The sequence below is a fragment of the Plecotus auritus genome (assembly GCF_963455305.1).
Source record: "Plecotus auritus genome assembly, chromosome: 2".
NCBI classification, from domain to species: Eukaryota; Metazoa; Chordata; class Mammalia; order Chiroptera; family Vespertilionidae; genus Plecotus; species Plecotus auritus.
Window position 1 is genome coordinate 42,060,793 of NC_137771.1, and position 72,089 is coordinate 42,132,881.

At 39.6% G+C, this 72,089-nt stretch overlaps 1 protein-coding gene across 3 annotated transcripts; it reads right to left on the minus strand.

The window, feature by feature from the left end:
• Positions 1-1,281: 1,281 nt before the first annotated feature.
• MYSM1 (Myb like, SWIRM and MPN domains 1) lies at positions 1,282-46,820 on the minus strand. 3 transcript variants are annotated; one of them, XM_080658386.1, is made up of 20 exons: positions 46,714-46,820; positions 41,844-41,919; positions 39,566-39,636; positions 36,732-36,809; positions 36,617-36,640; positions 35,466-35,544; positions 32,469-32,567; positions 31,293-32,062; positions 27,455-27,585; positions 26,251-26,354; positions 24,704-24,781; positions 22,449-22,537; positions 14,507-14,561; positions 13,933-13,983; positions 13,196-13,270; positions 12,392-12,580; positions 10,517-10,649; positions 6,442-6,547; positions 6,206-6,263; positions 1,282-4,195 (listed from the first exon to the last, which is right to left on the minus strand). In XM_080658386.1, the coding sequence occupies exons 1-20, from the start codon at positions 46,794-46,796 to the stop codon at positions 4,028-4,030; spliced, it is 2,517 nt and encodes an 838-aa protein (XP_080514512.1). In that variant the 5' UTR covers positions 46,797-46,820; the 3' UTR covers positions 1,282-4,027. The 3 variants fall into 3 exon arrangements, with proteins under 3 accessions (XP_080514512.1, XP_080514510.1, XP_080514511.1); XM_080658384.1 differs by having other exon boundaries at positions 6,206-6,260; positions 46,714-46,819; XM_080658385.1 differs by lacking the exon at positions 46,714-46,820 and adding an exon at positions 43,311-43,344.
• Between the last annotated feature and the right edge of the window lie 25,269 nt (positions 46,821-72,089).

Below are 72,089 nucleotides of genomic sequence, written 5' to 3' on the forward strand. Positions count from 1 at the left end.
TCCTTTGTGCTTAAGTGAAGTTTTCCTAACTGCCATGATGTGTGTGATTCTAGATTAAGTCTCTAGCTATTGGTAGAGGGGGGGAAAAACACCCACAAAATTTGGGTATCCTGACTTCATTTTTACTGAGAAATCCATCAACTGGATATCTGCTGATGACTTGAGGACAGGGAGCTACCTTTCAGGTATTCAAATGTCATATGGCTCTTATTTAGGTACAGGACAAAGCATCAATCCTAGGACACCTAGACTAGATCAGCTTCTCAGGTCCTCCAGCTCACCTTGTTAGGACCCAGCGTAAAACAGGAAGCAGGTAAACTGAAGAGCAGAAGACCTGCTCAGGTTGGCATGTTGAGGCCATAGTTTCCTCTGTTGCCCAGAGAGCTGCAGATGTTCTCTGACCCTGCTTGCAGGGTGCAAGTCACAGACCCCATCACTCCTGTGGGGGAGGCAAGTTAGAGAGAGAAGGCTGGGACAGCATTAATCTGCTCCTGGGAAATATGAATGTGTCTGTTCATCTCTATTCTTCAGGTCCTGCTTTCAACAAATGATAGAATGACCTTGTACCTAAATGCTGAAGGTCAGAAGTAGAGGAGTGGGGATGAAGAAAGGGCTCGAGGGAAATGAAGGGAAATGAAGGAAAACTATAGATTATAAATTCATTTTATGCAAATGCAATAATAATGTACTAAAGACTAGGTGCATGAATTCATGCACCAGTGGGGTCCCTTGGCCTGGCCTGCGGGATCGGGCCGAAACTGGCTGACATCCCCCAAGGGGTCCCGGATTGTGAGAGGGTGCAGGCCAGGCCAAGGGACCCCACTGCTGCACGATTGGGGCCGGGGAGGGACACGGGAGGTTGGCCACCTGGGGAGGGATTGTGGGAGGTCTCCAGGGCATGTCCAGCCCGTCTCACTCAGTCCCGGTCTCGCTCAGTCCCCAATCGGCTGGACCCCAGCAGCAAGCTAACCTACCAGTTGGAGCATCTGCCCCCAGTGGTCAGTGTACGTCATAGCGAGTGGTTGAGCGTCCTTAGCATATCATTAGCATATTATGCTTTGATTGGTTGAATGGACAACCAGATGACCGGACACTTAGCATATTAGGCTTTTATTATATAGGATTAATTTTTAATGGAAGAGGTCCAAGAAGATAAAAGTGTCTAAGGCCCCGTGATAGTCATAAGGTAGTTCTAAATATGGGGCCAATGGACCAACACTAGAGTAATGGAGAGGGAAGGTGAGTCTGATCTCATTCCATCCCACTGATTTTTCTTTTTTTGAATGTTACTTTGGGATCAGATTTTTCAAGAGAGCTAAATCTAACACTGGCAAAGTAACAGTGTCAATTTCTACTAGCCAAGCTAGAAGAAAAAAATTAAGTTCATTTGAAGAGACTTGGATGTTTTCAAGTCATATCTCCAATACTGTACATATTGTAAGAGGCAGATTTCCCTTTAAGACCCTGCCTCCTGAACTTCCTGTACTACACTGCCATTCAGTTCTAAATTTCTTCTGTTTCTCCAAGGACCTACCTGCTTCAACTACCCTCACAGCCCAAGGTTGGCAGTGACAGAAATGTGGGTACCTCCAGCTACAAAAATGTTTTAAGAATATGCTAAGAAAAGAAAAGGAAGCAGGGAGAATGAATGAGGGAGGAGGGGAGGAAATATCACAGCTTCTAATGTTCTAAAATTATACTATCCAAAAAAAAAAAAAAAAGAAAGAAAGAAAAGAAAAGAAAAGAAAAGAAATGGGGAAGGATGGTTTCTAGATAGGATATTTTCTTTTGTTTTAAAAAAATATTTAATTAAAAAAATTGTGCTCTCAAAGCTCTAAATGCTGAGGATTAACACCTTTGCATTCCTCACAGTATGGCTTAGTAAATATAGTTAACCACTGGCATGCAGAAGACCCAGATTGGAGAACAGAGCTTCTAACAATTTCCACACTTTTCCAACACCCAAATTTATCAACATAAATTTGGGGACTGTCAATCACAAAAGCTAACTAATACCATTTTCTAAGATCTGTTCCCCGTGTACAATGAGGAAAATATGTCAAAAGGAAGAGTACAAAGAAATGAATTACTACCTTTTACAGAATCACAGATTTTTCTGCACTTGGAAATAAATACTAAATCATAAAATTCAGACCCTTGAATTCTAGATAAAGAACCTGAGGTCCGGACAGGTTATGTGATTTTATCAGTCACACACCAAAGCTGATAAAAGAATTAGGGTAAGAACTCTTAAATTTCCTGATTTTTGGTCTAGAGCTTACACCCCCAGTCCCCAAAGTAATTGCTTTATATGTTATGTTTCATTGTTGATTCTAAATGCATATAGAGAAATAGAAAATACTACCAGTTTTCTTTAAAAACATTTGCTAATTTTGGAACTATACCATCTCAAAATATCAAGTTCCAGGTAAGTTGTCCAACAATTAGAATGAAGTGTATGATTTCAGACTTGGAAGGATGTCAGGAAGATAACTCAGACCTCAGATACACAGGAATTTAGGTCTGAAGAAGTTAGTAAGCTTATCCCCCAAAATTACAAGGTTGAATAAAAACCCAGGTCATCTAAAACTGGCTCACTGCTCCTTCCAGTACTGCCTTATTCTTCCTTGGCTACTGATCATAACCAAAAAGGTAAAAATACAGGATCACACTCAGATTAGATATAATAAACCTGTTATTAATAAGGATGCTGGAGAATAGATATAAATTTGATGGTTAATAGAAATAAACTACGATTAGGATAAATTAGGCAGCATGATTGTTAGGTTTTTTTTAAAAAATGTACTTAAATGTAAATCACAATTTTGAGTTTTATTGTTTGAAAATGATGCAAGGTCTTTCAGTGTCTCAGGCTCGTGCATCTGAAAAGAAATCCTAATTATCTGCAATTCTCTAGAGCAGGGGTTGGAAGGTAATGGCCAGCAATGTTTTTTGTGAGGCTTATGAGCTAAGAATAGCTTTACATTTTTAAGGGTTGTAAAACAATATAAAGAATGTCTGACAGAGACAGTATGTGTCCAGCAAAGCCTAAGTTATTGACTAACTGCCCCTTTACATAAAAAGTTTGCTGACCTCTGTTCTACATTCAAAAAGTATATGAAATTGGGTTACATATGTAATATGTCCTGGAAGGCTTGTTTGTTTTTAAAAAAGTAAATCTCTGATTTATTTAAGCTTTATTGTAATTTGCCTCTTTCTACTGACAGCAGGCAATAGAAAAAGAATCTAGTTTGAGGGTTATGATTATCTGTGTTGCAGTTAAGTGAGGTTTTATCACATACACACTAATGTGTGGATATATAGTTGAAGCTAATTATTTTATATATCTGAAATCCATATAAAATGTTTCAGAGAGTTGAGAAAATGGCATATCTTGTAGTATTGTGGTTATAAAAAAAATGGAAGCAAATATCTATAATTAAAAAACTGGTAATTTGATTCTCTCCTTTGGGCCTCTTCCCAATTTTTAAGATTTTCTCCTTAGGCCTCCCCCTGGCCTCACATAGCATGTTGTTAGATTTATTAAATCAGTAATTTTCAACCACGTTAATTACCTCTGGGACCACCCATCCATAACTCATTTGCAACCATAAACAAATCTTACCAAAACACATGGAAAGGATGAAAGTGCTCCTAATGAGACATAAGTTCCAAAAAATGGAATGACTAGTTCAGGGAGAAATAAAAATTAGAGACACATTCTGCTTATCAACCTGAATACAACAGTAAAGCAGACAGCCCTTCAGTCTGCTGCTCTGCTTGCTTGGCCATCACTCACAGGACAGGAGCAATGTGGCAAACCCATTTACACAAACTCTGGTACTCACTACATAAAAACAAGTCCCTATTCCTTTCTGTCACATGATTTATGTGGCAAAGTTCAGATTTTGTGAACTAGAGAAAAATATCAAAGCTGTGTCAGTGTTAACTAAATTACAATCATTCAAGGTTGTAAATGACAATAGGATCTATTGTGTCAAGATTAAAATGTCTTACTTTAAAATCACTACATTAACAATTCCTTTGGACCTACAGTACAGTTGTCTTCACCCACTCCATTCTCCTGCTTGCTTTTATAACTGGAAAGGAATAAATCTTCTATTTGAGTCAAGAATTCTTCAGCAATGAAGCTATTTGTCACTTTGCTCAGAGTTTTCCTCAGACACTCCAAAAGCTAGTTGAAAAAGAAAAGTTTTACATTTAAACACACGAAAAATACAAGGTTTATGTTATTATCCTTATTTAATGATAAATCTCACATTTTCTAATGCTCAAATGAGAAACATTTTTCTTACATATGGCTGAACATAAACTTGTGCACAGTAACCGTGCAACTGGAGTATAGGAAGCCACTGTTGTCTGCTTAGGTTAGTTCCTTTATGATTTATACTAGAGGCCTGGTGCACGAAATTCGTGCATGGGGGGGGGTGTGTATGTGTCCCTCAGCCCAGCCTGCACCCTCCCTCTCCAATCTGTGACACCTCGAGGGATGTCCGACTGCCCATTTAGGCCTGATCCCGGGATCAGGCCTAAACGGGCAGTCAGACATCCCTCTCACAATCCAGGACTGTGGGCTCCCAACCGCTCACCTGCCTGCCTGCCTGATTGCCCCTAACCATTTCTGCCTGCCAGCCTGATCACCCCTAACCACTCCCCTGCCAGCCTGATCAATGTCTAACTGCTCCCCTGCCGGCCCGATTGACCCTAACTGCCCTCCCCTGCTGGCCTGGGTCCCTCCCCAACTGCCCTCCCCTGCAGGCCTGATCGCCCCCAACTGCCCTCCCTTGTAGGCCTGGTCCCTCTCAACTGCCCTCCCCTGCCGGCCTGATTGCCCACAACTGCCCTCTCCTGCCAGCCATCTTGTGTCCACATGGGGAGGCCATCTTGTGTGTTGGAGTGATGGTCAATTTGCATATTACCTCTTTATTATATAGAATAAGGAAACAAACTTGATATTGTATATACATATGTGATGCTTTCTACTTTGGACAAATTTGTGACTGTGCTCCTTTTTTTTTTTTTTTAAATCCTCATCTGAGGATATGTTTTTATTGGTATTTAAAGAGGTAGTGAGAGAGAAACATTGATTTAAGAGAGAAACATCAACCAGCTGCCTCCGACATTTGCTCCCAGAGGGGGTTGAACCCACAACCTAGGTATATGCCCTGACCAGGAATAGAATCTGCAACCTCTTGGTGCACAGGACGATGCTACAACCAACTGAGAGCCACCCAGCCAGGGCCTGTGCTCCTTTTTTTAGTAGCTACATTACAAAACAAAATATCCAGCATGGCCCATGTGGCTCAGTTGGTTGAGCGCTGCCCCATGCACCAGGAGGCTGCCGGCTTGATTCCCAATCTGGGCACATGCCCAAATTGCGGGCTTGATCCCCAGAAGGGGACCTACAGGAGACAGCCGATGGATCAGTATTCCTCTCTCTCTTTCTCCCTCTCTCTGAAATCAATAAAAAATAATTTTTTTTAAACTTGCATAAGATAAAAAAAAAAAAAAAAACTATGTAAATACAAACATAGGACTCTACCATTTCAAAATTAGGATGCTACAGTCTATTTCCTGGGAAAGGTGCATATTAATCTTAAAACACAGATAAAGTGGTTATAATAGAAGGGGGAAAATATTATAAAAGAAACAGCATGTTTACATTTTCTATTTCCAAACTGCTACCAAAAAAAAAAGAAAGAGAAATGTTGCCAGTCTACTGGTCTTAATTCATTACACTAATAAACAAAACTAGAAGTGAAATAAAAGAATTCAGGACTCTTATCTCCTACCAGAAAGTTAAGTAAGATGACCATTTAAATTTAATTGTTAGATTTATAATACCATTCTTTAAAATGATCAATTGTTAAAGCTAAATGGAAACATGGTGCTTTTGAATTTAATAAAATGAGAAAAATGTTCTCTATTGTGTACAATAATATGCTAAGAAATTTATCAGCTAACACTGACAAATTTATTCTAAAATAGTATTATTTCTATATGCAAGTGTGGGCAACAAAACTATTACTAATTATCTCCTAGAAATTAATTTTAAAAAGAAAAAAAGCAATAAAAGAAACAGAAAATGTATCCACAAAGCATTAGGCATCCTGGGAAAACACACTAAGATAAATAGCTTTAGAATCCTCGAATAAAGGAACCAATTAAAATGAAGGCAGCTTACTTTCTGCAAACAAGTCAGGTCAGAATCCCGGCGAAAAATTTTATCCATAGGGACACTGCTGTTGTAAAAAACAAGAAAACAGACTGATGAAACAAGTACTATAAACTAATCAGTTCTGCAATAAACTATCCCTGATGCCATAGATCACAATTTTACATTTAACTTGGGTTTTCTCTAAAACATAATTTAATGAGAAATGCTGCGGATATGCAACCATCTCAAACCACACCACGTACCTATGGGAGAGCCTGTATTTTTCTATTATCCATCTTGTCTTTTCAAACACTAATCCCCACTGAGGTTCTTCTAACATTTGCTGTACTTCGAATTTATAAGGTACACCTAGAAAAGCATAAAGAGAAGCACATTTTAATCACTATTTCTTAAAACTCCAATCTTCTTTTCCCTATTTATATATTTATTTATTTATATTTTATTTTATCTTTTCTGATAGTACATTGGACTTCTTCCAATCTCCTTTTAATTACTTAAAATCCCTTCAATGTTTTCACAACCACAGCTTTGCAGACCAGCTGAACAGCACTTTAACATAGTAAGCCGTCATTAAATATTTATTGCCTTGTTGAACTTAGTTCACCAAGCATATTAATGCCAAGCAATTAATAATAATAATAATAAAGAAAAGTAAAGTGCTATTTGCATGACAATTCTATGCAAGGAACTGTGAGAGGTAAGATGATCACATAATTTATTACCAAAACAAGAGACTTTTTGAGTGAAAGGGGGCATTACTAATAATTGAGCCAGAATGACAATAGGCTTAAACTGAGCCTGATCTAAGCAAACCAAGACATATACCATTTTAGTCATTTTTTAAAATACAGGTTATATTAAGGTTTACAACAATGTTATAAGGTAGGTCCCATTATTCCTATTTAACAGATAAGAAAACTGAGGCTGAGACAGGTTAAACAACCTGTTCAGACTAGTCAAGTGGAAGAAGTTGGATTTTAAACCTTATCATGTTTGCCCGATTTCTTTTTGTGTGTTTTTTTTAAATATATTTTTATTGATTTCAGAGAGGAAGGGAGAGGGAGAGAGAGACAGAAACAACAAGGATGAGAAAAAAATCATTGATTGGCTGCCTCCTGCCCACCCCACACTGGGGATCAAGCCTTCAACCTGGGCGTGTGCCCAGACCGGGAATCGAACCATGACCTACTCGCTCACAGGTGGACACTCGACCCTCAACCACTGAGCAACACCAGCTGGGCTCTTTTTTTTTTTTTAATGAGGACACTGAGCCCCAGAGAGGTTAATAACATGTTCATGGACTTATATAACCAGTAAGAGGTAGAGTCAGAACTTGAGCCCAGGCATTCTGTCTTGAGCTTATGTTCTTAACTTTTCCATTATACTGCCTCTCAACTGGGTTTCTGACATCATAAGGCTTTTCAAGTAAATAAAAGCCAGCAAGTCCGAAGCCAGAAATAAGAAAAAAATATATGACTATACTTCCCCCGTTTTTTTTCATGTGTATGGAAGGAGGGAACAGCGGACCTGATGATAATTGATCTTTTTTTCATTCCTCAATTCTCCTCCATTACATTTCTCACCTCCAAAAATTTAAGAAGAATGACTCCTTTAAGCAAACTCCCTCTGGTGATCATCATTCACTTGATATGCATTGATTAGCTACTAAGTGCAGACAATGGCTATAATTATAACTACTAAAGACCCTAGTATTTGCTAAGCACTTTACACACATTATTGACAACTTTTACAACTCCCTATAAGCAAGGTAATAATTTTTTCTCACTTTATGGATGTGGCAAAGAAGAATGAAAGTGGTAAAGTAATCTAACCAAAGTAAAATAACCAATAAATGCCAGAGCTGGGATCTGAATGAAAAGCTCCTACTCCTAATGAAAGTCGAAAATGAGTATAAAGAGAAATAAATAAATTCATTTTCAGTCTGTGCTGATGTAAAATGGTAAGTACGCACATGTACATGCACATGCACACACACGCACATTATATACAGCTCTATTTAGTATTAAGGATATTTTTCTAAGTAAAAAAAAAAAATGGCACTAAAACCAGTAAAAAATTTCCTTTTGAATCCACTAAAAATCAGAAGAAAACTAATCACTAAGTAAATTTCCTGCCTATTAGAAATGTCTCTACAGAAAATGCTTAACCAGTAGAGACATTTAAAAAATAGAATTTGGATATATGCAAGAGAGAGAGAAATAGAGATAGACAGAGGGGAAAAGAAGGAAGAAGGAAGAAAGAGCCAGTAAAAGTACCGAAATATAAGGTATCCCATGGCTTCTAAAAATGCTTAATTCTTGAACCAGAAGATTCCCAAGAGGAGCAAAGTAAAGGACCTAAGATTAAAACCTAATAAGCAGTGTTAATAATGGCCAAGTCATTTAAGGAGCAGTTCTGCCCAATATAACTTTCCACTAACATTGAATACTTGTGCACTGTCTTATGTAAACATCCAGTACTGTTCCCTCTAATCCTTTCAAGTGATTCTCTCTCCCATCTGGTGTAATTTCTTCACATGCTTATGCTAGTCCATATCTTGGTAAGTACTAAATTTGTACCTTCTACAATCGCTGGAGTTGGCTCTATGTGACCTTCTGATCTCTGGCCTCTGTCCTGTAAATTTAGCTGCCTTAGTCTCACCTCCATCACCTCAACTCAGAGTCAGCCTAGCTCTGGGTGGGTTTCTCCTCCTTGTGCCATGCCTGGAAATTCTTCCAAGTTAGTAAGTTTGGTTAATTTGGGGATCACTATTTTGTCCAGTTTTGGACATTTAATTCTCATTAATTTAAATAGTCCTATGTGGCTAGTAGCTACTGTATTGAGCAGCATCAGAGTAGAGATGGTGAGATTAAGAAGCTATCTAAATTGAGAACAAATTAACTGTGATTCCTTCTTTATAACGTTTTATACAATTATACTGGCTAAAGAATGATGTATATATGTGCTATGTGCATTTTGAAACTGAAGTTAATGTCAATACTATTGATTCTACAAATATCTACAGGGTGGGGGGTCATTTCCTAGGTACAAGACAACCAATTAAATGCTACCAGAGATACACAAACAAAGAAGACAATTCCTGCTCTTTGGGGCTCACAGTTTAGTGAGACATGCTAAATAGATAAATTACCATTTACCAAGACAAAGTGACCATGAAGACAGGAAACAGGTGTAGCATATGCACAAAGAACAGAGCAACTAATAGTAAATGACTGAAGATAGTGCTGGGAAGTCTTTATCAAACAGAAGGCGTAATACCATTAAGAATAAAGAGAAATTAATTTCATAAACATTCACTTGGCACCTACTTAATGCCAGCTTATGCTAGAGACTGAGGATAGAAAAATGAGGATAATATAGTATCTACCTTCAAGGAGCTCATGAGCTAATGGGGAGGAGTACAATGTGCAGTGACAGTATCTAGACAAGACAGTACACTAGAGTGGTAGTTAGAATAAAGAAGACAGAATAAATATCCTAGAGATGTCCATTGTTTCCTCTAATCACTTCCCTTCCATCCACACTTCCTTTCCCTAGTCTGCTACACTAATTCCCGGCCAGTTAATTGGACCACAAGTGGAAATAAAACTCAAAAGAGCCAATTCATATAATAGGCTAAACCAGTGGTTGGCAAACTGCGGCTTGTGGCTCGCGAGCCGCGGTTTGCCGCTCTGTTGACTAATGCGTTTGCCGACCACTGCGTAAGGCATTACCCTTACCCAGAAGTTTTGACTTCAGGTTAAAGACATTAGTACATTATTAAAATGTTTTTTAAGTGTTTTTCCCTAAGGCAGTGGTCGGAAAACTCGCGAGCCGCAGTTTGCCGACCACTGGGCTAAACCAACCAAATTCTTTCTTGTAATAGAATGGAAGCAAAGAAATAAAAAAGGTAGGCAATGTTAAGCCTAAACTAAGGTCATAGAGAGCTGGTAGGTAGGGTGGTCATTTTACTTTTTCTTTTCATTTGTAAGCCATTGCAGAGAAAGCCCGTCTGCATGAATTGTGCTTATTGCAGTGCCTCCGGTGTCTAACACACACACTGCTTGACCATAACTCTTCCCAAGTTGTAATCATTTTGCCCAATGACCACAGTAAGACCGTGGAGACTAGAATCTAGATGGATATCATAAAAGGGAAAAGGGTGATTGCACCATGTGGCATGCAAATAGTGATGCCCCTGTTGAGGGCACAAACTTTTCCGCCAACCAGTTTCACATAATTGTAAATTCTTTGACTTGTAGAATTCCAAGAAGTAAAGATAGAAACAGGGTGAAGTTGTTTTTGTTGAAAACTTACGATAAGAGCCATCTGAGCTAATTTCATCACTTATAACCAGGCAGGTAATCTGGGAATATGGTAAAGGATTGTTTCGATTATAGGGACTGACAATCATTCCAATGAATTTGGCACCACCTCTGGAGAAGTAACTCTACAATGAAAGGTAAAGTACAATTAGTTTGAACTACATAAATTTAAGTCAGTATTTATCCATACCAACATTTTAAACAAAAGGGTGTGTTAAAAATTCACATCCAAAGAGCAACTAAATGAAATGTCTTCTATAGTCATTCCACACTAAAGTTTTCAGGCCAATTGTGTTCAACCCAACCTTAAAAAAAAAATCTTTATTTGCCATGAATATATTTACTAATTATATTCATAACCCATTAGCTATAATCTTTCTCAATATGGTAATAACTTACAAACAGCTGCCTATAGCAAAAGCATAAAATTGCAGAATAAAATAAAACTTTGTATTTTTCAGAGATGCAAAATATATATTATGTTTCTGATTATTTCAATTATTCCCAGTCCCTGTTTTAATTGTTCCCATCAATTTTTAAAAGCTCTAGGGGCAGAGCCACGTCTCACAGAGCAAATGCAGGAAGTCAGCCAGTTTGGAGACCCCGAATCCATTTCTTTTCGAGGTACTAGTAAAAGAAAATCTGCCAGTGGAGGCAGGTGGCAGAAGCCAAAGGAAAAATAAAGGTACTTTGTAATCTAAGCCACAGAAGGTGAGGGAGGTGGGGCATTCTCCACATAAGACCCTCGCCCCAATTCAACAGGAATCCGCCAAGGTTACCAGCTGGGAGTGACCGAGGGACAAAGAGAGCAACCGCCCAGAAGCACAGGTGCAATGACAAGACCCCTGTCCCCTGGGGGTGGAGGAGGGGAAGGAGGGGAAGGGTGAAGCCCATCAGAGCAAACAGCCACAGGGTGAAGGGCTGCTTACCCAGATGTCACAGGTAAAGGAGACACAGGATATGGGCACCTGAGGGTTACAATTTTAGCTCTGCCCTTTTACTGTCGGGTGCCCTCGAGGAAGTCACCCTCTGTGCTGCAGTAGCCTCCCCTGTACAATGGGCCAGAGCTGCTCCTCACAGAGGAGTGTGGGGTGATTGTGTGTGTGCCCCACTTGCTCTGAGGGCTTCCCACTCACTAGTCAGCACCCCCGCCTCACCACCCTTCCCTCCCCCAGCCTTCCAGGGACCACACAGGCCCCTCTGGATCTCTTGCATGGACCCTAGATGGTACACTGCTCTCCTCTCTCCTTCTCAATACCAGTTGTCACAGTCCCAGCAGAAAGGAAAAAATATGGTATGCACAAACGATTTTCTGGAAGTACTTTGGCAAAGGGACTGTTGACAGGTGGAAGAGCAGGGCCAGACAGCCAACCAGGGAGATGGCACCCCAGAAACAGAGACCATCCAAGATCTCAAAGAGGTGGGGGTCACATGATCAGCTGGAAGTAGGCACTTGATCAGGAGGGGCGGGGGCACATGATTAGCCAGAAGTTGATCCAATTAAATCAAAGTGACCCAATTAAATCAAATTTAGTTAATTGGATCCAAGTTAGTTGACTAGTACACTGCTCTAAGAAAAAAAAAAAAGAAAAAAAATTTTAAGGCTCTGGGAATAATTATCATTGTTACTTTGATGGCTTGTCTGTATTAAACAAAATAGCTCATTTTCCAAAATTTTAAATAAACATGTATTACTCTTATAATCAGAAAAAAAATGCAAGTTATTTAAAAACTGCAGATGTAAAGTACATCAGAAATGCAATACTTTGCTAGGAACCTTAAAAGTACATTTATGTAATAGAAAGCAATGAGGGGGAGAATGTGCAATCATTTACAGAATGCATACACATAAGGCACATAAACACACCTGGTATTTGGCTTGAGTATCAATATCTCGTAGGGAAGGATTGGGATCAAAGGCAGGATGAGAATGGTACCATCCAATAACACTGTAGCCTCTGACAGCCAAGGCTTCCGAGGCCTGTGTTTGTGAGACAGGGTCCATCTCACACTGCAGTCCTGTACTCAGACTGTTACATGGTTCTGCTGCACAGACCTAAAAAGGATTAAACCCTGTATGATTACACTGGAATTCTCTTAATTCTACAACTTTAATGTTTTAGTTCTTTCACACATAGACAGAGAAACTTTTTAAAGCCAACCCTTTTATTTGATTACAATCATAGGCAGCCTTTAACTTGCAAATGAATTATACTCCAAAAGTGTGATTGTATGCTGGGAACTCAGAATCCACTTTCTATTAAACAAGATCATAATAATTGTTAATTTTCCAAGTCAGCCCATGTAATACCTGTACCAACATACTCTTTCAGTGACCCCTATTATTTATGATAATAATTTCAACAGAATGATGCATACCAAGTTTCATCTATAAGGTTACACATGCTTCCTAGCCTCATAGGGATTATAGCTTTTTATTGGTGAAGGCAATGAGGAACCAAGGCCTGGCAGAGTGTTCCCTCTTTCTCGGTGGTAAAGGAAAACAAACAGGTACTCAATAGATGGAATGTTAAGTCACTTTTGGGAATACATAACTTTCTACATTTGTATGTTCTCATTCACATCATACGTGAAGTCACTGAAATCTATAAAAATATTTGGTATGGCAGTAGGACAAAATTTTTTAAAGTCTTTAAAATTGAGAACTTACTTCGACTATCTTATCAATTTCTGAGTATCTTCCTCCTAAGAGACCAATCACTTCTGCCATAGACACATGAGCATGCTGAAAGAAATACAAGACAGACTTAGCCCAAACCAACCACCGGACAAAAATGTCAGGATAAAACTCACTTATGCATTTCTAATATAAAGTAGTATGCTAGAGGAGCTAGATGCTGGGCTCAGAGCACAGAGACTTAAGATTTCAGACCTATCCGCACTGTTTGCAAAGCTTTGAACCAAACATTCAAACACTCCATAATGTTACTTTTTCACTTACAAAATAAAGATACCATTTGCTCTCCCTATTTAGGAAAGATACAAGGATACAAAGTAAAAAGTTACTCTAGAACCTCTTACAGGAAAAGACCATAGACACACAACTATGGAGTCTCAGTAGTTTAGTACAAAGAAACTCCAAATTATGAGTATTGTTTTGTTGTAGTTATCTAGAAGGCAGCAGACAAAGGACACTAGGAAATGAAAACAGGGTTAATGATGATAAACAGTCTGCAAAAACTCACATTAATTTATTTTCTCTAAAATATGGAAACATGCAATTGTTTGGCTTTTCTCCAAAAGAAAAGACTTATTTTTAGATTCCTTGTAAAAGAGGATAGTTAAGATCCAAAATACAGGTCTTCCATACTCTCTCTTATGCCTGCAATAAAAATACACAAGAATACAAATCAGAATAACTAAGTAAACACAATAGATTATCCTTACCAAATCCATTATTAAAAGTGCTTCTGAAGCCACTTTCACCTGAAATGGCTCCTGAAATATAAAAAAAAACACAACAAAAATGGGGGAGTATAAAAATGGGGGAGCCTAAAAATTGTTCTCTCTCACTGGAATGTCCACCCTCTTTTCCTTTACCTATCACCTATCACAGTGGTCAGCAAACTCATTAGTCAACAGAGCGGCAAACCGCAGCTTGCGAGCCGCAGTTTGCTGACCACTGACCTATCATACCAAGGTCTCACTACCAATCAAAGTTCAGTGAGAACCAAACTTCGAAAACAATTTACCATTTAAAACCCTCTCATTTTCCATCTGTAGTACTCATCTAACCCTTAATACGCCTGGCCTTGCCCACTATTTTATATATATATATAGTATGTATATATGTATGTGTATATGTATGTGTGTATATGTGTGTGTGTGTGTGTGTATATGTATATATATATATATATATATATATATATATATATATGTATGTCTTGCACACACTGAAGAAGTATTTCATGTCTGACAGGAGGGCATTATGTATGGTTATTCAGTGATGCATAAGTAGTACCTGCTTTTCTTCACTGAAAAAATTACAAGGTATCAGCTGGAAGGGATCAAATGAGCTGAAAAAGAAGAAAAATATTTATTTCTATTATAATCTCAACAAGATTAGGAAAATAACATTTACTTACAAATCTGAAAATGTGTATCAAAAATTGAAACCTACTCTCTAAGAGAGAAAAATATTAAACAAGGAAATTTTCTTAAAATGTTCCATATAACCCTTCTGAAAGCAGCACTGCTCTTTTGGACTTGATTTTTAAAAAGGCAGGGGGTGGAGGGAATGACAGGCCTTTTGGGAGAAAGTAATTCTGTTATCTTAATTCCTTTAAATATCCAAAGAAGACAACATTAAAAATGGCCAGATATGTGTCCTACACTGAAAGCAGATTTCAAAAAGTTCAATGAAGATTTAACCAATTTCCTGACATGAGACCTGAAAGAAATGTCAACAAAGATGGAAGTTTCTCAAAAACATTTCTGTCCGTATCATAATATGGTCAGCGTAAAGTAGGGACTCAATAAATATTCGTTGAATGAATAAATGACAAACAGTTCTGCTAAAGAAGTGAATGTATACAGAAAGTTCTATAATAAACTGATATTTTAAAATGAAAAAGTGCAAAAAAAAAGATGGGAAGAGGGGCACCTAAGCAAGTCCAGATATAAAGGCATGTGTTAATAAATCTAAGAGAAATGTTAGAAAGGCTTTGGCCAGTAAAGAATTGAGATCTGAGAAATATATTAAGAATGAAAAGGTTTTGCCCTAGCCAGTTTGGCTTAGAGGATAGAGCGTTGGCCTGCGGACTGAAGGATCCCGGGTTCGATTCTGGTCAAGGGCACATGCCTGGGTTGCGGGCTCGATCCCCAATGGGGGAATGCAGGAGGCAGCTGATCAATGGTTCTCTCTCATCATTGATGTTTATATTCTCTCTCCCTCTCCTCCTTTCCTCTCTGAAATCAATAAAAATATATTTTTAAAAAAGAATGAAAAGGTTTTCTATGTTCAGATAAATAAACAAACAAAGAATATGTTCACATTAACACAAATGAAAGAGTGGAACTATTTAGTTCCTATTCTACCTGAGACTATTAGCTCCAGGAGAACACATACTGTACCTTGTTTGTTGAATACTGTATTCCAAGGGCCTAGAACAGTGCCTGACATACTGTAGGCATTCAAAAAACATTTATTGAAAAGGAACCATTTTCAAATTAGAAAATGCTTTATCAACATGAATAAAAAGAAACTAAAGCCAAGATAGATAAGAAAATAGCAAGAACGCATATGCATCCCAGAGCACTGAAGAACCATGATGTGAAATCACTGTCTATGTTTTTTGAGAAGCTGCAGAGAATGAGAAAATTATTGGAAGCCTTGGAATAGGCAATTATTGGTCCTGTTTCAAAACACAAAATAAGCAGACTTTAGAAACAGAGGAATCAGATGTTGAATATTAGAGAAATTCTAGAAAAGATTTTTAAATAGCTGATTAGTGAGCCTTTAGCAAGTAAAGAGGTGACTACTAAGAATAATTATGGGTTCATGAAAATAAAAGTTGTGATAAGTAGACCTAAATTTCATTTTTGATAAGAAGGATCTGCTAAACTAGTAGACTCAAAATGACTCAAGTATATTTTATCTAAATGTAAGCAAAACATCTGCTATCATTACTTTTCTGCATAGATAAAGAAATATGGGTTAACTGTAGTACCTAACTGATTAAACAATAATGCTGAGGTTTATGTTTATCCCAGGGAAACATTTTAATCAGTGATCAATAGTGGAAAAAGCAAGCTTACTGACATGTTGATGATTCAAAACTACAGAGGCTATCATAAGAAAAACTAGTGGCCCAGTGCACGAAATTCATGCACCGGGGGGTGGTGTCCCTCAGCCCGGCCTGCACCTTCTCCAATCTGGGACCCCTCGGGGGATGTTCGACTGCCGGACATCCCTCTCGCAATCCGGAATGGCTGGCTCCTAACCACTCACCTACCTGCCTGCCTGATTGCCCCTAACCCAGCCGTGGGCAAACTACGGCCCGCGGGCCGGATCCGGCCCGTTCGGCTGTTCTATCCGGCCCGCAGAGCCAAAAGAGCGGAGGGTTCTCTTGCTCTCCCCTCTGCTCCTTCACCAGCAGCAGTGTTAACATGGCAACGTCGGGAAACACGGCCGCAGCTCCTTCTTCTGAGTGGGCGGATTTATATCCGCCCATTCAGTAGAAGGAACAACCTCTCAATCTTCCAGAGGCTCCTTGTAATGCCCGTGGACGCATCCCCCGACATCACCCTGGGAATTCGTAGACACGTTATCGTGGTGATGTAGGGAGACACGCCCCTGGAGAGCACAGTATCAGAGCCTTTCTGAGGTAAGATTAAGAGCTCTACTCAAACACAATTTTTTCCTGTTCCTACATTCTGTACATCACAATGACTTGTTAATAAAACAACAAAGACTTTCAGCTTTTAGGGCTTGTATCCACTGCAGTTTTTTTTCCTACTGTGGACGCGCGCAGCAGGGAAAAAGACACACAGAGGACATGTCACACTAGCCATGCTGCGGCTGCATTTTTTTGCTGATACGGATGCGGTATCAGTAACGCTACCGTGGCCACTAACCGCATGTGTTAGCGGCAAAACAAATGCATTTTGTGCTGCGTTTGCTTCTCCCCCTTGCGCCTGTAAAAATGCGTGCTACAGGGCATTTGTGTTAACATGCACCACTGCACATTAGCATCAACACAAACATGATGGAAACCTGTGTACCCTGCATTAACCCTAGCTGCGCTGCATTGCAGTACTGCACCACACTGCAACGGCGGCACGGCTAGTGTGAACGAACCCTAATTCAGTGGGTTGAACAAAAAGATTGTATAGAAATGTGATGAACTAAAGATTTTATTACAAAATCGCTTAATTTCAGGGTTTCGGAAGTAACTGGACAAATGAAAAACTGAAAATCAAATGTTCATATCTAATACTTGGATGAAACCCTTTCCTGGTAATGACAGCCTCAAGTCTTGTACTTATGGACATCACCAGATGCTGGGTTTTCTCCTTTGTAATGCTCTGCCAGGCTGTCACAGTAGGGATATATATATAAATATCCTGCCATTTCCAGCTTTTAATAAGAAAAACTGTTGCAATGGGCATTTAAAAGTGGCACTTGGTTGTTTTTATAGAGTCCAGTGGATGCAATCTGACATTGATAATGGGCTCTTTCACACTATGTGCACTGCGGCTGTTTTTTGCCAGTAACGGAAGTGCTAGTGGTAACTACTAGTTACCCATGTTTTGCACTGCCCTAGCACCTCCCATACAAGTGTGTCTGGAAGACACAGCAATGTGCAGCTATGTGTGTTACCATAAACAAAGGGCCTGTGTGAAAGATACACAGGTTTCCTATGGAGGAAAGGGGTTGTTCTCTATGGTCAGGGTGTGCCTCTGTCCCATGTCTGAACTTTTTCAGATGATTTTGTTATATATATATTTTTTAGAAGACCAAAAATGTTATAGTAGAGCAAATTTAATCACTTGTTTTTATACTTTACTGTCTTATTTTAGTAAAGAATTTAATAAGAGAATGGTACTGTTGGTTTTAGCCCAATATTAAACATGAGTGGACCAAAGAAAAGGAAAGTGGACAGTGAATGCCAAGTGTTTAAGAGGGAGTGGACAACAAAATATTTTTTCACCGAAATCCGATCAATGCCGGTATGTCTGATATGCCAGGAAACACTTGCAGTCTTCAAAGAGTACAATCTCAGCCGTCACTTTGCCACAAAGCATGGCAACTATGCTAGCAAGCAGTCATCTCAAGAACGGGAGGCTACTACACAGAGGTTGATGGCTAAATTACAGGCTCAGCAAAATGTCTTTCACAGACAAACTGCAATTCAAGAGACAACTACCAAAGCAAGTTTTATGCTATCATTCAAATTAGCAAACCTCTCTCTGAAGGCAAGTTTTTGAAAGAATGTATGATAGAGACAGCAGGTCTCTTGTGTCCAGAGAGCAAAGGCAAGTTTGAAAAACTCAGCTTATCGCACAGGACAGTGACTCGTGGAGTGGAACTGATTGATGAAGACTTGGCCAGCAAGTTAAATAGTAAGGCAGAGTTCTTTAAGTTTTATTCACTAGCATTGGATGAAAGTAATGACGTAAAGGACACTGCTCAGCTCTTAATTTTTATCCAAGGGATTAGTGACAATTTTGAAATTACGGAGGAGTTTTTGCCATGGAGACACTGAAAGGAAAAAAACGGGGAGAGGACTTGTATGACCAGGTGTCTACTGTCATCGAGAAAATGAAGCTACCATGGAGTAAACTTGCTAATGTCACGACAGATGGATCTCCAAATTTAACTGGAAAAAATGTTGGACTGCTAAAAAGAATTCAGGATAAAGTGAAAGAGGAGAACCCTAACCAAGATGTTATTTTTCTTCACTGTATTATTCACCAAGAATCATTGTGCAAGTCTATATTACAACTTAATTATGTTGTTAATACAGTCGCAAAGCTTGTTAATTTCATTCGAGCAAAGGGACTTCAGCACCGTCAGTTTATTAAGTTTCTGGAGGAAACTGATGCGGATCACCACGACTTACTTTACCACTCTCGTGTCTGCTGGTTGAGTTTGGGCAAAGTTTTCCAACGAGTGTGGGAGCTCAAAGAAGAGATTGGTGCATTTTTGAAATTAAAGGGGAAGTCTGACGAATTTACTGAGCTGAGTGACAAGAATTGGCTGTGTGACTTTGCATTTGCTGTAGATATATTTTCACATTTGAATGAGCTAAATGTGAAGCTACAGGGAAAAGATCAGTATGTACATGACATGTACACTAATGTGAAAGCCTTTAAATCGAAGCTGATTTTCTTTTCCAGACAAATTTCAGACAAAGTCTTCACTCATTTTGCCACACTAGCCACACAGAAGGAGACCATCCAAAACGTGAAGAAATACAGCAAATCACTGGATGACCTGCATGCAGAATTCTGTCGTCGGTTTTCTGATGTTGAAAAAATTGACCAGTCACTTCAACTGGTGGCCTGTCCTTTGTCACAAAACCCTGAAACAGCACCAGAAGAGGTGCAACTGGAACTCATCAATCTTCAGTCTGACTTTGTCCTAAAGGAGAAATTCAGCTCTCTTGAACTAAGAGACTTTTATGCTTCACTTAATGAAGCCGCTTTTCCAAACATCCGGAGGATGGCACAGAAGATACTGGTGCTGTTTGGGTCAACCTATGTTTGTGAGCAGACATTTAGCGTCATGAACATCAACAAAGCCCCTCACAGATCCAGCTTAACTGACGAACACCTCAGATCTATCCTGAGAATAGCCACAACAAAACTAACTCCAGACTTTGATGCATTAGCTAAAAAAGGAGACCAACAACACTGTTCCCACTGAAGTTGATGTTTTGAAGACCAAAAACCTTTCAACCCAGTCTACATTGCCATCTACATCTATGTCCCGGGCATAATTTGGAAGTTGCACTAAAGAAAATGTCTAATTTACTGTTTATACATTTTGTTCTTTTCTATTTGTTTTAGTTTTAAATTATATTATTATATTTAAGTTTAATTTGAAAGGCTTTTGTACCTTCCCTTTGTTAGGCAATTTTATTTTGCCTTTGCCATCTTCAATATAAGGTATGTTATTGTGCTATGATTCCTCCATTTTTTGAAGTTTCAAATTATAATAATTAGTGTTTACATTCTTGTTAAAATGTTTGAAATGAATAAAACTATTGAAATAAAAAAAAAAAGACCGTACCCTTTTATGTAGTGATGTTTACTTTGAATTTATATTAGTTCACACAAACACTCCATCCATGCTTTTGTTCCGGCCCTCCGGTCCAGTTTAAGAACCCATTGTGGCCCTCGAGTCAAAAAGTTTGCCCACCCCTGCCCTAACCACTCTGCCTGCCGGCCTGCCTCCAACTGCCCCCCCTGCCCGCCCCTAACTGCCCCCCTGCCAGCCTGATCGCCCCCAACTGCCCCCCCCTGCTGGCCTGCTGGCCCCCAACTGCCCCCCTTGCCGGCCTGCTCGCCCCCAACTGCCCCCCTGCTGGCCTGCTTGCTCCCAACTGGCCCCCCCACCGGCCTGCTTACCCCCAACTGCCCCCCACTGCCAGCCTGTTTGCCCCCAACTGGCCCCCCTGCCGGCCTGCTCGCCCCCAACTGCCCCCCTGCTGACCTGCTTGTCCCCAACTGCCCCCCCTGCTGGTCTGCTCACCCCCAACTGCCCTCCCCTCCTGGCCTGATCACCCCTAATCACCTCTGCCTCAGCCCCGCCACCATGGCTTTGCCCAGAAGGACGTCCGGAAGGTCTCCCAGTCTAATTAGCATATTACCCTTTTATTAGTATAGATGGATCTGCCCAAGCCAGTTTGGCTTAGTAGGTAGAGCGTAGGCCTGCAGACTGAAGGGTCCCTAGTTCAATTCCGGTCCAGGGCAAATACCTGGATTGCAGGCTCCATCCTGGCCCTGGTTGGGGCACCAGGACCATATGCAAAGGGCAACCAATCAATGTGTCTCTCTCACATTGATGTTTCTCTCTCTCTGTCTCTCCCCCTCCCTTCCACTCTCTCTAAAAATCAATGGAAAAACATCCTTGGGTGAAGATTAACAACAAAAAAGTGGATCTGGATTTACTAGTAAAAAGATCCTGACAAACTGGAACAATTACTTGATAATCATAATAAATAGCAGTCTCACATTTAGATTGTCTGGATTATGAGATGAAAAGTCCTAGCTTATGGATAACTATATTTCTTACAGTTTACCTCACATAATTTATTCCCACAACTATAACTTGATATATACTGTAGTGTAATGGTCAGGAGTATGGATGCTTAGGCCTTAATGCCTGAGTTTATATCATAGCCCCATCAGTAACAAGTATAAGCAAGTTACTCCAAACTCTTTGTGATTCTCAGTTTCCTTAGCTATAAAATGGGAATGATAATAGTAACTACTGCATAGAGTCAGTATGAGGATTAAATGAGTTAATGACATAAAGTGCTTAAAACATAGCTAACAGTGTTAGCTATTACAGTTATTTTATAAATGAGGACCTAAGGCTTATAAAGGCTTTAAGTAATTTACCCAGGGACATAACAACTGGTAAGTATCAGGGCTCTTTCCTTCGAAAATGACCTAGTGGCATTCTTGGATGTTGTGGGGGGTTTTTTGTTGTGGTTTTTTTTTTTGGTAATTCTCACCAGAGGATTTTTCCATTGATTTTTAGAGAGAGTGAAAGTTAGGGAGGGAGAGGAGAAATGGAGGGAGGGAGAGAGAAGGAGAGACACATCGATTGATTGTCTTCCACATGCACCCCAAGGACTGAGGAGTGAACCTGCAACCCAAGTATGTGGCCTTGTGTCCTTGACTAACATTTGAACCCATGACCCTTTGGTGCACAGGCCAGTGGTCTAACCAGTAACCAGTGAGCAACACTGGCCAGGGCTTAAATGTCTTGTTTTAAAAGGGACACTGACAAAACTATAGTCCATTAAACGGGGTATCTGCACAAAGTGAGGGGTCTAGAAAATCAACGCATGGAACTCACCTGGTGACCTTTAATGTTACAAGTTACAAATTTTAGATTATAAATGAACAAAAACCACATTGCTAACTATCAGCACCACCCAAAGAGAGCACCAGTCACTTCATGAGGTTACCAATTCATAATGTCTGAGTTAAATGACCATCTGTTATAAACAAGTCCCCTTTTCAAGATAGTTACATTCACTGAACCTGAACAAATTTAAAACTTGTGCTCCGGGTCTCCAAAATTGGTAAGCAGTGAAATAAAAAATTTCAAAATTTTTACATGTATTTTTTTACTTAATGTGAACAATATAATGCAACTATTTCAAATATTTTTTCTGTGCATTTTCTAATCATTTATGGTAAGTTAAAGAATCACATTTATATACCTTTTTGTTGGTCTTTGCACTTTTGAAGATTTAATAGGTTTGCATTTTTCCTCTTCTCTTCTTCTTGCCAACTCCTCAGCAGAGAGATGCTAAAATATAAAACACGAGTTGATCATGGATCCATTAACCATTGAGAAGTAGAATTAATAAAAATACTCCTTTAAAACCATATTTAAGGGCATGTGAGAACAAGACAAAGTTGATGGTTGTGTCTCCTTCTTGTTACTAATAAAAAGAAATGCTGAATAATGTGTTTTAAAAAATTGTTCCAAAATATATAGCCACACAAAACTTAAAATTTACTCCTTTTCTTGACTTACTGATTTCAATTAATGGTACCCTGGGTCGAAAAACTCAAGATCACCAGAGTATTTCCTCTTTCTTATTTCCCATTTCTAGTCAGCAAGTATTGAGTTTTCTTTCACAACTGAGAGACATCCCAGTGGTCATAATAAAGAGCAGATTCTGGAGGTAAAATGCCTGGATCTGATGCTACTTACTAGCTGGGTGACTCCAGGCAAGTTCCTAAAGCGTTCTTTGTTTTAGTTTCCTCATACAGTATTTAAAATGGGAACAATATAGTAATAATAACCATTTCATAATGTTATTGTGAAGATAAATGATTGTAAAATACTGACAATAGTGTCGATACACAGTAAATCTATGTAAATAGAAGTATTTCATTCCATTTCTACTACCAACCTTACACTCTAGCTCCAATGAACTATGCACTTTTCCCCAGAACATTTCTAGTATTTTTCCATTCCATGTCTATACCTTTATTTGTGCTGCTCCCTCAGCCTGGAGTGCCCTAACCTACATTCTACATTTTGAGATTCTCTAGCTCATCCTTCATGCCACAGGTGAAACATCACATCCTCTGTGAAACCTTCCCCAATCGTATCATTTGAGAGGACCTTATACTTCTTGGGGCCAATATTATGGAACTAACCACAGGCTTTATCTTTTCTACTAATCTAAGTTAGTTCTAGGCAGGAACCATGTATTACTACACGTGATCTTAGCCAAAAGGCCGCGAAGTGATGGAAACACGTGATTACTAATTGTTGTGCCTAGAACTGTGCTTAGTTGTGAGGTTAGGGGGAGGAAGTGGGTGAAAAAAAGACTAACATTTATCACCTCCATACACCTTATTTCATTTATTTCACTGAATTCTCACAACAATCATTTGAGGGAGGTGTTATCTACTTTCACATTTTCCATTTGTACAGAGCATGAGCAGAGTGGACTTTTTGGACACCTTTGACAACCCAATGTGGAGTCACTGTCAGCCATGACAGTTAGGTCAAGTGTATGTCAAGTTTGAAGAGGGGCCTGGAATAGCCAAAACCACAAGTCTGGACACCTGGATAAGAACTCACTGATATGAGAGGGGGACCTCCACCCCTGGTGGGTAAGAACTCAGAGCTCTGACCACTCAACACTTAAGCTTGGCTGTACCACAGGTCTCGCTCAGAGCCCTGCCAGACTTCCAATTCACCAGATGAGTGCCATCACTGTAGCCGCCTAGCTCAAAACCGACACCTGCCTCTCTACCTGGGGACACCACCAGAGACTAGGACTTTGAAAGGGGTGCTCACTTTGCTGGCTTCTATAGCATAACCTCCCCCTCTCTGTGTGTAAGCTGCATGTGACTCTATTGGCTTATTGGGAGGGCTCCCTAAAAACCTGCCATTGTGGAAAGACACAAATGTGTGTGTGCGGCTCCTTTTGGGGATGCTTCCTTGTTCATGACACCATTATACTGCACTGGCTGTTCATAAACAAATTATATATGTAGAATGCGTGTGGGTGTATACACACACATTCATTGCCTATTTTCTTTTTAGGACCATAGTTTTTATTAGTAGAAATAATACTTCAATATTTGTATTATGTCTAATGCTTGGGACAATATTTTAATTGGTGTATCAGAATATCATTCAGCAACATTTACTGAAATGAACTGGGCATACCAACTTCCCAGCACCCTGGAAAATATTCTTGAGCTAGAGAGCAGAATGTAGAAATAGATCATCAAAGTTCTGAAAATGAGTCCAACTCCTAGTTAATTGCACCATCGAACCCTTCTACTTTGCTGTTTATTAGTAACTTCTAGACAAAACAATTAACATGGAAATGAAATATATACATGTATATATTTTTAAAGTGTAATATTTGTGACAGTAAGATATACAAATATGTATTGACAAAACAACTTTCACTAATGACCCATTTGAAAAGGTCAAAGTTACCTCAAACGTCTGTCCTTCTAAGTCTTTTGCATCACACCAATTTCCCCATGGGTCTCGGACCCTACGCCTCCTTGTGCGCTGTGATGAGGTTAAAATAAAGCAAAAGGTAACAAAATTAACTTGGAGAAATCACAGCACATTTTAATTAAAAAAACAAAAATGATTTTCCAAAAAGCAATTTCTCCATTAATATATTGTATTCACTGATCAGCAATGCCTGACTAAATTTCATTTTATTAATTTATGTTCAATAGTTAGCACTCTGCTCAGAAATAAAACAGTGATTATTTTCTGTGTTCTACTGGGATTTCGTCTTTAATTTTCATTTCCTTTCACCACTTGGGAGCTAAAACACTCAAACAAAAAGTATTTTTAAAACTGGCCTGGCAGGTGTGCCTTAGTTGGTTGAGTGTCATCCCCATACCCTGAAGAGTGCCAGTTTGATTCATGGTCAGGGCACACACCCAGGTTGTGGGTTGGGTTCGATCCTGATCTGGGTACATATGGGAGGCAACTGATCAATGTTTCCCTTTCACATAGATATTTCTCTCTCTCTCTCTCTCCCCCTTCCTCTCTCTCTAAAAAATCAATAAAAGCATTTTAAAAATATATTTTTAAGACTAAAAAGATTCCCCAAGAAAATTACTTCCTGTTCAATCACTTGTGGTAGAAAACTTGCAAGAACACACAGCAACAGGGAAAATATTGAAAATTAGAAGCAAAATAATTATATTTCAGCCTTAGAAAGGAAAAGATTGCTTAGTTAATACAAATGGTAAAAAATTACAAAGTTGGATAACTGCATTACTAATACCAGTTTTGCAAACTCAATGTAAAGCCTTTAAGTGGATTAGTTTGCCAGAGGTCCCTATCTGACTAGCAACATCTCCAGCAACTATATTTGAAAACATCCTTTCTTACAGTAAATCTAGGTAGAACTGGTTTCAGCCCAAATACTCTCTAAGACACCCACTCTAGTATTTATTCCTTTTTATCTCACCTATTACCAATTTAACCTATTTATTGGTTCACAACATGATTCTGCCTTTTAGGAGACTTGTTGGATTTATTTTTTAAATAAAATTCATGACTTTTAAACTATTGTAAAACTCACTAACCTCAAGAATTAAAAAAGTAAAGGCTAAAATATTTTCGATAACTATTCCAAAAGGCTGAATTTTAGGGTAAGAATTTTAAACAAACAAAAATAAATTAAAAAGAAAAAAAGAGCTTAACTGTACAGTGTAAATAAAATGTTAGATTTAGAAATCAAACCCAGCAGTCTAAGGCCACTTTAGCAAAACATTACACTTCTCTGTTAAAGGTTGCCAGTGAAATTTGAGGATTTGTGTTTGTTTGTTTTTGCCTTATAAACCTATGTGAAATTGAATGGAAACAGAAAAGTGAATGGCAAGGTAAAATACAAGAGAAAACATGTTCTTCCACTAAATGGCCACTTGTCAAACAGTTGAAGAGTAGACATACCTTACTTAACAGGGTAAAGAGCAATTTGGAGAGATCATTTAGTGAGAGAGGTGACTGCTTACCATGGATTGCAGACGCTGGGCAAGTTGGTATGCTTCTACTGTATCTTTTCTGTCTCTGATTCGTACTTTATCAACTGGTTGTGGTCTGTTATAGACAGCCTGTTCTATTGGAATTTAGGGAAAACAAAACAATCTATTTTTTCATTTGTTAAAAAGGAAGACACATCTACACTGACTATATATTGTAAGCCAATTTCTAAGTTTCTTTATACCAGAGCTTCAATGTTTCTATCCTATTCCACAATCACATACTTTATGTGCCACTTAGTTCTCACATAAAAATAATGCTACAGTTTATTATAAGGAAATCTCAATAAAATGTGATACATAGGAAATGGGTAATTTGTTCAATTTTTTTTATTAAGTCCACTTTGCTAACTTTGGAAGTCTAATCCAGAAAACATGATTGCATTTTTCTTTTAGTGGCTGAGGAAGCTATGACACCTTAGTTTTCCTAAAAAGCCAGTCCTAATATACAGTGTGTTGGGCAAACAAAGACCTCAGGGCAAACTGTAAATTCTATCTACCTCTATATAAAATAAAACCATCTCTGACAGGAAGTTTTCTGGTTAGTTATCTTTTCAAAGACAGACTACAGAACACTCTTCTCAAACCATGGGTTGCAAGGTTCTAATTACTTTATCACTTTGCAACTATGGTATTATTTTTCTTCAAAAAGTTTATGTCATGTTAATAAAGGGGTAGAACACATTTAAAAATATACATATTCATCAACTCTTATATTTGAGAAAAAGGAGGATGAAAAAACTTTCTTCCATGAAAAATATTTTGACACTTTTATTACACTTAAGTGTAGAGGCTCATAAATTATTTCTTTTATTTAAACACTGCTAGATAGTATTTCTGGCATGAATACAATATTTGCAAATTAAATGGTCTATTATTAGACTTTTCATAAAATAATTTTACTTTTACTTGACAAAGAACTGCATTTTTAAATTATTTGTACTACCTAGACTGCATATATTTCCTTTAAAAATTATACCACCAATTTTCACTGTAGGTCAAAGGGAAATATAGTTTAATCACCAGAAATCTGTTTTACAGAAAAATCCCAATACAAATATTCCAAAATGTTATAGAATCTCTCTAAATCCACCTGAATTCTAACCATCAAAGAAATTAACGGGTGCCGTAAGATAGAAATGTCAAGTAAAACATGTTGTTGGGTTTTTATGTTTACCACATCCAAAATTGATTGCTCCTATCAATTCGAGGTATGTATGAATCCGTCCAATACAATTAACATCCCCACAGTTCTTCAGGCCAGGACGTACTGAGGTCTTATTTAAGTATTTCGGTTTGCATATCTCCCTAATTAAGAGATGGAAGTACAATTATTTTGGATAAATAAAAACATGAAAAAAGATTTCTGGGAAAAACTTTTAATATTTGAAATATCTTAAAAATTTACCCCCTCTCAATATGTAAATGTGTAGTAAATACAATATAAATACATAATACCCAAGTGTACTTTTTTCTGAAATAAATGATACAATAACTTACTAGTGTGATTTTTATAAGTATTACTTCTTTCCCAATATTAAATTCAATAGATGCCAGTTATCCTAGGACTTTTAAATTAGAAGCTTATTTATCTATAGATCCAAATTTAAGTCTGAATCCTTGACTAAAAAGGGCACTTTGATAATATATTGAAAGTATGTGGTATATTAGGCTTTTTGAATTTTTAGTATATCACTAGGTTCATCTACTTTTATTTTGTTGAGCAGTATCTTTTCATTATAAACTACCTTATAAATACTTAAAAATTTTATGTTTTTAATCATTATGCCAATAATTATGAAGTGCTTATTCTCAGTGGAAAACAGACATTATAGGGGATCCCAAAGGAATCAAGAAATGCCCAAAGATTATGAAAGAAATGAAAGGTTTATATAATAAAACATATATTTACTGAATGTTTAATGTACCATGCTAGATGGTACAATATAAAGTGTAAGAGTAATAGAAAACTTAATACTAGCAGCAAATAATTACTAAGTTCTTATGCCAGATGCTGTACCTTAATCCTCACCAAGAACTCTACAAGATATAGATTTTATTATTCTCATTTTAGATTTGAGAAACAAAAAGGCCAGAGAAATTAAAGCACTTACTTTAAGTGACAGGATGCAAACAGACATTACAAACCAAGTATTCAGATAAATCATATAACATAGGTATTTCTTACTCAATCTTTATTTTATCCTACAAATATTTATTTTATTTTGTATCCTCTGAATCAGGCATTGTTCTGGGCACTAAGGATACAGAGATGAATAGTATCAACTTCCTGACCTTACTTTAACACTTCCTGACAACACTTTAGCTTCATGAACTACTTTAATGGGGAGACAAATAAATTAATGAATAATATCTATTGTACTGTCAGGTGGCAATGAATGCTAGGAAGAAAAAAGGATACAGTGAGACAAATAGGCATAGACTATTTTAGATAGGGTATTTGGGGAAGGCCTCTCTAAGCAAAAACCATATTTGAAATCATAAATTCTATAAAACTTCAGGGACGGTAAAAAGTACTTTGTGATGTGGGAGGGTTTCAAAGTTCCATTGAAAAGCTGAGATTTCGAATGTTTTAGAAGAAAACAAACTGCACAAAAGAAGGCAAGAAAGCAGAAATGAGCATGGTATAACTGGCTACCAAAAAACTGGAGTCTAAAAACTGAATGTCATTAACGATTATCCAAATCACAGGCTTTAAGCAGAACTTAGTAATCTAGTACAGTACTGAACAAATGATAAAGCCTCTCAAAATATCTGTTCATGATTTAATGATGAATCATTCATTCAATCTTTTCTTCCTAACAAATAAAGAGACTTCTATATTCCAAGCATTGTTCTAAACATTAGGGATTTAACAATGAACAAATAGATTTAAAAAAAAAAAAAATCGGTCCTAGTGTGGAGCCTACATTATCACTGGGAGGGGGGTAAGAGGAGAGGGGAGAGACAATAAATAAAAATATAATATTTTCAGTGGTAATAAATTCTATGAAGAAAAATTAAAAACAGGGTAAGAGAATGAGAGGAAGGAGATATGTATGTGAGCTATTTTAGATAGGGTGGTTAGAGAAGGCCTTTAATTTCCCTTGGGCAGACCTAAATGAGATAAGGAAGCAAGATTCAGCAAGATCTGGAGGGGAAAGCATCCAAGGCAGAATGAAAAGTCTAGGTCAAGGCCCTGAGGTGGAAGTGTGAAAATAATGAGTCAAGACTACAGATCCTCCATATCATCTTCACTTATAGCAACCTGCAACAAGTTCCTTTTACTCTCTGAAACACATTGTTCTCATCTGTAAAATGAGGACAGGTTGTCAAGAGGATTGGAGATGATTTAAATACAATGCATGGCATTGATAGGCATTCAATAATGGCATTGGTTACTATTTTTATTAAATTCCCCTAAGCAGGGAGTTGACTGCATGTGCTTTTATGAAAAGGATCTTCTAGCTACAAACAAATCAAGCAGGCCTCTTTTTATTTTTAAAACATTAATTTTTCCATTTTTTTTAAATACCACATCCAGTCCCTAACCACTCTCTCTCTTCTATTTCTGAAGAGAACATCTGAGTTCCTATTCAAAACATTTCTTTTTGCTTTCTCCTACTGAAACAGCAACACTTTAACTAGCTTCATGAACTAAGGCAAATGACATTAGGAAACTACTGCTATATAATTTATACTGTCTCTATAAATTATTCTGCCTCATAGAATCCAAAATTCAAAGTAACAAAATTTGATTAAAGTAACAGTAAATACTCACTGATGATTCATATAGATATTTTTGAGTTATTTTAAAGTCATTCTATTTTGGCCATTCATCCTCTTATTTCCAAAATCAAAATTAGATATCAATTTATCTTTTTTAATAGTGTGAATTAGGCAATATGAAATAATGGAGTGATTTATAGTGTCAGGACTTGCACTGAAGTCTGTCCGTGACTGGTTGTAAACCTCTCCTAACCTCAGAATTGTTTTACCAAATACTAGTAGAGAAAATACCAGCTGCCTATTTTATAGGATTGTTGTAAGGAATCAGATGACACAGAAAAGCTTTCTGTAAACTGTAAAGCACTATGCCAACGTCAGTTGTTCTTTATACATATTCTTTACTTTGATTCCACCCTTACCCAAACTTGTATTTTTAACACTCAACTGCCTGCAAGAACAAGAACAAAAATCTTTCTTAAGAATATAGTTATCCTTAGAAGCCAAATCACTCAATATTGTACAGCAAAATGGTTACTGATTTAATAACCTTGTTTTCCTTTGGTAATCTTCCTAGATTGTAGCAGAAGCCCTCTATAAAGATGGCCCTATACAATCCTGAAGCAATAACAATTATGAATGTTTAATGATGGCTTAAGCTATTATGAAAAATTCAAATTACTTTCAGAGCATTTAGTCTAATAAGGTGGGAAGTTTTATGGTTTGTTCCCCAATCCCCACTAAATAATTTAAGTAAAAGGTACTGACACTTTAGAGGGTAAACTGCATATATCAAAAATTCCTGTTTCCTGATGAAGCTGGATGAAGCAATGAACAATCTGCGACAGGTTCAAAGTTGAAAGCACTTAAGGCAGCTATTCAGAATGACATTATCCTGTCATGGAAGTTTTCTTTCTTTGTATTTCAAAGTACAGGATAAACTGGGAAAGGTGTTATGTTATCCCCTTTTCCAGAACAGTACTGCTTTCTATATCTTCCTAACAATGCCCTAAGAAAGTACTTCTTAAGGCAATCATCTACCCTTTTTCCAGATCCAAACACGCTAATGAACAGAGATGGATTAAGATAGCTATAGATAACAATGTTTACCAAAGCTTTCCCCAAAAAGTTCACTACAAGAAATTTTAAGTCTTGCCTATTGAAATATATTATGTTAAAGTTCTCTGGATCATTAGCATATAAAATACTAACTTCTGCATAAGCCTAATTAAAATACTATAGAATATCATAAGTTTTAAAACAGTATCTATAATATAATTCTTCCTTACCACTGATCCAAAATGTAATTCCTAATTTTCAAATAGCGTTCTGGTGTTTTAGCTTGGCGCCCCTCAAAAAACTCAGGAATTGCTTGTTTTTCTTCTTCTTGAATAATATGTCTATCTATTTCTACTTCTTGCTCTGGTGGTTTAAGCTCTTCTTCCTCATGGTGCTCCTCCTCCATTTGGCAAGAATGAAAAAGCATTTCATGATCACTCAAATCTTTCTGAACTTCACAAGGCTCCAGAGAAGGCAACAGCCTGGTATCATCTACTATTCCATTTCCATTATGCTTATCACAGTTTTTCATCAGTTTATTACATTTCTGATCATTTAATTCAACTGATTTTTTATCACTGGTGCTCTGTTTTTCAGTCCAAAATTTAATTCCTGAGCTTGAAAGTGTTTCCATCTCAAATTGCTTTGGATTCTGAAGATATTCCTTGGAAGATTTAGAAATAGGATCTTCCTGGCTGTCAGAGGTAATACATTCCACTTGATAGGTTTCATTACTTTTACTATTAGGGATATCTAATAAAATATCACTGCTAGGATTCTCCTGAGGTACCTGAGAAGTCAACTCATCTGCCTCATCTGTGATGTCTACTTCTTCATCGTCAGATAACTTTTCAATTTTTACAGCATTCAAGTTGGGATCAGCACGTCCCCTTAAATTTGATGGGGTCCATGACTTTGTGCTTTCATCTTCACTTTTAATCTGAAAATCACTGCTGTTCTTCTGATTTGGTGTTTCCTTCTCTGGACCATCTAATTTTACCTTATTAAAAATCAAGATAAAACCCCAATAATATTACAATTTGAAAACTTAATAACTGGCACAAAAAGCAGGATAAAAAACTAAGTACATCACTGGTGTATTTATGGTTCTTTTCTTTAAAGTGTTTATTACATTTTAAATGAGCAATTAATATCTTATTCTTCTATTTAACTGTATGAAATTAAGTAGAATAATATAATACCTATTCAATAGGAACAATCATAACACTGAAGATATGCTTTGAGATTTTGAAGATAAATATCTGTAGAGTACTTTATGGGTATAAAATATTTCCACTATATAAACTTTGAACATTAAGGCTTTAATACCTGAATGAAAAACTACTTTTTCTTACTAATTTTATTTAAAGTATTATTATCAATTAGTATAGTTATATTCTGCTTACCTTATTTTTAAAGTACTGTCTGGCATAGCTCTTCACTTGTAAAATAGTTCGACTCCCAATTAGCTTTGCAATTTTGGTCCACCTGCGGCCAAATTTAGCCTATATTATCAAAATGAAAAAGAAATTGCTTCTGTTGAACTGACTTGTTAATATTCTAAGCAAATGCCACACTGAAAAAAGCAAACTAAAAGAAAAACCCATCTTTATTTATTTTCTAAAGCACACAATGAAGCTTCATATATAGCTTAGACTTAAAATCAAGGCCCACATTCTTCTTTTAGAATCTGGACTTTATGACAACTGACCAAAATAGTTTAGAAATTAGTTTTCTTTTCATAGCTATCTAAATAAAGATACATCACTTTTATGTAGTCCTAACCATATATATTCATATTGCACATTATGATGTTCCAAATCTTAAGATAACTTAAAAAAAAAAGTTATCTGAAATGGAGGCAGGTTGCATCCATCATTTATACAATCAACTGAGTATGTACTGACACTAATTTAAAAATACCCTCTTGCCCAGATTCCATCTGTTACTATATCCATTATACTCTACACAGACATCACGGTGAACTGACTTACAAGAATCACAAATGAAGAGAGCTGCAACCAAAGCCTCCCTACACCCAGCTACTGTCGAAGGTTGTCCACTTGCTAACACTAAGCTGTGGTGAGAAAAACTAAGAACTCGAGGGAGTTCTGGTGTGTTCTGAAGTACAGAAAGTAATAAATATAATTTTAAAGCTAAATGGGATTTTTAGATACTGAGTCTATCATTTGATACATACATAAACCTCCTTTATAATATCTCTAACACAAGATATTCTCTACTTCCCAAAGTAGCTCAACAATTGTAATTTTTTAGAATTCTTAAAGCTATGAAAAACAAACCAACAACAAAAAAACCCAGCCACAACTCAGGGGAGTTGACCTCAGGGCAGACTTCAGGCCAGGCAGTCATGACTTATGGTAGCAAGTCATCTTCAAAGATCCGACCCAAATGATAAACCTTAATTTATACAATTATTTGTGGTATTCATGAGAAAATCTGGTATGTGGCTAATTTCTTAAAACTGAAAGTATTTCAGGGTAAATTACTAGTGAGTATAAATTAATTATCTATATTGCTCTTAACTAACACCTAGCAAAGATCAACTTACTGCAGAATTCATTATCTTATTGTGGAATAAAGTCAAGCAAGTAACCTGGCAGCATGCAGCACTTTGGGGATAGGAAAGATCTGGTTAAGTGTGACCAGTAGGGACTGTAAGGTTTCTCTCAAACCTGAGAAAATTCAGTCCATAAGCAAACTACATCAAAAAGTTAAAATACAACCAATAGTTCCATTTATTTTTGTGGGAAACCATTCTAAGGTAAAATATCTGTTTATGTATATAAACAGATATCTACATCCTATATAATAAAAGCCTAATATGCTAAGTGTCCGGTTGTCCAATTGGCCATTCAACCAATCAAAGCATAATATGCTAATGATATGCTAAGGCTACTCAATTGCTCTCTATGACATGCACTGACCACCAGGGGGCTCACGGCTGGTGAGCACAGCGGTGGTGGTGGGAGCCTCTCCCGCCTCTGCGGCAGCGCTAAGGATGTCTGACTGATGGCGGGGGAGCGGGCCTAAGCCGTCAGTCGAACATCCCCTGAGGGCTCCTGGACTGTGAGAGGGCACAGGAGGGCTGAGGAATCCCTCCGAATGCACAAATTTCGTGCACTGGGCCTCTAAGTATGTATATAAATAAATACACATTTGTTTATTCAGGGATAAATATCTCTGGAAGGATCCACAAAAAAACAAATTAAAATTATTATCTCTGGCATAGAGAACTGAAGGCTGAGACAAGAGTTAAGACTTTACACCTTATAAACTTTAGGCACCTTTTGAATTTTGAATCATGAAGATGTAGCTCCTATAACTACTACCAATGTCAACAATAATAACCTAAAAATTCACAACCCACTTGCATTGGTGTGTGTGTGTGTGCGTGTGTGCGTGTGTGTATAGTCTTCAGTAAGGGACAATTTAAATAAATGGCTAGTTAAGAGTTAGATTATGTAAATGATAATCATGCAACAGACTAAAATACAAAAATATAAAATAGAAGAGCACAGGATAAAAACCTCAGAAAGAGATAAAACACTCAAGGATAGTTTAGGTATTTATATAAAAATATCACAGAATATATGACCGTCATAGTAATGACTACAAAAATACAAGCACATTTTATTTCCCACCATCTATAGAAACATTATCAATAATATTTCAATTAGCATTCCTGAATCCTACATAATTATATAAATATCCTATAATTTTAATGTAAATATATAACTTCAAAATTAATTTAGTATAACATTGGGTAATATGTACCTTAAAGGAAATGATATAACCTATTCCCCATAGTTAAAAAACTTTTCTGAATATTTTATTAAAAGTGTCTTTATATTAAGAAGTATTTTCGGAATTAGAAATTGGCATGCATGTTTTTCCATAATATAACTTGTAGACATTTATATAGGTCACAGTGAAATTTTCACACACAAAAAAAAACCATTTTGTCTTCAATTACATCTGCTAAAATATTTAGATTATATGCACAATGCCAAATATCTGAATAAAAAATAACTCAATCCAACACAGACAGTTCCATATACACAGATAATTAAATAATTTTCCCTTTTAAACCAGGTAGTTTAAAGAAATAGCTCAATTTGGGGGTTTTACTAGTATAAAAATAGGGTAAAAACTATCCCAAAATTAATCCAAATCTATTTTAATATTTTATTAACTTAAGTGAGTTAAATTCTCTTGTACTATACTACATACATCATCACTCTATCTATAGAAAAACTATAGATATAATCACAGTAATTAAAAAGAAATTTCTGGTCTCTACAAGTTAATTTAACCTTATAATTCTATCAATATTTGCTTCTAGAATTATTTTACTGTAAGTCAAAAATTGCTCTATTTACCAGCCCTTGTTCAAACAGCTCTTTTTCTTCTATCGTCCACTTTACTGAGAAACTGGCTGGTTTTGTAGGAGATTGTACCCTGAGGGGGGGAAAAAAGGAATTGCAAAAAAAAAATCTGAAATGGAACATTCCATATTTATGCAGCTAAAGATTATAGATAGCCATAAAATAAATTCAATATTCTGAGTCTAAGAACTTAAAAAAAAGGAAAGGAGGAGAAGAAGGCTGCAGACTCTACGTGAGGGGGCAGATTTACCCTGTCTCATATAATTCTCTAGCTCAGGATGATAGGAGCCCCAAAAGACATAATCCTTGGGTCTGAGTGAAGATAACACTAAAAGACATCAAAGGAAGTCAGCGTGAAAACAAACAAATAGGGTTCTTTATGCTGGACATAAAACAGCAGACATTAAAACATTTCCAAATCCTGAAAGGCATGTAAAAGTTTAAACTGACTCTAGAAATATTATCTCTGATTCTTCCACGTAAATCCATGTAAATAGCAAGCCAGAAAAGTAATAAAAAAAACAAACCATGGCATTATGTTTATTTCTTTTGAAACTGCAGTCTCTTAAGAAATTAAAAGAGTGATGAGGCTCACTAATTTAATTCAAGCACACAATTAATCTTTTCATTAACTTCATTTTTTATTGTTGTTTGTTCAGCAAAATGCAAAAGCCAAAGTTTGTTCGGTGCTCAAACTCTTGGCAACTGCAAATCTATAAGCCTTACTCTTTAAGGGACCATAAACATGCAAGTTATAAACACTAAAATAGTTAATAGTTTCTTTAATTTTTTGAAAGCTACAAATTCAAATTAAATTTTTGTTTGAAGTGATTGAAGTTAACTGACAGGGCAATAGAAACCATGTCAATTCCTAACATTAAATAGCAGATTTTAAAAGTTTCCCCACAAATCCCTAAGAAACCATCTTTTCCATAATCTGATGAAACCAAAGGAGAAATTTTGAAAAATAGCAGCATAAAATTACCTTGGGGCATTCCAATGTATACAAGAAATTTTGATTTTATATTTTTGTATAACTCAAGATCAAGAAAGCTTTTCCACAAGCCAACTATAATTTTTATTTAATTTTCCCATAACTTTTAACTAACAAAAAAGGTTTTAAAGTTTTAAACATAAGTACATACATGATTTTTGCTGTTTTCTGCAGACTGCACCACCACATGAAAAAAAAAAATGAGATGTGTGAAGTTTGTAAAAGTACTGTCCCTGTTTTTAAAAGTATGATAAATTAATTTTTACCTCTTCATGTATTTTTTATCATCTTCCTTTTGATCAAGCCAGAATTTTTCTGGAAGTGATTTTTTAGATAAATAATACCTGTGTAGTTATTAAGGAAACTTTAAAAAAAATAAAGTCATAACTTTTATGTGACTCATACAGAGTAGACATTTATATTATACTAGTGACCCGGTGGACGAAATTCGTGCACGTTAAAAGGGAATTAATTAAGAGGAAATCCTATCTAATAAAGAGGGAATATGCTAATTGACCATCATGCCCTCACAAAGATGGTGGCGCCCACAGCAAATAAGGGAATATGCTAACTGCCACGCCCTCAAAGATGGCGGCACCCACAGCCACAAGATGGTGGCGCCCAGTCCCCTCAGCCCCACTGGGGTAGCACGCGTGCGGCACGGCTGGGCCCACCCCCAGGCGGGTCCAGCCGCTCCACGCACCTGCCTCCAGAGTCTCCCAGTCCCCTCAGCCTGCCAGCCGCCCAGGGCCGGCCCGAGGCATAGGCAAGCCTTGGATGGCTGCCCAAGGCACAGGTAACCAGGGCCAAGACGAGGCTTGCTTTGCTGCCGGCAGTGGCAGCAGCAGAGGTGTGATGGGGGCATTGCCTTCCCCTGATCGCCAGGTCGCCTCCCACCCGAGGCTCCCGGACTGTGAGAGGGGACAGGCCGGGCTGAGGAACCCCCACTCCAGTGCATGAATTCTCATGCACCAGGCCTCTAGTATTTTAATATTGCTATTTGCCCTTTCTCTATAATAGAAGTGTCAGAGATGTAAGAAAATTAATAAAATGTATATGAAAATCTTCCTCCTGTCACACCATGGGGCCGGCCGCGGGGAGAGGCTATGGGTGGTGGGCCAGCTGGCCCCGCCCCCGATTGGTGGGGGGGCGGTGATTGGGGGCGGAGCTGGCTGGGGGGAGGGGCTGCAGGCCGATCGGGGTGGTAGGGGCTGATCAGGGTTGGGGCCAGCCATGGGGAGGAGCTGTGGGCAGTGGGCCAGCTGGCCAGCCCCGCCCCCAAATAGGGTCTGGGTGGCCAATAGAGAGCCAGCAGCCTGGGGGAGGGGCCATGGGTGGTTGGCCGGCCAGCCTTTCCCCTGATCGGGGTGGGGGGGGCTGATCTGGGGTGGGGCCGGGTGGGGGAGGGGCTGCAGGAGGTTGGCCGGCTGGCGCCCACCCCTGCACCCCGATCCAGCCGGTTCGCTGGCCGCAGTGGGTGTCATAGCTACTGGTTGTCATGCGTACTGGTTGGTGGCTTTTTATAGATATAGATACTCATGAAAGTCACACTCGAATCCTAAATAAACCAATTCCTTTCAAGGTCTGTACAATTTTTGATAAAATTATTTATACCTCACAGGGTTGTTATATGGATCAAATATTACATGTAAAATCTCACAAAATGGTACCTGCATAAAATGTGTTACATAAATGCTAGTTTCTCTTATCTTACCTTTTAGAAGTGGCTAAGAGAAGAAACATCCTCAGTGTTTAATTCTTTTTTCCTAAACCGTATGGAGAATGTAATGGATGGATTTGATTGGTTGTCCAGGGTAATTCAGGACAACCAATTGTCTTCATATTTCTCAAGGTAACAGAGAAAAGCTCAGGGTTGTTCTCTACCTTAATAAACTAACAAACACTTAGGTCAAATCTACCAGAAAGCCTCCCTCTAAAACGTCTTAAAACTGGCCTTTACAATAACTTAATCAGAAATATTCTTCACTAACAATTATTGCCTGTATATTGTGAATGTCAGGCACTATGCTAGGTACTAGGTACTGAAGCAAAGATATAAGAAAATATTATCCCTGTCCTCCAAGAGCTGACATAGCTTTTACTCTCATTACTTCTTTTGCACGTCTGGAAGTGAACCAGTAACTACTTAAGTATTCATTAATTTAGAACTGCACTGTTCAATACATTGGCCAATAGCCACATGTGTAACTACTAAATATTTGCAATGTGGCTAGCACAAACTGAGGTGCATTGTAAGTATAAAATACACACTGAATTTCAAAGAGTATGAAACAAATGTGAAAGATCTCAATAATGGTTTTATATTAAATATTGAAATAACATTTTAAATATACTGGATTAAATAAATTATTAAAATTAATTTTACCTGTTTTAAAGGAGTCTACTAGAAATGTTAAATAAACCACTACTTATTAAACTATTATTAATACCCTTTATAAATCATAAAATCAGAAACCATTTTGTTCAATCCTCACATTTTACATATAAGAAAATTTAGTCCAAAAGAATTAAGTTGCCAACATCACATACAGATTAAAGAAACAAGGACAAAAAGCCAGTACCCGACCATGGATAAGGATCCACAACTTCACAGGTGGGGGGGGGGGGGGGGGGAGGAGATCTTTATCCTTTTTTGTTTTGTGCTTTTTACTTAGATTCCTCTCACATAACACCTGTAAATTGGTAGAGTAAGAAGTGAGAACTTTTACATATTCTAATTCTGAATCCTTGGACAAATCAACATCTCTGGATTTCAGCTTTTATAACTAAAGATGGAGGATTTGGACTAAATGGTCTTGGACTACAGGTTCTAGCTAACTTAAAACGTTTTATAATTTCAAATCAATATTCAGACAGTATAAAGAGTTGGTTGACAATAGAAACTCAAAAATGTTGAATCATACCCCAGACTTAGCAATAAAACAGAAACCAAAGTAATAAAATGCAGCTTTTTGCATAGGTAGGTAACATATTATATTGTAGCAATCTGGGGCCAAATTAACAGTGGTCTCTTTTGTTATTTTTGCATTTAGAGGTATTTAACCTGAAATCTTCTTTCCTCACAATCATTAAAGGATACTCTTCTTCCAACAACATTTTCTCAATGACAGCTCTGTTCTCTTCACTGATGGTGCTATCCAGAGTCCAAGGCTATTTAAAAGAGAAGAAAATATTTTCTTTTTATTTACTACTTTTTGAAGTTATCTTCCATATTTTGTTAAATGAAAATACACAATGATATGATTAACAATTTCAGCTGTCATTTACTGGGCACATGGACAGAGCTCTGATACCCACAATAACTCTATGAAATAGGCATTATTACTTTACAGAGGCATCCCTAGCACTGCTAACATTTCAAGTGGGAGAGCAGAGACTTGACACACAGTCTGTTAGACTCCAAGGCTCAAGCTCCTATCTGTGATAAAGTAATAATGGCTCTCTATAATAATAAAAGCGCAATATGCTAATTAGACCGATGTCCTTCTGGACGACTTTCCGGATGAAGCTGGAGCTATGAGGGAAGCCTGGGACCCGGGTGCCTGCTGGTGGCCAGAGGGAAGCCTGGGTCCTGGGTGCCAGAGGGAAGCCAGTACCAGCAGCCAGGGGAAGGAAGGTCTACTCTTGCACGACTTTCGTGCAGCAGGCCTCTAGTCATGTATAAAGGACTATTAGTTATCAGCATTTTGCTAGATACTAAACCTGTTTTCAAAACTCACAATTTTTTTTTCCCTTAAGCCGCAGTATCTCCTTGAATGATCACATTCATTTTCAACTCTCAAAACTTAAAAAATTTCAGCTAAGGTCTCCTCTCCAAGACCTAGACTGTTATTTCCAACTGCCCTCTCAAAACTTCCACTTGGGTATCTAGTAGGCTTCTTAAATTTAACATTTAAATCATAACTCACCATCACATACCTTCCTTCACCTGCTTCTTCCCCGGCCTTCCCAACTTTATAGATGGTACTACTAGTCACCAAGTTATTCCAGCTAGAAACCCAAGAATCACCCTGGATTCTTTCCTTTTCCTTCAATCCTATGTCCAGTCTTCCAAGGAGCTCAACCTCCAAAATATAATTCAATCTCTCTACTTCTATTGATTCTGCCACCACCTCAGGCCAAGCTACCACCAAATACTGCTTAGATTACTCAAATGTTTCTTAACTGCTCTCTTGATTCCTACAAATATGACAGAGCTCTCATCTGCCTTCCCAACCTTGTCACAGCTATCATCCCCTTTCCCTTACCATATTCTAGAACTGGCTTCCAACCAGCCTTTGTGATACTATTCTTTCTGCCTAATGTTTTTCCTTAACTCATAACATATCTACTCCCCTCTTTTTATTACATTTCAACTTAAAAGTCACCTCCTCAGCCCTAGCTGGTTTGGCTCAGTGGATACAGTGCCAGCCTGCAGACTGAAAGGTCCTGGGTTCGATTCCGGTCAAGGGCACATGCTGGGTTGTGGGCTCAATCTCCAGTGGAGGGCATGCAAGAGGCAGCCAATCAATGATTCTCTCTCCTCACTGATGTTTCTCTCTCTCTCCCTCTCCCTCTCCATTCTTCTTTGAAATAAATAAAAATATATTTTAAAAAAAAGTCACCTCCTCAGTTTCCCATACTGACAACTTTATCTAAAGTAGGTTCCCCATCCTGTCACCCTTAGTCTGTATCTAATGTCCTTCATGATTTATAATTAGTCTATTTGTTTAATATCTGACTCTTTAGACTATAAGCTCCTTGAGAGCAGAACCATGTCTGTCTTAATTATAGTTGAACCCCCAAATCTGGTCTAGTGTCTGGCACATAGTACATACTCAGTAAATAACTGTTAAATGAGGAAATGAACCCTGCAATGATCCCCATTTTTCTGATGAAACTGAGGTTCACAAATCTGGTAAGTGGTAGAGTAAGGACTTGTATTCAAATCCAGCTGGATCCAAAAATGGCCATTTGTGGCCATTTTTCAAAGTCAAAAGAAATAAGAATAAGTTTCTGCTATTTTTACAGTAAGAAAAATGTTTCACCCTAACTGGTTTGGCTCAGTGGATAGAGTGTTGGCCTGCAGTCCCAGATTCGATTCCGGTCAAGGGCACATGCCTGGGTTGTGGGCTTGATCCCCAGTAAGGGGCGTGCAGGAGGCAGCCAATCAATGATTCTCTCACATCATTGATGTTTCTATCTCTCTCTCCCTCTCCCTTCCTCTCTGAAATCAATAAAAATATATTTTTTAAAAAAAGTTTAAATTTATTACCTTTGTGATTGCTGAGAACTAGCACCAAATAAAAAAATAAAAAGAGGTACTTTGGGTAATGAGTAATAGCTTAATGTCCCTAATATTTTCATAAAATACTTACAATAAGACCATTCTCAGTTCTCCATGATGAATCAAGATAGTGATCTTGTAAAATAGATGCTGTATTTTCATCGTTTCTGTAATAAGAAAATGAGTATAAAAGTGATATTATATAAGTTAATGTATACATTTTACATAGCAGTGACTGGCAGGTTGAGATGTTAAGCAAATATTTAGTTCCCTTCTCTCCTTAACAGATTTAATGTTATAGAAATGCCTGTGGTACCTCTTTGGTCTGTGAATTACATAGTGCTTTAAGTTACCCTATCTCAACTGCTAAACATCAAGTCCATTCACTTCTTTTGTTTCCCAAGAATAAACAACTTCATGAGGAAAAAAAATAACCCAAAGCAGCAACCACACATGCTCTGTGACCATGAATCAACACTTCAGATTTCTTTTGAGGAGTATGTAGGAATTCAACTTTACAATTAATTCTTTTAAATACCTAAAGCATGAAAGTTACCATCAATAGCACCACCCTCAAAATGGGAAAAAAAATAAACAAATGGAAGAACCTGCATAGAAAATACTTGAAGGACAGTACAATGAAGAGATACGAGAGTGTAATGTTTTAATAACAACTCATATAATTTAACAAATTAACTTGGGTTATTTGGGCTCTTTTCTATGTCCATGAGGGATCAAACTGTTAATTCACTCCTTTCATTAGTAAACTAATAAGAACTCTCTCAAGTCACATATTCACTTCATATGCAAAAAGGATGAATAGTTAAATATTTAAGTTTTGGAAGGCCTAATCTATGATATAATTAAATTTAATTTTTGCTTTTGTATGTCCTGAAGTTATAAATTTTCCTAGTTAAGTTACTGACTTTTCCCAGACCTAGTGTAGTGCTAAGAATTTGACTGCAAAAACCTATGTATGGGTTTACATTTTTGAATCTTCCATTAGTTCCACGGTGGTTATAATGACTTGTGGGGCTAACAGACTATCTACAATAAACTAAAAGCGATAATGTCTCTCAATTGTTGATGACAAAAAGGTTTTAACTTGTGTCAATTTAGATTTAGTAGGGGCTACCAGAAATACAAACTAAGGGATTCTGAGACTTGTATCAGCAGAAGAAAACATTTACTTAACTAGGTGTGCCAAGGATGCAGGAGGTGGGACTAGTACCACTTCAAATTTACTTTAGAAATCTTTTTACATGGTATTTCTCAATAAGAATTAGCAACATCCACATCACTGGTGTATGTGTCTGGACACCTACTTGAATCTCCATAGGTACCTCATATTAGCATGTTTAAACCTGAGTTCACCTTTCCTCTCAAATATGCTACTCTTTTATCATTACCTATCTCAGTCTATGGCATCTCCATCCCCTAGTACCAAGCCAGAAATCTGCACCTGCCCTTATTTCCTCAAAATGCACATTCACCTTGTTGCCAATTCTGTTGCTTCTCCCTTTTCCAAATCCAGTTCTTACACTATATCCACACTGACCTTTAAGGCCCCACAGTTTCAGTCCTGATAGTTATCCCTGGGTAGTTGCAAGGGATTCCGTTGATAAGTCAGTCATCCACCTTCCCTCCTTCATCTTTTCCACGTCTCCCCATCTGACATATACAGAAATGTTACTGTCTCATCTAATAAGAATGTTAGTTCTATGAAAGCAAGGACTTCGTTTTGGTAACTGCTGTATACCCAGGGCTTGGCATACAAAGGTATTCAATCAATATTTCTTGAATGATTGAATAAATGAGGTAGGTAAGGCATGGATCACACAGGTCTCTCTAGGAGTTAAGGAATGAAGAAGACTTTATCATAAAGCCAACTGGAGATTGAAGAAAATAACATGATCAGACCTGGATGTAAGAAAGAATGCTCTAACTTCAGGAAAGAGTAGAAGGAGCCAAAGAGACAAGGAGCAGTTAAGAGGGAGTGATTACAGTATAAACACTAGAAAAATGTGACAGTAACTTAGACCTAGAGAACAAGCAGTGTGAATAGCAAGAAGTGAATACAACATTTGAGAGGATACTAAGAATCAATAGGCTGTCCATAACTGATAGAAGTGGAAGGAGAGAGGTAAGGAAAAGAATACATGTAGGTCTGTTCCTTGGGTGACTGGATGGATGGTGCCATTTACTGAACCAGGGAACCCAGAGAGGCACATGTGGTGGGGAAGGTTTATAAGCTGAGATTGAGGGGCTTGTGGAACATCAAAATGCAAACAGACTGAGAAAGTTGGATAAATGGATCTGAAGATCAGGAGAGATTTGGGTTGGCAGAAGATTTGGGAAAGATCAATATGTATTAAGTGAACTTATGAAATGGTCATTTTTGTAGGTCAAACATTGGCAAATTTTTGTATTGTCCAACCCAACAAACAGAAATTTAAGTCTTGAGATATGGTATCACCAGGGACTACTAGTATGTAGTTACTGAGTAGATGTCTTATGACAAAACCATTTAGAATACTATGACTTAAAGGACAAGCAGAAGAAAAGGAGGATGATAAGGAATGGTAGAAGTAGAAGGGGAAAAAGTTTCAATGCCATTTCTAACTCTGGTACCTAGCACTTAGCAAGTACAAATGCTCCTTGACTTATGATGGAGTTTTGTCCTGATAAACCCATCCTAAGTAAAAAATGCATTTAATTCACCTAACCTAACAAACATCATAGCTTACCCTAGCCTACCTTAAACGTGCTCAGAACACAATAACCAAAAAATGCTGGCAACACAGTTCACTGTAGGAGTATCTGTTGTTTACCCTTGTGATCCCGTGTCTGTTTAGGAGTTACAACTTGCTGCCAATGCCCAGCATCATACGAGAGTATCGTACCTGCGTATCACTAGCCTGGGAAAAGATCAAAACTCAAAATTGGAAGTATGATTTCTACTGAATGCTTATTACTTTTGCACCATCGTAAAGTTGAAAAATCACATCAGGGGGCACGAATCCCCAGAATATAATGTCACTGATACTCCTTGGAGATGGTAGAGCAATGGCTCTGACCACCAGGAACCAATAACCTTTGTATTCCTTCCTGCATAAGACTAAGATGATCATAGGTGCCACCAATAGACCCAAGGCTCAAACAGAGTAAGAAGAAAGAGAAAATGGGGCGGAGACAGAGAGAAAAAGTAAATACAATATGAAAAATAAAGATAAAGAAGAGCCTATAGAAAAGGGGTAGAGCCAATGCTCTCAGATGATCTTTAGTGTTTCCAAGTTCAACTTATTTCTCTCCTGACTGCAAATAAGTATCCTTGCGCACTGATCTCATAGACTTCTTGTGAAAAGTAAATTAAATCATGCAAGCAAAAGCGCGATGTGAACACAAATGTGAACAATAATTGTTAATAAAATAAGCTCTCGCCCTGACTGGTTTGGCTCAGTGGATAGAGCGTCAGCCTGCGGACTGAAAGGTCCCAGGTTCGATTCCGGTCAAGGGCATGTACCTTGGTTGTGGGCACATCCCAGTGGGAGGTGTGCAGGAGGCAGCTGATCGATGTTTCTCTCTCATCGATGTTTCTAACTCTCTATCCTTTTCCCTTCCTCTTTGTAAAAAATCAATAAAATATATTTTTAAAAAAAGCTCTCTACTCATTTTGTATAACTTTGGACTGCTCTACCTAAAGACTTTGAAAAAAATGACTATATATGAATTTAATTACTCTGCACATTTTTACAGTGCTTTAGTGTTCACGAGCACTTTAAACCCTCTATCTTGGTCCTTCATTGTCAAGAGTTACTATTCTTCTCCACCATTTACAGAGGCCCTATTAGACCATATGAAATCGCCACTTTATAGGTAAAAAATGGTCTAAGGTTGAAAATTTCACATGGTTCAACCTAAAAGATAGGTTCATAGTTACAAGCAATATAGCTGGCTGAGTTTGGAACGGAATTCTTTTGATTCCTCATCAGTCTAGGCCTCTTCCATTACTAAAAGGAGACTCTGGAAGCACATTTTTTTTTTTAATGTCATGTATCAATTTCTTCTCAGAAAGCAAGGAATGAAAGGGCTAGATCTCTCAGTCTGGACACTGCTGTTTAAAAACCACATTGGCCTGTTATGCAGGAATCAGGAATTGGTATTAAGTGTTGACTCCTCGCTGGGTCCTCACAATACCATCCCTAAAAGTAACGGGATGGTAAAGAACACATTTACAGAACACCTATCACATGCAAAAATGCATCCTGTAATTATTTTATTGGCTCCTCACAATAACCGCACGCGGTACATATCACGACTGTCAGTTTACACATGGGCTGTCAGAGGATGTGACTAGTTAAATGTCTGGCCCAAGGCCACACTGCTGATAACGGGAAGGGCCAGCAATGCAGAAAAACCCAGAGCTGTCCAACTCAAGCCCTACCCCGTGCGTTAAAGCCAAGCTGCCTCTCAGGAACTTTTCCACAACTAACCCTATGTGGAAGAGGAAATCTGTGGCCAATAGGAATGAAACGACACGCCCAAGGTCACAGGCTTGCAAATACTGGAACAAGGGTCCCAGAGCGCAGGTCCCGTCCCGGGCCGCCCGGGTTCTAGTTACTGTCAAGCGGGGGCAAAGGACGATTTATGGCGAGATTCTGAGGCGGAAGTAATGGAAGAAGGAATCTAATTTCAACGTGCTAGGCGAAGTCGGCATGCTCACAGCATCCCTGTAAAATATGAAAGAGTGTCCGACACGAGCCCGAGCCCCCGGTAGCGGGCCGCGGGGCGAGGAGCAGCTGGCCGGCGGGATGGGTGCGGCCCTGCTGCTCCGGGACATCCCGTGCCTACGGGGGTTCTTCCGCTCCCCTGGCCCTTGACACACCCGCGGCCTTCCCAAGGCACTCTCCGCGCATCCGCGCCCCTCTGTGTCCCTGCGGGACCCGGTCTCTACACCTCACCCTGGCTGTGCCGCTGCAGCCACCACGTCCCCTTCGATATCCACATCCGCCTCCTCCGCCGCCATGATGGGGCCTGACCCCATCCGTTCTCCCGGGAGATCCCGCGAGAGGTGGGCAGCCTGGGGGCGGGCCCCGTGCGTCACGGGGTGGAGCGGCAGCCTGGGGGCGGGCCCCGTGCGTCACGGGGTGGAGCGGCAGCCTGGGGGCGGGCCCCGTGCGTCACGGGGTGGAGCGGCAGCCTGGGGGCGGGCCCCGTGCGTCACGGGGTGGAGCGGCAGCCTGGGGGCGGGCCCCGTGCGTCACGGGGCGAGTCGGAAGCCTGGTCCAGCCCCTCCTGAACCTGTCCTTCCGGAGCTGAGAAGCCCCAAGCTGCCTGGGGCTTGGTCCTTCTGACTTTTGTTGATGTGTAAAGACCTTGGGAAGTGGTTCAGGCTGGGTTTTGGAGAGATTATGTTCTTGGACAAATTCTTTGGCCCCTCACGTCTCTCATTTTAGTAAATATCTTTCTGAAGTTCTGAAAAGGTCAAGTCAGACCTGCTTTGAACTGTGAAAGCCGCTACAGTGAAGGATGCTTACCTGCTGGTTCCCTCTCTTCCTTATTATTATTCAGCACTTATGTGAAATGCTGAACAATTTATTTAAAATTCAAAAACCAAGTGAGACTCTAACATGATTACATATTTTATTTTGTAAAGATAGATATTTACAATTAATTAAGAAATCACTCTCATGACCATTGATCTTTGCAATAACCTGGTGAGGTAGGTGGAACTGGTATCAGCAGTTACACTTTACAGATGGGAAACAGAGGCTCAGAAAGCTGAAATGATTGTCAAAGGATACACAGCTACTCAGAGAAAAATCTGGGATCAGAATCCAGGGTGGGGTTTTTTGTCGTTTCTTTGTTTTTTTGTTGTTGTTGTTTTGACTCTTTACAGAGTGCTCACCTTCTACAAATTATGTTATTAAGAAAGATAAACACCATTTCTCAAAGAGCTTATGTCCTCTCAAGAAATTGGATATTGGCCTTATGTATTCTTCTACTTTAGCATTTCTCACTCACATTATTGTAACTGTCCACTTGTCTGCCTCTACCACAGGACTGTGAATTCTTCAAAGACAAAGTCTGTATCTGCTAGTCTTTGTACTACTAACTTCAACATGGTGTCTGACACATAGTAGGTGCTCAATAAATATTAAACTGATGAATGAATGAATCAATCAATCAATGGAATGAATACACTTCCCATACTATTCTCACTTTATTCCATCTCACATTTGTCTGGGCTCAGGGCATTAGATTAGCTGTACTATGAATATGATGGCAGAAGATGGAGAGAAAGATTTGTAACAAAGGAGTTCCACAGCTCAGAAACTGAATATTGTTCCACCCCTTATGTCACCTTGGGGGTACTATTTCTCTTGTTAAAGGGCTTATCCAATGGCCAGTCCCAATGGTAACTGGAATGTCTGGGACACGGAATAAGTATTCTAAAATATTGTGGAATTTAGTTTAAAACAAGGTTAGAAAGATGTACATGTCCAGATAGTCAAAAGAAAATACAGAATAGAGATACCTTTCATTGATCTTTATGTAACAGGCTGGAATGGAAACTCTGGTAGTACCGTTTGGATACATGTGATAGCAAATGCCTCCTACCCATAACACAAAATACTATGTGAACAATTGCTCTTGCCACACTGCACCGAAGGCTTTCTGGCCCAGGGCCAGGCATCAGTAGCACTAAAATATATGTGGAAGAAAGGAGAGGTCTGCACAGAATTCAAATATGCCCCAAGGCTGTTGGAGTAGTCTGAAGCCTCTTATACCTACCCCACCCACATGATGCCCCTGGTTAGTTGGCTTTATGTGAAATCCTGTATAATAAGAGGCTAATATGCAAATTGTCCATTCGACTGGGAGTTTGACCAGGAAGCCAGCACAGCCTGGCAAATGCCTGTGGCCCCTCCCCCCCGGCCGGCCCAGCCCAATCAGCCCTGACGGGCCCTGATCAGCCCCAATCACCCCTAATCGGGGCGGGTGGGCCAGCTGGACCCCACCTGTGCACAAATTCATGCACCGGGCCTCTAGTAGGCTTGTAAGTGTCAAGACTCAATCCCACCTGCCAGGATGGGACTATAACCTCAAAGTCAGGTGAACTACTAAGGCCTTATCTATTTAAAATCTCCTGTTTTAGAGTTCTGCAACTCTGTAACTTATTTAAAGATCCATTTTCTCACCAAGCAGTTTGGAAGCAGAATTCAGAATTCATATTTCACAATTACTTGCACTCCTACTGTGCTCAGTACTGAGGAAATGGCATTGAGCAAGACAAACTCAGCCTCTCCCCTCATCAAGTCTATTAAATATGCAATTTCAAGACGATATGGTAATTTCTATGATAGAGGAGTTACAGTCTGTTGTGGGATCACAAAGGAGGAGCACTTATCCCAGAATGAACCCTCTTCTGTGCCACATTTTTGAGGATGAGATTGATCAGTCAAAACTTGAGAGCAATGCTCTAGACCAGTGGTCGGCAAACTCATTAGACAACAGAGCGGCAAACCGTGGCTCGAGAGCCTCATGTGGCTCGAGAGCCGCATTTTGCCAACCACTGCTCTAGACTCTGGGGAATACAGAGTAGAAGATACTGTTCTCTAAATTGGAGAAAGAACCAGTGGAAAAACATTGGAAGGAATAGTGCAGTGACTAGTACTCACAAACAGCCAGGAATAGTGCCTATTCCCCACTGGCCAGACTGGAAAAACCTGATGATTCATGCGGCATTGGGTAGATAACTAAGAGGAGTATTGTCTAAGTAGTTAAGAATAATTAGCTCTAGGTGGAGCACTGCTCTGGTGCCATCTATACAAATCTTAAAGATAAGATCTAAAAGGATAAAACTGTTTGCAGTTTAACTTAACTGTATCTCCACTTCTCCACCCTCCCCCCCCCCGCCCCAAGAAAAAAATAAAGCTTAAGAATATTTATAGGAATACAAAAATATCCAGCACCCAACAAGACAAAGTTCACAATGTTTGACATCCAATTACTAGGCATGCAAAGAAATAGGAAAATATGGCTTATGATGACGAAAGTAAATAAATAAATTGAAACCCACGTACTACTGACACAGATGTTAAAATTAGAACACTAAAACAATTATTATAACTGTATTCTATGTGTTCAAAAAGTTAAGAAGAGACATGGAAAATATAAAGAGAATGTAACTAAATACCTACAAATAAAAACTACAACGCCTGCAATGAAAAACACACTGGGTTGGATTAATGGAAAATTAGACATTGCAGAAGAAAGGATTTGTGAACTTAAACACATAAAAGAACTAATCAAAATAAAACACACAGAAAATTTTAAGAGAGAAACAAAAAATCAATGAGCTGTAGGACATCTCCAAGCTTCCTAATATATGGACAAATGGAATTCTGAAAAGTGGGGAATAGGCACCAGGAAAAATATTAGAAGAAATAGTGATTTAAAAACTATAAATGTATAGATTCAAGAAACTCAAGGAACCCTAGATAGAAGAAATATAAAGAAACAGCACTAAGGCCCACTATAATTGCTAAAAATGGTAATAAGAGGAAAACTCTCCAGAGAATAAAGGCATGTTGGCTACAGAGAGAAAAGATAAGAATGACAACAATCTTGTTGGAAACAATGGAAGCAAGAAGATGTTAAATCAATATCTGAGTGACTAAAAGAAAAAGAAAATCAGTCAAATTAGAGAATTGTATACCTACTAAAAATATCTTTCAAAAATGAAACGCAAATAATGTCTTTTTAAAATACAAAATCTGAAGAACTCATAATCAACCTATTTTTACTATAAGAAATGTTAATGGACATCCTTCAGGCACAGGGAAATATCAGATGGTAATCTGGATCTGCATAAAAGAAGGAAGAGGACAGGGAATGGTAACTACATGCTAAAATGATAAGATTTTTTCTTAGCATTTAAATCTCTTTGAATGAGAATTGACTGTTTAAGCAAAAGTGTTGTGAGCTTTACATGGAAACAGCCTATGTGCCCATCAGCAGATGAGTGGATAAAAAAACTATGGTATATTTACACAATGGAATACTATTGGGCATAAAAAAGAAAGAACTCTTGCCATTTGCAACAGCAAGAATGGACCTGAAGAATATTTTGCAGAGCAAAATAAGCCAGTCAGAGAAAGATAAGTATCACATGATCTCACTCATATGTGAAATCTAATGTACCAAATAAACTGACGATCAAAAATAGGCCCAGCCCTAGCCGGTTTGGCTCAGTGGATAGAGTGTCAACCTGCAGACTCAAGGGTCCCAGGTTTGATTCCGGTCAAGGGCAAATGCCCAGGTTGTGGGATCAATCCCGAGTGGGGAGCATGCAGGAGGCAGCCAATCAATGACTCTCTCTCATCATTAATGTTTCTATCTCTCTCTTCCTCCTCCTTCCTCCCTGAAATTAATAAAAATATATTTGAAAAAAAATAGACCCAGTCATAGAAGCATGAATAGACTGTTGAACCTTCAGAGGAAAGGCAAGGGAGGGTGGGAGGGAAAAGATCAACCAATGAACTTGTATGCATATATGCATAACCCATGGACACAGACAATGAGGTGGTTAGGGCCTGGGGTGGGGGGTGCGGGGAGATTGGGAGCAGGCTGGAAGAGTTTAATGAGGGGAAAAGAAGGACCTATGTAATACTTTCAACAATAAAGATACTTTTAAAAAGAAAAAAAGTGTGTGAGCTTTATAACATATGTATAAGTTAAATGTATGACAACAACAATATGAAGTCCAGAAATGGAGAAATCCTATATAATAACAGCCTAGTATGCTAAGTGTCTGATTGGCTGTCCATTCAACCAATCAAAGTGTAATATGCTAATGATATGCTAAGGACGCTCAACTGCTTGCTTTGATATGCACTGACCACCAGGGGGCAGACGCTCCAACCGGTAGGTTAGCTTGCTGCTGGAGTCCGGCCAATCGGGACTGAGCGAGATGGGCCAGACATGCCCTGGAGCCCTCCTACGGTCCCTCCCCAGCTGGCCAACCTCCCTCATCCCTCCCTAGCCCCAATCATGCACCAGTGGGGTCCCTCGGCCTGGCCTGCTCCCTCTCGCAATCTGGGACCCCTTGGGAAATGTTGGAGAGCCATTTTCGGCCCAATGATGGAACACCCATTCACGGAACAACACTCAATGCAGGAGCTGCCCCCTGGTGGTCATTGTGCTCCCACAGGGAGAGCGCTGCTCAGCCAGAAGCTGGGCTCATGGCTGGTGAGCGTAACAGAGGTGGCAGGAGCCTCTCCCGCTTCTGTAGCTGTTCTAAGGATGTCTGACTGACAGCTTAGGTCCATTCCCCGCAGGCTCCCAGACTGTGAGAGGGCATAGGCTGGGCTGAGAGATCCCCGAGTGCATGAATTTCGTGCACCGGGCCTCTAGTGCAACTATATTATTGTCAGATTATTATAAATACATGAAGTAGTACTTGAATATTTTATCACTATGATATATTAAAGATGTATAATATTAACCCTAAAATAATCACTACAATAACAAAAAAAAGTTTGAATGTTAACAATTAAAATGTATTCATATATTATTTGTACTATTTTTTAAAAAGCAATAAAGGAAGGGTTGCTAACTTGCTAAAGGATATAGAACTAGAAATTGATGGAGCAGGAATTCAAACCAAAGCCAGCTTCAAAGCTTGTGTTGTTTTTCCCACACCAGACTGTCCCTCTACTTTATATATGTATACAATATGAATTTTTTTCAGTTCTTGGGCCTACAGATAATTGACCCTAAATGATCCTATATAATAAAGAGGGAATATGCAAATTGACCATCACTCATCACAAAGATGGCTGCAGCCACAGCTGAGGCCAAGTTCCCATAAGGAGCCTCAACGAGCAATCAGCAGGGACCTGAGGCTATGCCCTCCCCCGCCCCCGTGGGACCTCAGGCCACGCCCCCCACCCCAGTGCCAGGCCAGGGGACCTGAGATGATGTCCCCCCACCCAGTGGGGCTTAACAAAGAACCTCAAGGTGCACTTTCCATCCTGATGCTGGGCTAGAGGACCTCAGGCTGCTCCCCCCGCCCCAGCGCCAGGCCAGGGGAACCTCAGGCTGCACCCCTCACCAGGTGGGGCTTAACAGGGGACTTCAGGCTGCACCCCCCACCCTGGCACCAGGCTGGGGGACCTCATACTGCACCCTCTGCCTGCCAGGGCTTGACAGGGGACCTCAGGCCATGCCCCCCACCCAGCTCCGGGCCAGAGGACCTGAAGCTGTGCCCCCTGCCTGATGGGGCTTGACAGGGGACCTCAGGCCATGCCCCCCCAGCGGGGCTTGACAGGGGACCGCAAAGTGCACCCCCAGTGCTGGGTGGGGGGAACTCAGGCCGTGCCCCCTGCCCAGCGGGGCTTGATGGGGGACCTGAGGCTAAGCCCCCCTCCCAGTGCTGGGCCAGGGGACCTGAGGCTGCGCCCCCCCGCCTGGCAGGGCTTGATGTGGGACCTCAGGCCGTGTCCCCCACCTGGTGGGGATTGATGGGGGACCTCAAGGCATGCCCCCCCCACCCCAGTCTGGGCTGAGGGACCTCACACCACGCCCCCCATCCTGGCGCCAGGCCAGGGGACCTGAGGGTACGACCCCTGCCTGGCGGGGCTTGACAAGGGTGGGACTGGCCAGGTCTGGATCTAGCCCAATGCGGGGGGGCCGGCCAAGTCTGGGTCTCACACGATTTTGAGGCGCATGTGGGTGAGTGGGGACTTGACTCTGGGTCCCGTGGTGTGCCCCAGACTCTGACAGGAGGAAGGTTTTCATATACATTTTACTAATTTTCTTTCATCTCTGACACTTCTATTATAGAGAAAGGGCAAATAGCAATATTAAATTATTTCCTCTAATTAATCCCCTTTTAATGTGCACGAATTTCATGTACTGGGCCACTAGTTGTAAGTAAAGAACATCTGACTCTTCAGAGTGAAATGGGGAATTCATCTCATCAGGGCAGAGATATCCAATGAAACTTTTTAAAAAAAATGGAGCGACATTTAGGCCTGAATGAATTCATACACCTAAATTCACAGTAGTAAATGCTGTTGATACCTTTCCAACCAGTCCCAAGAAGAAGGAAGCTGAAGTATTACAGGTTTTCCGTTCTAGTGTGAATAGAGAAAGATTCTAACATTTCCCATCCCATCAGCCGGACTATGATAAGGTAAGTGCCATAAGAGGAGGGAGTTTGTTTTTTTCATTGCTTTATTCCTATGGCCCATAACAGGGCCGGCTGCATAGCAGGCACTCAACAAACATTTGTTGAATTAATAGTGGCATAAGGCCATGATTAATAGCATGAAGCCATTACACTGGATACATCGTTAACTTTCCTTGTTCTGATTCCACACTCAGAAAGCAACTTTCAGATTTTGTGAATTATATTCTCACAGAAACAAGTGAATGGACTGATCACACCGGTGTGGGTTTTATAGACCCGTGGCAGTCACAATTTTCATTGCAAGGAACAATTTGACAGACCGGTGGCCACATCAGTCTTGCAAGCCTTTCAGGTAGTGCTTGTCGGCTTCTTGGGGGTCTGGCCACTCTGCCCATGGAGAGGACAAGCCAGGTTACAGACATTTAAGTGTGCTCCAGGCAGCCTGCTAACCCGTCCCAAGCAGTCTTCCCAGTGTTGTTCATTCTCACATCACTTCTTGCTAATTTTGTACAAAATGACCACATTTAACTGACATATTGCTACAATTTTATTTCAGGTGATCATATTTTTCCCATCAAAATGAACTTTTATATTTAATCCTAATCTCTTTCTTTAAAATTTAATTATGTATTTAAAATATATAAGACAGATATGGGGAAGAACATTTTAATTTATTATGGTGCTCCTATTTCCTGTAGACTGCATGAATGTCAGAGTAATTTTAGAAGGGAAGGGGAGGAAGATGTGTTACAGACAGAGAGGGTGGACCTGTCACACCCCAGATTTGTATGAGGCAGGATCTCCTTTGGGTCAACCTATATTTACTACAAGAAACGTTGAAGAATATTGTTCAGGAAGAAGAAAATGATATCAGATGGAAATCTGTATTTGCATAAAAGAGGGAAGAGCACAGGGAATACCTCCCAGGAATCCTGCAGAGTTAAGTATTATCACCCCCGTTTTAGAGGCGAGAAAAACCAAGATTCAGAGAGTTACGGTCACAGAACTGAGTACCAGACCTGGGATTCTAAACCCAAGTCTTTCTCACTCCATACTTAGTCTGTTACATTTTCATATTACAACAGAAAGAATAGGGTATTTACCAATACTGTGTGAACTTGTATTTTCTCATTTTGGTTGAAGACTAAATCATGACCACAGTAAGTCACAGAAAAAAAATAATTTCCTCATTTCTTTGAGGTGTGTAAGTGTAGAAATGAGTAGAAAGTATAGTTAGAAGGTTGGAAATTTGTCTTGTGTTTAAAAATTCCATTTTCCCCATGAACACACTTTATTTCCTTTGTTGATCCTGAAACAGAACTAGCAGGAGGTGCCATACCTGTAAATCCTCATGAAGGTTGTTAGAGGACCACTCAGTCAATAAAGCATCAATCTCATATTTCAACTACATTGTGTTTGAATCTATTGGAGAGGCCGCTTATTCATTTTGTTTGTCCCCATTTCTGGTGAAAAAAAAAATCACTGCATTTTTATTGAAAAAGCAAAATATAATTGCAATATTAATCCATAAAAAGCTGGCATGTTAGCATTCATGCTAATTAGCTCAGATTTGCAAAGTGCTTTAAAAGCAGGAAGTGTCATTCAACTGCTCACTAATGTTATTACTCCGTCAAGATCCAAACTGTCAGCTAAATGATTGCCAGGGATCCAAAAGAGCTCCAATTTAAAAAATAAAATGGCCAGTGAGCAGGGAGGAAGACTACTTTATCTACATAGAGGTGAGATAATAGATGAATGCAGACACAGACTTATAGGCTACACTTGGCAGGCATTGGATATGGCTTGAATTATTCCAGGAAAGCAAGCTGCATTTTATTTTATTTTCCCTCCCCAATTCCCTGAAATCACATAAGGTAGCTACTGAAAAAGCTGTTCTCAATATGTTGTAGGGAAAGTCCGCCAATACACTTTTTACATTTTAATTACAGTAATGCTACATCCATCTGACGGTATTCAGAAGGGGAAGGAAATATGCCAACATTAATGAGCTCCTACTGTGTGCCAGGGCATTTTACATACATTATTTATTTATAGCCCTTTGAGGTAAGGAATTGGTTTTTCCATTTACAGATGTAGTAGCCAAGGTCCAGAATACTTAAACAATTTACAAGGAAATGTAGCTTATCGTCTTTCATTACATCATGCTATCTTAGGTTGGGTACTAACAGCATCATTCAGAACTGCAGTTTTTCTTCTCAGCAACCCCCAGTGGAAGGATTATGATTCTTTCTCAATAGCTATGGGAGGATGGGTGTGGTTGGGCAGGGTTGGGTCACATGCCATCCCAGAAGCCATGTGGACTGAGATCCACTGGATTACATGGAATAAGGAGGAGTGGTGGCTACCCAAGCAAAATAAGTGTTGCCAGGGAGAGGAGAAATGGATGCTGGGTAGGCAAAACAACAGATGCCCACTGTACTCTTCTATGTTGCAATTCCCCTCTGTTCCCTCAAGCCTGTTAACCACTACAGGCTCACACTGGCATTGCATTGGGCAAATTAACTCAACCTCTCTATACTCCTGCTTCTTCATTTGTAAAATGACCTATGAAATAATCTTTTCCAGGGGTAAAATTCTTTGATCATGCTCTTATTCATCTCACAGGCATTTATTGAACATTGTTACCAGCAAAAGAGGGGGATAAGAGTGTTGGAATTTGCATGGGCTTGTAAATGTTTGGCTGGTTAGTTAAGTATAAACCACAGAAAAATATTCCCTCTGCCTGGAATCCATACCTCATCTCCCATTCTCAGCCTGTCCACATTCTCAGGGACTCCCTCCCTCCATCCTTCCCTCCCTCTAAAAGGGCTGTCTCTAATTTAGCTCTAATCTACTGTTACCATTTTGGAATTCTGGCTCCCAGTTGCCAGATCTTATAATTTTTCTTTTAAGAAAAGCCAGAAATCAAGATTTAATTTGTGAAAACCAATTCAAAATTTTAAAACACACTATTGAACCCAAACAAACACTTATGTGAGCTCCATCTGACCTACAGTTTGTGACTGTTGCCTTAAAAGCTTCTCCCAGACCACATAGAATGCTTCTGTGTACTTATTTTTTCACATTTTTCTATCCCACTACAAAGCTTCATAAGGGCAGGGAATATGCTTCTGCTCTTTATATCCACAGCATCTAGCACAATGCCTGCTACATAGTTGTGGGAACCCCTTTCACGTCCCGCGTGGTTCAGGGTTCCGGTTCAGGGTTCGGGTTCTGGAGAAGGCCGCACACAAATGAAAAGAGACTCGGAAAAGTATTAACTTGGGAATATTGGGGGCCAGGAGGGAGCCCAACTCTAGTGGAAGGACTACCCTTTGCTCTGGCCTTGCAATCCCTTTTATTGAGACTATGGGATACGCCCATAACCTTTAGGCAGGAAATTCCAATAACAGAAATTTACATAGGAGAAACAGAGTTGGAGGCTGCTTCAGCTAACAATGTTTCAACTAAACAGTGAGTGATTAAAACAATTAAGGCTGTTGACCAGCCTTCCCAGTTTCCTGGCCACATCTTTCTATTAGTGGTAGAATGATTGGTTTCCGGCACATAGTAAGCACTTGATAATTGTTGAATGAATGAGCAAATCAACTGGGAAGTATAAGTCCAAAATATTAAAAAAAAACACAGAAAATATACTTTATAAATACAATCAATAGGTATTTATGTGAATATATATGTATGTATATGTATATGTATATGTTTATATACAAGAGAGAGATTTAAAAAGCAATTAAATTATGATTCTGACAAAAAAGTACACAAGTCCATACAGAAGGGAAAAATTATAAACCTAAATAGATTCTCAAAGTCCCTTCCCATTAACAAGGGACAGTCATATGAAGTTCTACTGACTGCTTACTTATTTGAAGTCTATGCTTTGGGGGGAAATAAGAGAAGGCAGAAGGCAAATAACTAACTTAAGGGGAAAAATTTATTCTGCACTCATTCTAAAGGACTGCACCGACTCTAATTGTGTAGTTCACACATGACAGAATACCTGTGCACAAAGTCCCATTCGATGTCCTTCCCTTCATTGTCTAGAGCAGTGATTCTCAACCTTCCTAATGCCGCGACCCTTTAATACAGTTCCTCATGTTGTGGTGACCCCCAACCATAAAATTATTTTCGTTGCTACTTCATAACTGTAATTTTGCTACTGTTATGAATCGTAATGTAAATATCTGTGTTTTCCGATGGTCTTAGACGACCCTGCTAGTGGTTCTCAACCTGTGGGTCGCGACCAACAGGTTGAGAACCGCTGCTGTAGAGCCTAAGACCATCAGAAAACACAGATATTTACATTATGATTCATTAACAGTAGCAAAATTACAGTTATGAAGTAGCAACGAAAATAATTTTATGGTTGGGAGTCACCACAACATGAGGAAGTGTATTAAAGGGTCACGGCATTAGGAAGGTTGAGAACCACTGGTCTAGAGGATCCCTTCCTACATGAAAAGTCAGTTTTAGTGTTGTCTCCTTGCTTAACATCTCCCTGACCATCCACATGTACCTCCTCCTTCATGATCCTACTGTCACTGTGCATGCTTGTGTCAGAGTGTCCATCACTCTGGCCTGCTGTGGTCTGCCTGTGCCCACACCAGCCTGGACCTCCTGAGGACAGGGATTGTGTCTAAGTAACCCATGCCCAGCATTTAGGAGGTGCCCAATCAATGTTGGAAAATGAATGAATGACATGTCCTCTACATTATGAAGATATTGTTGTCTCCTGACCTTTAAGATAGTCAGTTCAATTCAATAAGTGTTCATTGAAACCTACTATGTGCCAGACACTGTTTGGGTGATATGCCAATGAATAAAAAATATAAAGTTTCCTACTCTGGTGAAATTCATATCCTAGCAGAGGGAGAAAGAAAATTAAACAATAGACATAATACATTAATCTTATATTTGTTAGAGGTGATTGAGTGTTATGGGGAAAAAAGTAGAGCACCCAATAGTTCAGAGTGGTGAAGGGCTACAGGTTTTATTTTTAATTTTAATCATATTCCTGGATTTCAGGATAGTTTTATTTATTAACTTCAAATCTACAGTGTTTTAAATTATTGAAATATAAAAATTAGTTTAATTTTATCTTTTAATATTTACTAATTCAGAAGCATAACCTTTATGAGTCCTAAAGGAGTCAGCACTTTTTAAAATTGTATTCACTTAGCCAACTCTGTTTTGCCTTTGTACTCTTAGTATATTCCTCTGGGCCAGTGGTCGGCAAACTCATTAGTCAACAGAGCCAAATATCAACAGTACAACGATTGAAAGTTGAGAGCCAAATTTTTTAAACTTAAACTTCTTCTAACACCACTTCTTCAAAATAGACTCATCCAGGCCGTGGTATTTTGCGGAAGAGCCACACTCAAGGGGCCAAAGAGCCGCATGTGGCTCGCGAGCCGCAGTTTGCCGACCACGGCTCTGGGCTAAGGAGTCCCCGGTCATTGGACATCTGGCATGATGACATTGGGGTTGAACCTCACTGGCAGCAAGTTGGAGGACATCAACAATCAAGTCCCAGTTACAACAGGAGAACCCAAACAACGCACACAAGGGGCATTCCTAGAGCATCCAGCTCAGGTGAACAAAGAGACTAGACCACTGGACCCCTCAAGACACTTTCTACATAAGGCCATTCCACAAAGACTGGGAGGCACAGCAATTCTATCTAACACATAGAAGCAAATACAGAGACAGCTAAAATAGGGAGACAAAGAAACAACCCCCAAATGAGAGAAAAGAAGGAATCTCCAGAAAAAGAAGGTACTACAGGTTTTAAATAGCAGCTTAGGAAAGGCCTATTGGAAAGGTAGCTTTTGAGTAAAGTCTCACAAAGCTGAGGGAATTGCCAAGCTGATGTCAAGAGAAAGTGTTCAGGTGGAAGAAATAGCCATGCAAGGGCTCCAGGCAGGAGTGTGCCTGGTGAAGGCCAGCGTGGTGAAGAGAAGTGAGCAAAGAGGAGAGCAGTGGGAAAGGAGGCCAGACAGGTAACAGGACCACATTCTGTCATTGTAAAGACATTTGTTTTTATTAAGAATGTATCAAGGAGTCATTGCAGGGATCTAGTGTGAGTAAAGATAGATCATATGAGTTCACTGAAATTTACAAAGGATTATATACTGAATGGTTGCTCATATGATATATGTGATGTTTCTTTTTTGGGTCAGGTTCTTAAGAAAAAATTCCTGCCAAATATAACTGATGTTTTGTTAAAATTATTCCTTTTCCACAGGATCATGGATGATTACATCTTTGTCTATGCTGACTTATTTTCAGTTCATCTGTCTTATTTCTTCCTTTTTTTTTTTTGCATCATAAGGTCCCATTTGAACAGTCATATCAACTGTTTGAGAAATAGACTGGCTGCCATAACATTTTCCATTAATTAAAAACGTGTGTTTTTACTCCATTGAGGAGGTCCTTAGACTATATGCTGGTTACTGTGTTGGCTTCAGTAGCCACTGAGGTGAACAAGATCTTGTCACCACCAATAAGAAGTTTGTACTCGATATAGAAACGGATCTTTGCAAACCAGCACGACAAATGCCATTAGGCAGCGGTCTGTGCCTGGCACCAGGAGGTCTGATAGGGCAAGGCTAATTCTGTGGAAAGCCATGTCTTGTGAACTGCCTCTCATTCTCTCAACCCACATTTTATTCCAGCTATTGCCATGGCAACCAACTTCACAGAGATGTAACCAAACAGAACCATACACAGGGTGTATGGAGTTTGGGTGAAGAAAATTACTAGGAGGAAGTTGATTGAGAAATATCTATCAGATATACTAAGCTGAGAATATTGAAGAAATGTCCCCTCAAAGTGTTGTTTGTTTTTCATGATAAACATCCACATTATTCTTCATCTCTGGGAAATCAATGGCCCATAGACTAGAGCATAACTTTGAACTATGCAGTCAAGACAAAACTGACTATTTGGGTGAAAGACCAAATTCTGGAAAACAAAACTGCTTTTAGTGTGCATATTCCTTGCAGGTATATAAAGCAAATTTACAACCATCTTATTGTGGCAGGAACAGGAGCATCCTAAAAAATTTCAAGGAAGTAAAGATAAGTAAATGGAAATGAACTGTGTAATGTCCATTATGATTAATTTAAGTCACATAAAAGAGCAGTGCATTTTTGTTTTTTTATTATTATGAACAAACAATATTATAAATGCTTTTGTATAATCACTCCTACCTTAGTTATCCTTATTCACCAATTATGACTTAAGTTCTTTAGCTACAAATACTCTTCCAGAGAGGTTTGAAAGGGAATTTTGGACCTCTTTATGTTAGCCCTGTCTATGTTCTGTCTTATGTATTACTTACCATATTTTATCAAACCTGAATTCATCACAATAGATAGAAAGTTATCCCATCATTTTTATGTGCCATTAAGAAAGTGAAAGTGCTCTTCATTACATTTTGACATAGTGTCAATTGTAAGATACATCCTAATTTCTGAGATTTGCGAAAATATGCAACTTAAAACTGATGCTGCAATTTCATTTTCCCCATCTGATTGTGAGCTGAAAGTGCTCTTCATTGCATTTTGACATAGTGTCAATTGTAAGATACATCCTAATTTCTGAGATTTGCGAAAATATGCAACTTAAAACTGATGCTGCAATTTCATTTTCCCCATCTGATTGTGAGCTGTGAGGTTGGGGAGGAATCTGACTTGTTCAACTTTGACTCTTTCTAATACTGGTATAATTCTTGATACATATATGGTTGATATGTGTTCAACAAATGTTTGTTGAATTAAACAGAGCAGATCTCTATCTATCTTTACCCACTTTGACATAGCCTTTTAAAGCCTATTTCAGAGACCAATGGATGGTTGCCAGAGGGGAGAGGGATGGAAGGGATGAGTGAAAAAGGTGAAGGGGAACATAGTAATACTGTGATAAGTTTGCCTTGTGATAGATAATTACTAAAGTTAGTAGGGTGATCACATTGTAAGGTATAAAAAATTTGAACCATTGTATTATATATCTGAAAGTAATACAATTAATATAATATTGTATACAAACTATATTTAAATGAAATAAAAGTCTATCTCAGACATAGAGCATTTCATAAGATGAGAAATTCCCCATCCATCTCAGAACCCTGTGTAGTATAATGAAATGAACCTATTACTATTCAGCATCAACAAAAATATCATATTACCATCTTTCTGTTTATACCGACTCAACAACTTTAAGTGTGTAAAGGTTTTCCACAATGTGTTTTATGTATGTTTGTCTCCAGGCCACGGATCACATTCTATCACATTTTTAAGAAAACCTAGGACCTCTTTTAAATCAATCATTGTTTAGGCAAAGATGATAGTAGAAATAATTTTGAAAGCACAGCTATTGTGTTAATTATTTACATGTGAGGGTGTGCTTGCGAGGCCACATGCTGTCCCTAACTCTTCTAACCCTTTGAAAGGATTTACTTTGAAAGAAAAAAGAAATTGGCCATCAAGGAATTATTCATATACATTTTCTGTGGTTTTCATTTAAGACAGGAAGGGATTTTTCAAGGTTTTCCATGCTTTTATTTGATTTAATTTCACGCTCACTGGGGCCCATTTCCATCACAGTCACTGACACCTTGAACTTGCTGGGATTTCCCTCCGGTAAGCAGCCCAGATGATATTCAGTAAGATTCCTGGCCTCTAAGCCCCATGTCTTGGAAACAGACCTCACTGCATTAGTGAAGATTCCGGGGCATTCTTCGTACTGATCCTACTAAGCCTTTGAAAATATACTATGACCACTAGGGTTTTCAGCCTTAGTTTGGAGCTGGCATGAAAGGAGCTGGAGACCTTGGAAGGCTCCGATGCCTGGGGTGCGGTGGTTACACCTCATTAGCTCCCCTCCCCCCTTGCCCTTGTGGTCTACATCCTCCTACCCTGGCCAGGGGCCTAGACTGCCTGGGCTTTGGGATGGCAACACAGTGTCTGCTTCCCAGGAGAGTGGAGACCAACACACACCCACCCTGGACTCCTGCTGCAGGAATATCATCTTTCTTTATATTTTGTCTGCTCGGGGCATATCCGAATTTAAGAGCTTAGGTGGAGTCTATGAATGGAGGGGATGGTGTTTGCTGGAGTGAACAGCGAAGGGTGGAATGGGAGCCGAACAGGAGGGAATCCTGGCTTTGCATTAAGTAGCAGGGTCTGTGCGCAAGCCCTTGTCCTCACTGAGTCTCAGTTGCACCACCTGCAATGGTGGGTAGAGATCCCTACCTCTGAGAAAAGGATGAAATGATATGAAACACAGATGAAATAAAGATAATGTAAGTGGGAAGGCCTAGCGCCTGGTGTAGGGTAGGTACCTAACAAATGTTACTCCCTTAGGTAACCGTTCTTGGCTACGGCTACACACCATACACACCACATCTGGTTTTGACCGTCTGTTCTAGGTTTTTGTTCAAAACAGCCCCTCCTTCAAATGGGCACAGCCCTGTGAGGTGAGGCGAAGGAGACCCCAGGGAACCAGTCACCCAGGGAGGAGAGAGCTCTGTGACTCTGGTCCTCCTGGCCCTTTGTTGTCAGTTGCAGCCTGAGTTGAATGCCAAGATCTTGCCTCTTGCCGCTCACTTTATATCTGAGACTATGTGACCCTGCCCACATCTTCCCACTAAATGAGCAGGGCAGACAGACTCTAAAGCTGCAGAATGATTAAACAAACAAACAAACCTGGGATCTAACAATTCCCCTTCAGGTTGTGTAAGCAGGAAGGTTTAAAATACACAAGAACGATTTAAGAGAAAACACACACTCCTTTCTGTTCTGGCAAACACAAGCAGCTTTACGGGTCTGGTTTCCTTAAAGGCTCTGTCCTTACAAAAAGATCCATTTCCCAGAGAGAATATCTGTGTCAGGAACCCACAGTGGGAAAGGGACTCCAGTGCTGGCGCTCAGACAGCTGAGAGCTCAAATGCCTGCCCCAGGGGGTGCTGGCCTCCAGAGAGAGGCCCGGGCTTTCCAGCAGCCTCCACCCTGGGAGGTGAGGAAATCAGCACCGTGTTCGTTCCCTTCCCTTCAGACCTTATTTCCCAGCAAAAGGGCAGGGCCTCTGCTGATGACCCCTTGTCTTCTCTCTTTTTAAATGTTCCCTCAGCTTTGCCCTGGCCAGTGTGACTTAGTTGGTTGAGCATCATCCCATGCACCTAAAGGTCTCGGGTTTGATTCCCAGTCAGGGCACATACCCAGGTTGTGAAGCACAGTAACCTCCATCTTGTATAAAACTGCTGTTTGAATTCTCTGCTATTGTTAGATAGTCCCTAGTCCTGTAAACTCTGTCATTATAAACTCTGTCACTTTAAGACAGTCTGTTATTCTGTAAAATGACTTTGTTTTTAGTTCAAATAATAGAAAAAGATAAACTTAACTGTCTGACCTTGCAAGCTAGCCATCCAATGTAATAGATAATTCCCATATTCTTATGCCAAGTACAAACTCATTATGTATTCAAGGTTACAAATGTCTGTAACAATAACTTACACAGAGCCCTTTGTAATATCTGCAAACAAAGAGGCTCGAGAAGTATAAATACGAGACACTTCCTCTATATCAGGCTCAGAGATTTGGAAAGAGACACCTCCCTCTGGGCTGCACGCAATAAATGACTCCTAATTAATTGGCTCATTAAGGCGTCTTGTATCTCATTCGATGATTGATAATACAACAGTTGTGGGTTCAATCCCCTGCCCAAGTGCAACCCATCAATGTTTCTCTCCCTCTACCTTCCTTTCTCTCTAAAATCAATAAAAACATATTTTAAAAAATAAGTAAATGAATACAGTTTCCTTCAGTGTTTTCTTTGACCCTTTCTCCAACTCTCCGACCCTCCCCCCATACCCCCACTCCCTCCTTTGGGTAAAATTGGAAGCAGTGTCCATTCAGAGGCCATAGCTTTCTGTCTTCATCTTTTCTGAGCTGTGCAACCTGGAGCAAGTCCCTTAACAAGTTTGAATCTTTTTTTTTTAATATCTAGAAAATGGGGGAAACATTTTTCCCCTATCAAAGCATTTGTAAATGTATTTGCTAATCTACTAACCACCTTTGGATAGTAAACCCTGGGCTGAAGAGACAGGGGATATGGATCCAGGGATGAGCAAAAGATGGTTCCAACCTGCTGAGGGATCACCCAGAGTGGAGGACAACACTCAACTCACAGCGTTCTTTCAAGAATTAAATGAAATAATGCCGATTAAAGTATTTTATGAACTATGACTTCCTTTTAGTAACTTCTAAAAGGCTTACTTTTTGCCATCAAAATATCTCCCTTGGGTTGATCTAGACTTTCAGATTGCAAGATAAAGTCTTATTGGAACTCATGAGATGAAAAACACCACATGGCCATTATCTTAGACCTGCAGACATTTGACTTTTGGGGAGATCTGAATGGCTTACAGAGGTGTCTCTCTTTCTCATGGAACTAGCCAGGCATTGGCAGACCAGGACTGATGTTGCAGCATCTCCCTAGGTCACTCTGTGGCTGTGGCTCCCTAAATTGTCACCCTCTTCGGGGTGATCAAGATGGCAACATCCAAGGTGGCTATCAGCATTGCAGAGGAATGTCAGCCAGCAAGGCAGGGGTAAGAGGTGATGTGGAGGGCACGAACCTTTCCTCCCAGGAGTTGCCCACCTCCTTCTGCTTATACCTCATGAGCCAACATTTAGAACTACGAGACTCCACCTACAGGCAGGGGAAGCTGGGCATCTGTCACACCCATGTCCAATCTGTCAAATGTGTCCAGAATCCAGCCCCTCTCACCCTTTCACTGCTGTCCAATGCACCATCACTCTCCTTTGGATGACTTCAATGGCTGCCTAACTAATCTCCCTGTTTCCACTCCCCTCTCCTACCCAGCCCTGAAATCTTCACTCAACACAGAACAATTCTTTTAGAAGACAGATTTTTAACGCCTCTACTCAATACCTGTAGCAGCTCGTGAGGCACTTCAGGTGGAACTCCTGCTACTTGAGATATGCCCCCCTTTGCCCTCACCCATTCCAGCCACATTTGCCCCCTTGCTGGTCCTCAGGATGGCAGACACACTCTTGTGTGGGGCTTGTTTACTGGCCAGTTTCTCAGCCTGGAAGGTCCCCAGGAGCGTCACCTCCTCATAGAGGTCTACCATGACTACCCTATTTAAAATTGCAAGCCCCTCTCCCTTCCTCTGCCATCTGCCCATCTTGTTCTATATTTTTCATATTAGGTACATTTGTCTAATATATGCTGTACATATTTACTATCTTTACTGTTCCTTGTGTATCTTCCTTCGCTAGAATGGCAGCTCCATGAAGGCAAGGATTTTTATCTTTTTTTCTTAACTGATACATCCCAGTACCTAGCATAGTGCCGGGCACCTGAGTAATAGATACTCAGTAAATATCTGCTGAATGTAAGAGATGGAGTCAAACCTACTTTGGACATTGTTTGAGTCCTGGATCCCTTGTCTAAAGCAAGACTAATTCTCCACTTTTCAGTGCTGTTGGTCAATAAATTCCCTTTTATTTATTTAAGAAACACTGTTTATTTAACTAACTCAGAGTTGGGTTTTGTTATTTGGTATTTGTCATTTGCAAAAGCCCTGGTCTCTACAGGGAGCTCATGTAGATTGAGCAATCACAAAAAACCTCTCTGAAGAAGTGATTTTTAAGCTGATGCTTGGAGGAACTGGCCAAACCACGATCAGGGAAGGGGGTGGGCAGTGCAGGGAGAGTGTTTTAGGATGTCAGGTGATGGACGCTCTGAGGCAGGCAGGAATTGAAAGCTGTCTGTGAGACTGACATATAATGAATGTAATGAACAAGGGTGTGAGATGAAGCCAAGACATGTGCTGAAGCCAGATCACAGGGGGCCTTGGAAGGATCAGGGAAGATTTTAATGATATTCTGATGGCAATGGAAAACCACTTATGGCTTGTAAGCTAAAAGATCACTTTGGTGTGTGTGTGTGTGTGTGTGTGTGTGTGTGTGTGTAAGAGAGAGAGAGGAGAGGGTTGGGGGGGATATTGTGAAAGTGGGGGAGATCAGGGATCCAGATGGGAAGTGATAGTTGTTTAGACATGAGTAGTGGCAAAAGAGAGAAGCAGATGAGTTTGAGATCTATTTTGGAGGTAGAAGCAACAGGATTTGATGACAGATTGGCTGTGGGGGTGAGACAGAGGGAGGCAACAAGAATAACTTCTAAGTTTTGGGCTTGAGCAATGCAAGGGATGCAGGTGCTGTTTGCGGAGATGGGAAAGCTGGTGCAGGAGGGACCGGGGAAGAGGCCATGGTCAGAGTCAGCTTGGCCAAGGATGCTTCTTGGCAGTGTATTAGCTACATTTTCTACCATAGTTAGACACTGATATATCTTGAATATGTTGGACAAGCAACATATTGCAGCACACTAAACTTTCTTTCCATGAGAGAAAAGTAAGGACAGCACTGTGTTTGCTCTATTTTTCTCTGCAGACAATGTGGTTGTAGCAAATTCCCACAAAGTGAGAACAGGGTCCCAGCCAAGAGTGAGCTTTGCCAGGTGGGATCATGGAGTTGAGGGCAGTGACTGCCCCTGCAGGTGTATGTAAGGAATAAAGTACTTCTTGCTGAGGTTAAATGAGGGAATTGGACTAGATGGTCTATGTGGTCCTTCCAAACTTGGGGTTCTGTGATTCAGGGGGTCAGCTAATGAGAAGGGAAAGAGAAAACTCAAGCTGGAAAGGATTAAGGAGGCCCCTGGAATGAAAAAAGCTACTAAGTGGTCTCTAAGAATTCACTCATGTCCTCAAAGTAGGGATTTATTCCTTTTGGGCAGCCTAAATTTTAGACACCTCTGTAGGCTTATTGTCTCCCCAGTATCAAATGTGAATTCACAAATGAAGGTTAGAGTTTTGCAATAGTATAACATATTTGGAGTCTAAATTTTGGTTGAGGGCAAGGAAGAACATGAAGTTTGGAACTTAAAAGTGGGAGTTGTAGAGCTAGACAAACAGAAGTCTGAATACCTTTAGTTTGTAGGCATATACCAGCTGTGTGCTCTTTAACAAATGACTTAACCTCTCTAGGCCTCACTTTTCCCCTATGTAAAATAGTGAGGACCAACTGAAATCATGGGTCCTGGCATAGAGTAAGTGCTCAATAAATGTTAGCCTATGAGTACTTGGAGCTCACATGAGTTCCTTTATAAACATTTTTTAAAAATATAGCTAAGCTTGATAAAAGCATTTTCATAACGTAGAGAGAACAGAATTAACATTTCAAACCCCCTTTTTATGTATTTTCTTGTTCTGTATATTTGCACTAGATAGTTAGGATTGTATTGAATTTTGTCTGCTGTATTAGTCTGCTTGGGCTGGTTTAAACAACAGGTATTTATTTCTCACAGTTCTGAAGGCTGGGAAGTTCAAGATCAAGGTGCTGGCAGATTTGGTGCCTGGTGAGAGGCACTTACTGCCTTGTAGACAGCTACTTTCTCACTCACCTGGCTCTTCGCTCCTCAGTGCACATTTCCAGAGAGAGAGAGAGAGAGAGATCCATTTCTCTTCCTCCTCTTATAAAGGAACTAATCCCATCTTAAGGGTTCCCCTCGTATGGCTGAATTAAACCTAATCACCTGCCAAAGGGGTGATTATGCTGCGGCTGGGCGGGGGCGGGGGACGCTGCAAACATCGCTGCTGATTCTCACAAAGACCTTACAAGGTAAGTGTTATCATCCCGTTTTACTGGTGAGGAAGTTGAGGCCCAGAGATGAAGTGACTTGTTGGTCAATAGGTGGCAGAGTTAAAAATAAAGCCCAATTATGCCTGGATCTAAAGCTTTTATTCTTTCTGTCTCCTTACACTATTATTATCTATTATGAATCTTTTATTTTATGGAGAGGAAAACTGAGGGTACCTTAAATGCCTGTGATTTTAAAATAATCACTTTATGACAGTGTCACTGGCCCCAAATTTGCTCTTGTCCAATATTTAAGGAGTTGATATTGAACAAAACTCACGCTCTACCTCATGGAATGTGCTATAAGGTGGGAGAGACTCCATCCATCTAAGAGCAGGCAAGAGGGCTTTCCCAACAGCAGAACCAAGGAGGAGAGGTCACCATGCACCCCACTGCTGCACGATGGATTCCACCACGCTCCCAGGGTTCCCACTGAGAATCCCAAGTCTCTCACTCCACCTTTGAATCAAATCCCAAGGCCTTGTTTTGAATAAAGTTCTACATCAGTGGTTCTTAACTCTACAACACCCACTTTTAATAACAAGCAATTTAATTACCTCTTTAAAAACCCCAAAATGGAAATCATAGTATTGACCCCTAAAGCTCAAAAACTACAATAAAGGAGAAATAAAAGGAAGAGTTCTATAATACAAGGGTGCATATTGTAATAAGTAGATGCTTGAACACATCCACATTTTACGATGTATACTGTTAGTGGTTCTCAAACTGTGATGAAGGACAGGTGTGTGTTTTTTTAAATTTATCTACTACAGACTGATACTTTTGTAAAATATAATAAAGTTGTTGCTGTAATGTGCAATTCTATAAAGGTGACTCTTGCTTTTTGCACATAACCGACAAAGGTCTGGTAACAGTTTGTGGATGAGAGCTTGTCTGTGGTTCCCACTTTAAGTGGCACTGTGTTAGACCAGCTACTGTTCACAGCCCTTTCAGGTAGGTATTATTCGGGGTCCCCGTTTTACAAATGAGGAAATTAAGGCACTGAGAGGCTAAGTATCTTGCCCAGAACTCAGTCAAACCCAGGTGTTTTGGTTCACTGCCAACACGGGACTCTGCAGTCCTAGCTGTCACAGATGCAGAATAAGATTTACTACCCTTGGGGCATGCACAGTCTGTTCTAAGAAACAGAGAGATATATAATAGGTTTATTGTGTTTTTATCTTGATAAAACTTTTACCATCCATCAAGTAAAAATTTAGGGGCAAGACTATCACCCCAGTGAAATTGTCTTTGGCTCCACAATCCCCCTCTGGACAGCTTTTTAGGAATTATCTTGTTTTTTTCTTAACGTGACTAGTACACATCTTGGAACCACCCAAATTGTCAGTCCTTCATGCTGACTCTTAACCAGCTCTCATTTTGGAAAAGCCTGGGGGAGGGGGGAAATGGCACTTCTCATTCTCAAGTTCAACATCTTTGTGAGCAACATTTGTGCCCCTCCTGAAGGAGTGTGGAGGGAACGTGATCAGAAATTAATTGGTGCATCTGCTCTCCTGTCTGCCCGTGAGCAGCCTGTGATCACAAACAACTCATTTAGGGGCATGTCAATTTCTCCCCAAGAGGTACCACCTCCACACCATTTGTGGAACACATACTCTGGTGTGTGAGTCACCTCCTAGAATGAGTGACTGCTGTTGACTCATGGCTTCGGAGAGCTTCCTATTAAAACAGCAGTTGTCCTAAAGCTTTGGAAAGAGAGCAAAACAACTTTTGAAGGAAATGAACACCATCCCTCTGTCAACGGAAAGGCTGTTGCAGCTGGAAATGGGCCTCGCTACCCATCAGCAGCAGCATCCAATATTCTGTGGCTTCTGAGGCTCAGACTTACAGCTTCCCGAGTCTTCCCAGAAGTGCAATCCACACGCCCAGAACTAATTATTTAGTAGAGACATTTATTGATCACTTACTATATGCCAGGCACTGTACAAAATAATCTACATATATTATTATTTTATTCTCAAAACAAACAATAATATGAAGTAGATGACATTTGATTTTCATTTTACAATTGATTTAAACCGAGGCACAAAGTGGTTAAGAATCTGTTAAAAGTCAGAGTTGCAACGTGGAAGAACCAAGACATTTGGGCTCCGGAGTGCTTGTGCTCACGTGCTGAGCCTTAGCGAACACTCCAACACACCGTGTTGGGCAGGAGCCCATCATCCCTGGGAGCATTCTTTGACATTGATTGAACACCTGCTTTGGCCTTAGTTATGCTACAGAGTGATGCAAAAAGCAGGGTATCACACCTGGTTTAAGGTCCTCAGCCTTTCTTAGCATCAGTATTCTCATCTTGTGATGGGTATCTGATATCTTCTTACAGAGTTTAGGAAAGATTTAAGGAGATAATGTATCAAAAGCCTGGCCTGTGGTTAGATACCCAACACATGTTATTCACCCATCCTCCCCCAAGACACACAAGAAGAACTCAAAGAATGTAGAGTTGTATAAACAAGAGAGATACATAATAAACACTTACAAGGTGGTTAGAACTTTAATGGAAACATATTAGATATTAGGATAATGCAAATAAAAATTGTGATGAGGTTGTACATGTTATATGTGTTATTTAAGTTAGCCATAATAATCCTATGAATTAGGTGCCATTTTGTCCATTTAATAGGTGAGGACATTATTTATGCATGGTACTGAGAAAAGAAACCCACTCTTTGAAAGATAGACACTGTTTACTGAGCATCTACTATGTGCCAGGTATCTATAATAATAAAAGTGTAATATGCTAATTAGATCAGATGGCCAAACAACCTTCCGGACATCATTCCAGGCATCCTTCCAGATGAAGCTGCAGTGGCAGGGGCTGAGGCAGAGGCAGTTAGGGGCAATCAGGCAGGCAGGCAGGAGAGCGGTTAGGAGCCAGCAGTCCTGGATTGTGAGAGAGATGTTCAACTGCCAGTTTAGGTCTGATCCTGCAGACTGGCAGTCAGACATTTCCCGAGGGGTCCCGGATTGTGAGAGGGTGCAGGCCGGGCTGAGGGACGCCCCCCTCTCCGCAGTGCACAAATTTCGTGCACCAGGCCTCTAGTATATATACATAATCCATTGAGGTCTCACAATAGAAATTCTTATTCATTATTTACAATGGAGAAACTGAAACTAGAGTTTAGGAAACTTGTCTAAAGACCGAAAACTAGTATGTCTCAAAAATTATTTTGTAGTGAAGGATGATCTTATTGACACTGAGTTTGCAATGTATAAGTCAATCCTATATAATAAAAGCCTAATATGCTAAGTGTCCAGTCATCCAGTCGGTTGTTCAACCAATCAAATCATAATATGCTAATGGTATGCTAAGGCCCGTCAACTGCTCGCTATGACGTGCACTGATCACCAGAGGGCAGACAGTCGACTGGTCGAC

What these genes read in the sequence shown, in the direction of transcription:
- MYSM1 (XM_080658386.1), bottom strand. Translation starts at nt 46,796, where the DNA reads ATGGGGTCAGGCCCCATCATGGCGGCGGAGGAGGCGGATGTGGATATC. An exon ending in CAGAAAACAGCAAAAATCAT is followed by an intron (nt 35,545 to 36,616) that starts GTATGTACTTAT and finishes TCCCCCCCTCAG; the next exon opens with GGTACAATCTCCTACAAAAC. An exon ending in CCCAGCGTCTGCAATCCATG is followed by an intron (nt 24,782 to 26,250) that starts GTAAGCAGTCAC and finishes ACCTCATCACAG; the next exon opens with CGCACAAGGAGGCGTAGGGT.